General features: G+C 45.9%; 2 protein-coding genes across 4 annotated transcripts; both read left to right on the top strand.

Moving 5' to 3' along the window:
• The first annotated feature begins 1,053 nt into the window (after positions 1-1,053).
• On the top strand, positions 1,054-1,770 carry LOC105473199 (bromodomain and WD repeat-containing protein 1-like). The gene is made up of 2 exons (XM_071072434.1): positions 1,054-1,310; positions 1,665-1,770. The coding sequence occupies exons 1-2, from the start codon at positions 1,054-1,056 to the stop codon at positions 1,768-1,770; spliced, it is 363 nt and encodes a 120-aa protein (XP_070928535.1).
• Positions 1,771-31,127: 29,357 nt separating this feature from the next.
• On the top strand, positions 31,128-67,843 carry LOC105473201 (podoplanin). 3 transcript variants are annotated; one of them, XM_011726856.2, is made up of 6 exons: positions 31,128-31,435; positions 56,130-56,263; positions 60,150-60,279; positions 63,663-63,701; positions 64,257-64,368; positions 65,849-67,843. In XM_011726856.2, exons 1-6 carry the CDS (start codon positions 31,369-31,371, stop codon positions 65,853-65,855), a joined length of 489 nt encoding a protein of 162 aa, XP_011725158.1. In that variant the 5' UTR covers positions 31,128-31,368; the 3' UTR covers positions 65,856-67,843. The 3 variants fall into 3 exon arrangements, with proteins under 3 accessions (XP_011725158.1, XP_070956536.1, XP_070956537.1); XM_071100435.1 differs by lacking the exon at positions 31,128-31,435 and adding an exon at positions 31,655-31,679; XM_071100436.1 differs by lacking the exon at positions 31,128-31,435 and adding an exon at positions 31,657-31,679 and having other exon boundaries at positions 64,257-64,362.
• Positions 67,844-71,271: the final 3,428 nt, after the last annotated feature.

Genomic DNA, 71,271 nt, shown 5'->3' with positions numbered 1-71,271 from the left:
TATATTTAAAAATAATCTTGAAAAATTATATACCCTCTCTGCACACTTTAAAACTTAGATTTAAAATTCCTCAGCACGGCCAGGTGTGGTGGCTCACGCCTGTAATCCCAGCACTTTGGGAGGCCAAGGCAGGTGGATCACAAGGTCAGGAGTTGGAGACCAGCCTGGCCAATATGGTGAATCCCCATCTCTACTAAAACTACAAAAAAATTAGCCAGGAGTGGTGGCAGGCACCTGTAGTCCCAGCTACTCGGGAGGCTGAGGCAGGAGAATAGCTTGAATAGGTTGCAGTCAACCGAGATCATGCCTCCAGACTAGGCGATCATTGCACTTTAGACTAGGCGAGAGAGTAAGACTCCGTCTCCAAAAAAAAAAAAAAAATTCCTCAGCAGAAGTTCAAATAGTTGCACAAGATACAACTTTACACCCAGCATAGTGTAAATGTTGACCTTTTAAAATAAATGATTACGTTACTCTTTTAAATGCACCCAATAGAATCTGGAAATCTGCAATTAGTTGCCCTTCCATATTCATTTAAAAAATCATATATGATGAAACAAATCTTTTTGTTTGTTTGTTTCTTTTTTTTGAGACGAAGTCTAGCTCTGTCGCCCAGGTTGGAGTGCGGTGTCTTGATCTTGGCTCACTGCAACCACTGCCTCCCGGGTTCAAGCGATTCTTCTGCCTCAGCCTCCTGAGTAGCTGGGACTACAGGCGCCCGTCACCACGCCCAGCTAATGTTTTTGTATTTTTAGTACAAACGGGGTTTCACCATGTTGATCAGCCTGGTCTCGAACTCCTGACCTCGTGGTCCGCCCGCCTCAGCCTCCCAAAGTGGTAGGATTACAGGCATGAGCCACCGAGCCCGGCCAAAAAAAATCTTACGTTGATGACACTATTATGTGTCTCTGCAACAAAAGTATAGCTAAAAATGGAAATGGAAGGCCGCAGTGGCGCCTGCCTGAGGAGAGGAACGCCAGCCCGGTCAGACCTCGGCGGGGCCTGCAAGCTTCGCTGGATCACTCGCTCCCGCCTCCCGCCCGGTGCCCGGCCATGGCAGAGCCCTTGTCCGCTCAGCGCCCAGTGCCTCTCGCGGACTCGGGGCTGTGCTTCCTCATCGCCCGGTACCTATCGGCGGGCTCGTGTAGGAGAGCGGCCCAGGTGCTGGTGCAGGAGCTGGAGCAATGCCAGTTGCTGCGGAAGAGGTTGGACTGGGAGGGCAACGAGCACAACAGGAACCACGAGAAATTCGTCTTGTCCAGTAAGCATGTGGCTCCTGATCATCTATTGCAAATCTGCCAAGCGCATCGGTCCTATGTTGGATAAAGAAATTCCAGCTGGGTGCGGCGGCTCACGCCTGTAATCCCAGCACTTTGGGAGGCTGAGGCGGGTGGATCACCTGAAGTCGGGAGTTCGAGACCAGCCTGACCAACATGTTAAACATATTCAACATTTAGTACAACATTTTTTTGTACTAAAAATACAAAAAAATAGACGGGCGTGGTGCCACTTGCCTGTAATCCTAGCTACTCGGGAAGCTGAGACAGGAGAATCGCTTGAACCCTGGAGGAAGAGGTTGTGGTGAGCTGAGATTGAGATCGAGCCATTGCACTCCAGCCTGAGCAACAAGAGCGAAACAACGTCTCAAAAAGAAGAGGAAACAGAAAAAAAAAAAAAAAAGAAATTCCACCCCCTATTTCAAGAGTCACTTCTTTGTTTGGTGCAGGAAGGCAGCCTTTGCTACTTACAGCAAAAGGTGACTTAATTTGAAGAACTGTTCTGCTTTGTATTAATAGCTTAATAATGATTATAATTGTGAAATAATGTAAGCATTGTGGAAAAAAGGTGATAATGTAACTATAAATCATGCAGTGTACTGTAAAATTCTCTGCATTTAGCATAGAACATTGAATTTTATTACGTAAGTGTTTAACGGGCCGTTCCATAGTAAAAAGTTGACAAAGACGTAGGTGTTAAGCTAAAAAGCTTGAATTTATTCTGAGATGTGTTTGAGGTTTTATCAATGTGAGTTCTTAATTTTCCATTTTGTAGCTCACTCATAACTTCATTGAATGTAATTGTATGTGTCTAAAAAACTCTTTAAATGCTAGAAGTATTTCATTTGATAGTTGGATTCTGAAAGCCCTTTGTTATAAAGGGAAATGATTTTTCTTTTGCAAAGTTATGTGCTAGCAAAATGTTTGAAATTGCTATTCTTTTTCTGTTAGCTTGGTATATATGATTTAGACTAAGTATATGTATGTGATATAGTCTATGCGTACATGTGGCTAAACTGCTAATGGGCAAAGATCGTTGGGTCTTCTGATGCTGAGCATACATCAAGTTCACCCCATGATTATTTTTTATTACGAGTCATTGCTGACGTGATGCTACCTCTTGGATGCACCACCAATATAAAACTTAACTGAGGCCAGGCATGGTAGCTCATGCCTGTAATCCCAGCACTTTGGGAGGCCGAGACCGGCGAATCACGAGGTCAGGAAATCGAGACCATCCTGGCCAACACAGTGAAACCCCGTCTCTACTAAATATACAAAAAATTAGCTGGGCGTGGTGGCGGGCGCCTGTAGTCCCAGCTACTCCGGAGGCTGAGGCAGGAGAATGGTGTGAACCCGGGAGGCGGAGCCTGCAGTGAGCCGAGCTTGTGCCACTGCACTCCAGCCTGGGGGACAGGGCGAGACTCTGTATCAAAGAAAAAAAAAAAAAGCTTAACTGAGAAAGAACAACCCTTCCTCTGGTTCCATGCCAGGCTGGTTTGTTACCTTTAGTTGTTTCTTAGTGCTCTAGCCATGCCGCCCTGTGGCACTCATCAGGACACTGTTTATATTCTTCCTATTCACTTTGTAATTATTCTATTTTAGCTGGTTCTATGGTTGTAGTTATTTGGTAGCCTGTTTTCCTTTGTTTTCTGTACTTGTGTGAAGCTCCACGTCATTGTTTTGTGATGAGCAGTGATTTAGAGCTGGCAGATCTTGGAAGGGACTTCAGCAAGCTGCCCTAGGGTAGGGACCATATTCTCTATTTGTTTTGTACTAGTGCCGCAAAAGGATGCCTTGTAACTTACAGTAGCGGCAATGAATCCATTCATGTAAAATACAACATGGCTGTTAGTTTGGGGAACCCAAGGCTCAGTAGAGGTTTAGTATGATACCTTCCCTCTCTTCTCTGAGTTGTGAAGAAACTAATTTCTGGCACAGTGTGACTGCTTCAAACCTATGTTCTGCTGTTATCTCCTATAAAGGAGAGCAGACTTTTTTTGTTTTATTTTAAGTGCATTGCTGGTAGGTCAAGTGGGGTGGACTTTGAATTAGTGTCCAGACTCACAGATCCTGCATGTGTGCTGTCCAGTAGAGGATTTTCTGTGACCGTAAAATGAAGGGACAGCTGTATAATTTATCACTACTTCGTAAAGAGAGAGACTAAAGTCATGGCAGTATTGGCCAAATTAATTTTAAAAATGAACGAGCCATGAATTTTCATAGAAATCGAAGAAATTAAATTTTCCTTATCAAAGCTTCCATTTTTGAGAAGTTGGATCAGTTGTAAGACCTTTTATTTTTAACACTGTATGGTATAATTCTGCATTGAAAACATAAACACTTATGGCTGGGCGCGGTGGCTCACGCCTGTAATCCCCGCACTTTGGGAGGCCAAGGTGGACAGATCATTGGAGGTCGGGAGTTCGAGACCAGCCTGACTAACAAGGAGAAACCCCCATCTCTACTAAAAATACAAACTTAGCCAGGGGTGGTGGTGCATGCCTTTAATCCAGCTACTCAGAAGGCTGAGGCAGGAGAATTGCTTGAACCCAGGAGGCGGAGGTTGCGGTGAACCGAGATTGAGCCATTGCACTTCAGCCTGGGTGACAAGATCAAAACTCCATCTCAAAAAATAATAATAAAAAAAATAAATACTTACTTGGCATGGAATGGGACTTGGAGTCAAAAAATCTGGTTTTCTGGTCCATCTTTACCAATCATTTGCTGTGGATCTCTTTAAAGTTCCTGGAACCTCTGAGCCTCAGTTACCTCACTTGTAAATTGGCAAAAATACCTACCTCACAGAGTTGTTGTGAGGATCCAATGAGCTAATGTATGCTGAAAGCACTTCGTGAATTGTAAAGTGCTACATAAATGTTAGTTGTCCTTGCTGCTGTATCTGAGATGTCTTAATTTTTTTTTTCCTTCAGAAATAGTCTAATAAACCTCCAGGGCTTTTCTGTTACAGTATATTAGTCGGTAAAATGTTGACTAAACAAATTCGTTACAATATTAAAAAATGGAAATGAACAGTTTTTAATTGTCTAAGTTAAATTTTTTCTGGATTGAACTACTGCAATTTTTTTTTTTTTTTTTTTTTTTTTTTTTTTTTGAGACAGAGTTTCACTCTTGTTGCCTAGGCTGGAGTACAATAGTGCAATCTCAGCTCACCGCAACCTCCACCTCCTGGGTTCAAGAGTTTCTCCTGCCTCAGCCTCCCGAGTAGCTGGGATTACAGGCATGCACCACCACGCCCGGCTAATTTTGTATTTTTAGTAGAGACAGGGTTTCTCCATGTTGGTCAGGCTGGTCTTGAACTCCTGACCTCAGGTGATCCGCCCACTTTGGCCTCCCAAAGTGCTGGGATTACAGGCGTGAGCCACCAAGCCCAGTCAAACTACTATAGTATTATACAATTGATACACACTGATACAAATATTACCAATTTTAATAAATAATATCAATTTTAAAAAATAACTAAATATACTCTTATTATTTATGCTAATAAAAAATAATAAAGCAAAAATAATAAAAGTAAAATCTTATTGGACATGTAGCACTTAATGAGATGAGTATCTCTCCCAATTAACTCATACCTATGGATGTCTATTACTCATTGCTAGAATAAGATAGGAGTCGATATTAATTTATTCCAATTTTAAAGTTTGTATGACTGTAAGTTTGAGGAACCATGTTCACGTAAATACAAATATTGGAATAAAAGGAATGCTGTTATCTCACTTCCTTGAACTCATGAATTTATCAAAGATAAATTATTTATTAAAGATTAGGGCCGGGCGCAGTGGCTCATGCCTGTAATCCCAGCACTTTGGGAGGCCGAGGCTGGCGGATCACGAGGTCAGGAAATCGAGACCATCCTGGCTAACACGGTGAAACCTAGTCTCTACTAAAAATACAAAAAAATTAGCCGGGCGTGGTGGCGGCGCCTGTAGTTCCAGCTACTCGGGAGGCTGAGGTAGGAGAATGGCGTGAACCCAGGAGGTGGAGCTTGCAGTGAGCTGAGATCATGCCACTGCACTCTAGCCAGGGCAACAGAGCGAGCCTCCATCTCAAAATAAATAAATAAATAAAATAAATAAAAAATTTTAAAAAAGATTAGATGGTGATCAATCATTAAATGACAAGTTAATGATGGCAATTGGATTAAATTTTCTTGGAGAAAAAAAGAATTGGAAACATTTTGGTTTGCAAAAAGACATATCTCTGAGTCATTTGAGTCATTTTCAGTTTCTGGAAAGCAAACCAAAAGGCCCAGCGGTCCCCTTTGATCCTCAGAGAATACACTTTGAGATTCTCCAGTAGATGTCTGAAACCTTGAATGAACCTCTGTACAGCCAGCTCCCCTTAGCTATGGGTTCTGCACCCATGGATTCAACCAACTGAGGATTGACACTATTTGGGCTGGGCTCCAGGCGGCTCACTCCTGTAATCCCAGCACTTTGTGGGGCTGAGAAGGGCGGATCCCTTGAGCTTAGGAGTTTGAGACCAGCCTGGCAAACATGGTGAGACCTTGTCTCTATTAAAAATACAGAAAAAAGGCCGGGTACGGTGGCTCATGCCTGTAATCCCAGCACTTTGGGAGGCTGAGGCAGGCGGATCACGATGGCAGGAGATTGAGACCATCCTGGCTAACACGGTGAAACCCCGCATCTACTAAAAATACAAAAAATTAGCCGGGTGTGGTGGTGGGTGCCTGTAGTCCCAGCTACTCGGGAGGCTGAGGCAGGAGAATGGTGTGAACCCGGGAGGCGGAGCTTGCAGTGAGCAGATATCGCACCACTGCACTCCACCCTGGACAACAGAGCGAGACTCTGTCTCAAAAAAAAAAAGCTAAGCGTGGTAGTGTGCACTTGTGGTCCCATCGGAAGGCTGACATGGGAGAATCACTTGAACCCTCGGGGCGGAGGCTGTAGTGAGCAGAGATCGCGCCACTGCACTCCAGTCTGGGTGACAGAGCAAGACTATCTCAAAGAAAAAAAAATTTTGAAAAATAATTGCATCTGTACTGAACATGTACAGACTTTTTGCTTGTCATTATTCCTTAAGCAATATGGTATAACAACTATTTACATATCATTTACATTGTATGAGGTATTATAAGTAATCTAAAGATGATTTAAAGCACATGAGAGAATGTGCATAGGTTATATGCAAATCCTACACCATTTTATACCAGGGACTTGAGGATCCAAGGATTTTTGTATCCCTGGGGGTCCTGGAATGGATAGTGAGGGATAACTATATATGCTATGCTTATCCTATACATACATACATATGATAAAGTTTAATTTATAAATTAGGTGCCGTAAGAGATTGTTAGATATGAGTTCTAAATTCCTTTTCAAAAAATTAATATGTCAGTATGTTCAGTTCTTTGCCTTCTACTTTTAAACTTAACTTCCTTGTAAAGCATCCTTTTTCCATTACCTACTCCACCCTGACTCATTCTGATCACCTGCTCCACCCTAACTCACTCCAATTACCTGCTACCTGCTCGGCCCTCGCTCCCGCCAAAGCACTCACTCCGTCATTCTCTTTAAATTAGCCAATGGGAATTAGTTGAGCCTGTGCGGTCTAACCCTAGCCAATAGGGGGGTGACACAGCAGCAGGGACCATCTGCCTCAGGAATAAAAACCTTTCCCCTCCCTCGTCCGAATGTGCGCTCACCATCCTTCCATCTGTAAAGGCGCACCCTTCTATAGAGAAGTAACTTGCCTTGGTGAGAACTAAAAAGAAAATTTTATATTCGAGTGCTATTTCTTTTGCGGCACTGAATCTTTGTATATAACAATTTGAGGTCTCGCCCGGGATAGCATCCTCCTCCGAGGACGGACTCTGGTGCACCCGGCCCTATTGTGGCGGCCTCAGCGGTGAGAAATCAAGACCCACCCAGTGCGAGAAATAACCTGAGCTCTCGGCAACGTGGAAAAAAAAAAAACAACTGGCCTGCAACCTAGTTTAAAGGATCCTCACATAGAGCAGCGACAACTCTGTGCAAAGACCAGGGAAGGAGAAGCCGCGAGAGCTGGTAAAGTATTTCCTTGGTGGTCAAATTCTGGAGGGCTGAACGTGTGTGTGCATGAATGATCACAAACGACCCTGCTTGCGGTGTTGTTCATGTGGATGGTGACAAGTCCTACTGCTGGGTGGGAGTGAGTGGATCCTCTCTGTGGTTCCGTAGCTACCTCATATGGCTTAGGGCGGATCCTGCCTTGGGCACCCCAACACTAAGAACGGCCTGATTCTTCCTTAGGGGAGCGGCCAGAGAGGACAGCACAAATGGGAACTCTGCAAAGGACCTTCAGAGGGGGAAAGGGGAGAAAGAGATCAATGCTCCAGGACAGGCAAGACACCCCCTGGTTTGAGGGGTTGAGCTGTCAGGCCTCTGAGCCCAAGTTAAGCCATCATATCCCCTGTGACCTGCGGGTATACATCCAGATGGCCCGAACAACAAAAGATTCACAAAATAAGTGAAAATAGCCTTAACTGATGACATTCCACCATTGTGATTTGTTCCTGCCCCACCCTAATATGATATATTCTCCTTAGGAAGGTACTTCGTAATATTCCCCCCCCACACTTAAGAAGGTACTTTGTAATATTCTTCCCCCTCTCCTACCTTAAGAAGGTACTTTGTAACATTCTCCCCGCCCTTGAGAATATACTTTATACGCCTATCCCAAACCTATAAGAACTAATGATAATCTCACCACCCTTTGCTGACTCCTTTTTCAGACTCAGCCCGCCTGCAACCAGGAGAAATAAACTGTCTTATTGCTCACACAAAGCCTGTTTGGTGGTCTCTTCACAAGGATGCGCGTGACATTTAGTGCAGAAGACCTGGGACAGGAGGACTCCTTCGGGAGACCAGTCCCTTGTCCTCACCCTCACTCCGTGAGGAGATCCACCTACCACCTTGGGTCCTCAGACCAACCAGCCCAAGGAACATCTCACCAATTTCAAATCGGGTAAGTGGTCTGGTCTTTTCACTCTCTTCTCCAGCCTCTCTCGCTACCCTTCAGTCTCCCTCTCTCAGTATACTTCAATCTCCCTGTCCTTCCTATTCCAGTTCTTTTTCCTCTTTAGTAGAGACAAAGGAGACACATTTTATCTGTGGACCCAAAACTCTGGCGCCGGTCACGGACTTGGGAAGACAGTCTTCCCTAAGTGTTTAATCACTGCAGGGACACCTGCCTGATTTTTCAACCACATTTCATTGGTGTCTGATCACCACGGGGATGCCTGCCTTGGTCATTCACCCACATTCCCTTGGTGGCAAGTCAATTGCAGGGACACCTGCTTTGGCTGCTCACCCACATTGCAGCCCAGCTGCTTACCACCCTCTTCTCCGTGTCTCTACCTTTCTCTTTAAACTTAACTCCTTCACTATGGGCAACCTTCCGCCCTCCATTCCCCCGTCTTCTCCCTTAGCCTGTGTTCTTAAAAACCCAAAACCCCTTCGACTCACACCTGACCTAAAACCTAAACGCCTTATTTTCTTCTGCAACACCACTTGGCCCCAATACAAACTCGACAGTAGTTCCCAGTGGCCAGAGAATGGCACTTTCCATTTGTCTATCCTACAAGACCTAGGTAATTTTTGTCGAAAAATGGGCAAATGGTCTGAGGTGCCTTACGTCCAGGCATTTTTCACACTTTGTTCCCTCCCTAGTCTCTGTTCCCAATGCGACTTCTCCCAAATCCTCCTTCTTTGCCTCCCGCCTGTCCCTTCAGTCCCAACCCCAAGCGTCGCTGAGTCTTGTGAATCTTCCTTTTCCACCGACCCATCTGACCTCTCTCCTCCTCCACAGACTGCTCGTCCTCAGGTCGCTCCCCGCCAGGCTGAATCAGGCTCCAACTCTTCTTCAGCCTCCACTCCCCCACCCTCTAACCCTTTTATTACATCCCCTCCTCACACCCGGTCTGGCTTACAGTCTTGTTCTGTGACTAGCTCTCCCCAACCTGCCCAAAAATTTCCTCTTAAACAGGTGGCTGTGGCTGGAGCTGAAGGCACAGTCAGAGTACACGTGCCTTTTTCTCTATCAGACCTTTCCCAAATCAGTCAGCATTTAGGCTCTTTCTCATCAGACCCCATTAAATATATACAGGAATTCCAGTATCTAACTCTGTCCTACAGTTTAACCTGGAGTGACTTAAATGTCATCCTGACTTCTACCCTCTCCCCAGACGAACGGGAAAGAGTTTTTTCTCTGGCCCAATCTCATGCTGGCAACCGCCAGCTTCATGAGCCAGACGTCCAGGAAGGCATTAGAGCAGTTCCCCGAGAGGACCCCAATGGAACATCAGGCCGATTCCCCAGGTATAGCGAGGCGAGATTACATGGTTTCCTGCCTAGTTGAAGGGCTTAAAAAGGCAGCGTACAAAGCTGTTAATTATGACAAGCTAAAGGAAACTACCCAAGGTAAAGAACCTAGCCCAATTCATGGCCCGCTTAGCAGCAACCCTTAGACGCTTCACCGCCCTAGACCCAGAGGGGCCAGAAGGCTGTCTTATTCTCAATGTGCATTTTATTACCCAGTCTCCTCCCGACATTAGAAAAAGCTCCAAAAATTAGATTCTGGCCCTCCAACCCCACAACAGGACTTCATTAACTTCACCTTCAAGGTGTACAATAATAGAGTAGAGGCAACGTATTTCTGACTTGTAATTACTTGCCTCCACTGTGACAGAAACCCCAGCCACACCTCCGGCACACAAGAACTTCAAAACGCCTGAACCGCAGAGGCCAGGTGTTCCTCCAGGACCGCCTCCCCCAGGATCTTGCTTCAAGTGCTGGATATCTGGCCACTGGGCCAAGGAATGCCCACAGCCCGGGATTCCTCCTAAGCCATGTCCCATCTGTGCGGGACCCCATTGGAAATCAGACTGTCCAACTCACCTGGCAGCCACTCCCAAAGCCCCTGGAACTCTGGCCCAAGGCTCTCTAACTGACACCTTCCCAGATCTTCTCAGCTTCGTGGCTGAAGACTGACACTGCTCAATCGCCGCAGAAGCCTATAAGACCATCACAGATGCTTTCGGTAACTTACAGTGGAGGGTAAGTCCGTCCCCTTCTTAATCAATACGGAGGCTACCAACTCCACATTACCTTCTTTTCAACAGCCTGTTTCCCTTGCCCCCGTAACTGTTGTGGGTATTGATGGCCAGGCTTCTAAACCTCTTAAAACCCCAGCTCTGGTGCCAACTTGGACAATATTCTCTTATACACTCCTTTTTAGTTATCCCCACCGCTCAGTTCCCTTATTAAGCCAAGACATTTTAACCAAATTATCTGCTTCCCTGATTATTCCTGGACAACAGCCACATCTCATTGCCACCCTTCTTCCCAACCCAAAGCTCCTTCGCATCTTCCTCTTGTATCCCCCCACCTTAACCCATAGGTATGGGACACCTCTACTACCTCCCTGGTAACCGATCACATGCCCCTTACTATCCCATTAAAACCTAATCACTCTTACCCCACTCAATGCCAGTATCCCATCCCACAGCACAATTTAAAAGGATTAAAGTGTGTTATCACTCGCCTGTTACAGCATGGCCTTTTAAAACCTATAAACTCTCCTTACAATTCCCCCATTTTACCTGTCCAAAAACCAGACAATCTTACAGGTTAGTTCAGGATCTGTGCCTTATCAACTAAATTGTCTTGCCTATCCACCCCATGGTGCCAAACCCATATACTCTCCTATCCCCAATACCTCCCTCCACAACCTATTATTCTGTTCTAGATAAACCTAGCTGACCCCATAAATCCTAAATCCTTTCCCCACTCCCCTTTCCATTCCTTAAAAAACAGCCCTAAAAGCTGCTCCCACACTAGCTCCCCCTAACTCATCCCAACCTTTTTCATTACACACAACCGAAGTGCAGGGTTGTGTGGTTGGAATTCTCACACAAGAGCCGGGACCGCACCCTGTAGCCTTTCTGTTCACAAAACATGACCTTACTCTTTTAGCCTAGCCGTCATATTTGCGTGTGGTGGCTGCCACTGCTTTAATACTTTTAGAGGCCCTCAAAATCACAAACTATGCTCAACTCACTCTCTACAGTTCTCATAACTTCCAAAATCTATTTTCTTCCTCACACCTGACATACTTTCTGCCCTCCCCCTCCAGCTCCTTTGGCTATACTCACTCTTTGTTGAGTCTCCCACAGTTACCACTGTTCCTGGCCCAGACTTCAATCTGGCCTTCCACATTTTTCCTGATGCCATACCTGACCTCCATGACTGCATCTCTCTGATCCACCTGACATTCACTCCATTTCCCCATATTTCCTCCTTTCCTGTTCCTTACCCTGATCACACTTGGTTTATTGATGGCAGTTCCACCAGACCTAATCGCCACTCACCAGCAAAGGCAGGCTATGCTATAGTATCTTCCATGTGTATCATTGAGGCTACCACTCTGCCCCCTCTACTACTTCTCAGCAAGCTGAACTCATTGCCTTAACTCGGGCCCTCACTCTTGCAAAGGGACTACACATCAATATTTATACTGACTCTAAATATGCCTTCCATATCCTACACCACCATGCTGTTATATGGGCTGGAAGAAGTTTCCTTACTACTCAAGGGTCCTCCGTTATTAATGCCTCTTTCATAAAAACTCTTCTCAAGGCCACTTTACTTCCAAAGGAAGCTGGAGTTATTCCCTGCCAGGGCCATCAAAACTCATCAGATCCCATCGGTCAGGGCAATGCTTATGCTGATAAGGTAGCTAAAAAGCAGCTTAGCAGTTCCAACTTCTGTCCCTCACAGCCAGTTTTTCTCCTCATTGGTCACTCCTACCTACTCCCCTACTGAAACTTCTACCTGTCAATCTCTTCCCACACAAGGCAAATGGTTCTTGGACCAAGGAAAATACCTCCTTCCAGTCTCACAGGCCCGTTCTATTCTGTCATTTCATAACCTCTTCCATGTATGTTACAAGCCGCTAGCCCACCTCTTAGAACCTCTCATTTCCTTTCCATCATGGCAATCTATCCTCAAAGAAATCACTTCTCAGTGTTGCATCTGCTATTCTACTACTCCTCAGGGATTGTTCAGGCCCCCTCCCTTCCCTACACATCAAGCTCTGGGATTTGCCCCTGCCCAGGACTGGCAAATTGACTTTACTCACGTGCTCTGAGTCAGGAAACTAAAATACCTCTTTGTCTGGGTAGACACTTTCACTGGATGGATAGAGGCCTTTCCCACAGGGTCTGAGAAGGCCACCGTGGTCATTTCTTCCCTTCTGTCAGACATAATTCCTCGGTTTGGCCTTCCCATCTCTATACAGTCCAATAACAGACCAGCCTTTATTAGTCAAATCACCCAAGCAGTTTCTCAGGCTCTTGGTATTCAGTGGAAACTTCATACCCCTTACTGTCCTCAATCTTCAGGAAAAGTTAAAATGGACTAATGGTCTTTTAAAGACACACCTCACCAAGCTCAGCCTCCAGCTTAAAAAGGACTGGACGGTACTTTTACCTCTTGCCCTTCTCAGAATTAGAGCCTGTCCTCGAGATGCTACAGGGTATAGTCCATTTGAACTTTTATATGGACGCACTTTCTTGCTTGGCCCCAGTCCCATTCCAGACACCAGCCCTCTAGGTAATTATCTTCCAGTCCTCCAGCACGTTAGACAGGAAATTCGCCAGGCTGCTAATCTTCTCTTGCCTACTTCAGATTCCCAGCCACATGAAGACACCCTAGCTGGAAGATCAGTTCTTGTTAAGAATCTGATTCCTCAAACTCTACAACCTCGATGGACCAGACCCCACTTAGTCCTCTATAGTACCCCAACTGCCGTCCGCCTGCAGGATCCTCCCCACTGGGTTCACCGTTGCAAAATAAAGCTGTGTCCCTCAGACAGCCAACCTAATCTTTCCTCTTTCTCCTGGAAGTCGCAAGTACTCTCCCTACTTCCCTTAAACTCACTTGCATTTCTGAAGAACAGTAATAACCCTCATGAGCCTACTATGTCCCTTCATTCTATTAGGTCTGTTTGTCCTTGCCCTACTTTTTGCAACAGGGTTTTATGCAGTCATCCCCACTACTTGGACTGTGCCCCAAAAACTTGTCATCCCTACTAGCTTCTGTCTAGTTATACTACTATTCACCATTCTCAACTACTGATAAATGCCCTGCTCTTGTTTACACTGCCGGTTTAACTGTTTCTCCAAGCCATCACAACTGATATCTCCTGGTGCTAGCCCCAAACTGTCACTCTTAACTCCCTCTTAGAGTGGATGGTTGATCTTTGCTGGCAGGGCACCCTCCAATACTTTCACTCTGATAAAGTTCTATTCCTTAGTTTTATACTCTTTTTTTTTTGAGACGGAGTCTCGCTCAGTCCCCCAGTCTGGAGTGCAGTGGCGTGATCTCAGCTCACTGCAATCTCCGCCTCCCGGGTTCATGCCATTCTCCTGCCTCAGCCTCCCAAGTAGCTGGGACTATAGGCGCCCACCGCCACGCCCAGCTAATTTTTTGCATTTTTAGTAGAGATGGGGTTTCACTGTGTTAGCCAGGATGGTCTCGATCTCCTTACCTCATGATCCACCCACCTCGGCCTCTCAAAGTGCTGGGATTACAGGCTTGAGCCACCGCGCCCGGGCATTTTATACTCACTCTTATTCTCGTTCCCATTCTTAAGCTACCCTCTACCTCTCCCCAGCCACACTATCAATCTCACTCACTCTCTCCTAGCCATTTCTAGTCCTTCTTTAACAAACAATTGCTGGCTTTGCATTTCTCTTTCCTCCAAAATCACCAAGGCCCCAACTTACTGCTAAAAAAAAAAAAAAAAAAAAAGGCCGGGGTGGGGGGGGACTCTGTATATTTTTAAATTAAGTTTTTATCTAAATCAATCTGGCCTGGTATATGACAACATAAAAAAACTCAAGGATAGAGCCCAAAACTCACCAGCCAAGCAAATAATTATGCTGAACCCCCTTGGATACTCTCTAATTGGATGTCCTGGGTCCTCTCAATTCTTAGTCCTTTAATACCTATTTTTCTTCTTTTATTCAGCCCTTGTGTCTTCCGTTTAGTTTCTCAGTTCATACAAAACCGCATCCAGGCCATCACCCATCATTCTATATGACAAATGTTCCTGCTAACAACCCCACAATATCACCCCTTATCCCAAAATCTTTCTTCAGTTTTATCTCTCCCACTCTAGGTTCCCATGCCACCCCTAATCCCACTTGAAGCAGCCCTGAGAAACATCGCCCATTATCTCTCCACACCACGGCCAAAAATTTTGACTGCCCAACACTTCATTTTGTTTTGTTTTTCTCATTAATATAAGAAGACAGGAGGCCGGGTGCGGTGGCTTACACCTGTAATCCCAGCACTTTGGGAGGCCGAGGTGGGCGGATCATGAGGTCAGGAGATCGAGACCATCCTGGCTAACACGGTGAAACCCCGTCTTTAGTAAAAATACAAAAAAATTAGCCGGGAGTGTTGGCATGAGCCTGTAGTCCCGCTACTCAGGAGGCTGAGGCAGGAGAATGGCGTGAACCCGGGAGGTAGAGGTTGCAGTGAGCCAAGATTACACCGCTGCACTCCAGCCTAGGCGACAGAGCGAGACTCCGTCTCAAAAAAAATCCTTAACCCAGTAACCTGTGGATGGCCCAAATGCATTCAATCTGTAGTGGCAATTGCTTCGCTAACAGAAGAAAGTAGAAAAATAACTTTTAGAGGAAACCTCATTGTGAGCAGCTCAGCAGTTAGGAACTATCCTAAGTCAAAAAGCAAAAAGGCAGTTTACTAACTCAAAAATCTTAAAATGTAGGGCTATTCTGTTAGAAAAAGATGATTTATCATTAACCACTGAAAATTCCCTTAACCCAGCAGGTTTCCTAACAGGGGATTTAAACCTTAATTATCATACAAAGGTCCAACCAGACCTAGGAGGAACCCCCTTCAGGTCAGGAAGATAGATAGTTCCTCCCGGGTGACTGAGGGGGAAAAAAAAATGGGTATTCAGTAATTGATAGGGAAACTCTTGTAGAAGCTGTTAGGAAAATTGCCTAATAACCGGTCGGCTCAAATCTGGGAGCTGTTTGCCTTCAGCCAAGCCTTAAAGTACTTACAGAACCAGGAAAGAACCATCTATATCAATTCTAAGTTAATTTAGACTAAACAAAGTCTTATTAAGAGCAAAGGATAATTGAAATCCCAAACTTAGAAGGTTTTCAACAAAAGTAAAGTTTGCTAAAAGTTAACAGTGTAACATGTATTATCCTAACTTCTAAACTTATGGCCTTAGGCAGTCTAGTCCACAGAGGTGAAGGAAGTCTGCTTTAGAAAAGAATGGTTATCTTTAGGAAAAGAAAAAAGAAAAAAAGTTGGGGAGGAGAATTTATGTAAAAAGAGTGCTATATGGTAAATTCTTGTCCTAAAATAACTGGTTGTTAAAAAAAAAAAAAAAAAAAAAGGATGCTTGCGACAAGTCAGAAAGTTAAGGCATGTCGAAAAGTTATCTGTTAAAGTCATGGGAAAAAAACAGGTTATAAAAGGAAATTTATGGAAGAAATGTTGCATAATTTCAAAGTAATTAGGCCTCCTAAATGTAAAACTATTGAAGAAACAGTTTATGTGCAAGGTGTGTAAGGAAAGTAAAATACACTTTTGGTAAAAAGATGATAAAGGAGGCATCAGAATGTGAATTTTTATCTACATTATAAGGTTAAAATATATATATTTTGTTTTAAAAGTTTAAGCCAGTTTTAAAACGTTAATTGTAAAGGAAATTCTGTGTGTAAACATATTAGCTAAAGTTAAAGAGGTATCCAGTTTTTCTGTGAACTGGACATTAAATAAAAGCACAACAGGTTTTTCTTAAAGCACTAATCTACTCTTTAACAAAAATTATAAAAAGGTTAAAAAGAGTCTATAAAAATCGTACCTTATGGTCAGACATTAAAAATTGGATAAATATGTCTACAAGGTTTTATTAAAATTAAGTTTAACATTAATAACACTAATATAAAGGTGAAATTTAGCTTATGGTCAATTTCTTAAAAATTATATAGTTGGTTTATCTTCCACTTTCCTTTCCCTCCAAACTAAGTCTTTCAGCACAGGTACCACCCCTAGAATTTCCAGTAAACCAGCACCAGCCTGAAGATCACCTTCTCATCAAAGGGTGGAAAGAAAAAAACTCGAGCCAGCCTGGGAAGGACCCTACCTTGTGCTGCTAACCCCTGAGACTGCTGTTCGTACAGCAAAAAAGGGATGGACTCATCACACCCGAGTCAAAGCGCCACCCCTCTCCAAAGTCGTGGACCATAGTCCCAGGGGAAAACCCTACCAAACTGAAGATAAAAAAAATTTAACTCTTTCACCTATTCTATTATTCTTTCTTTCCTTGCTCTATTTCTGACCATCTAGTTATTAACATAACCAAGTCAATTTCGCCTCAAACTATTGCTTTTTTTTTTTTTTTTGAGATGGAGTCGCGCTCTGTCGCCCAGGCTGGAGTGCAATGGCGCAATCTAGGCTCACTGCAAGCTCCGCCTCCCGGGCTCACGCCATTCTCCTGCCTCAGCCTCCCGAGCTGGGACTACAGGCGCCCACCATCATGCCTGGCTAATTTTTTGTATTTTTAGTAGAGATGGGGTTTCACTGTGTTAGCCAGGATGGTCTCACCATGTTAGCCAGGATGGTCTCGATCTCCTGACCTTGTGATCCACCTGCCTCGGCCTACCAAAGTGCTGGGATTTACAGGCGTGAGCCATTGCGCCCGGCCCAAACTATTGCATTTAATGCTTGCCTTGTTATATCCTGTTGGGACTTGCAAAGTCAAAAACAGCTCTCTACTTCAGAAAAGTACCTCTGGCCCTGCTGACTCTCGTCAGACTGGGCATTAGTAAATTGGAACCATTTAATCCAAGGAGATTTCAATAAAGACCCCATTGTCAACCAGGAGTCTTGCCCCCGATGTAAAGCTTTTATGCCGTAGTTGGTCCAATGTTTTGTGGACCACTGAAGAGCAAGGATAGACTGCCCCAATCAGTTTTTGTAATTTCCTAAAACCATACATTCATTTTACTAAAGGGACAGCTCCCCCTGTCAGCTAAACCAGTGCAACCCTATACAGGCTATTTCAAGCCCCCAAAGTTCTCCCCTTTTCTAAGCCGGTTCCCTTCTTTCAGCCAGTTTTATGGCATGAGGGCTGAGTTTTCAAGAACAGACCCTGCTGGATTCTTTAAAATGCGTTTCATTGATTCCCCCACCACCTGCACCTGCCTCCAAGCCTTCTCCCAAAATCTCTCACAACAGAACCATTGTTCCTCCTCCATCTAATGACAAGGCCAAGATAGCAATGGTAAAAGTTAAAGACTTAAAACACACTTTGGCAATTGAGACAGGATACCAAGATGTAAATGCCTGGTTGGAATGGATCAAATATTCCGTCCACACATGAAACAAAAGCAATTGTTATGCCTGTGCGCATGGCAGGCCAGAGGCCCAGATTGTCCCCTTTCCACTAAGGTGGTCCTCCAGTCGACCAGGCATAGGCTGCATGATACAGCCTGGAGTAATAAGTCATGCCACGCTCTCTCTCTCTCTGCTATATCCTGAAATCCGGCACCCTGCGGGTCAGCCCCTGAGAGCCATCCAGCTTCCATCACCCACCACTAAGTTCACTCCGTTACGACAGGGAGGAAGCTTAGCGTTCCTTGGGGACCTGAAAGGATGCAGGGAGCTGAAGAATCTTCAAAAGCTTATCAATCAGTCAGCCCTTGTTCATCCCCGAGCGGATGTGTGGTGATATTGTGGTGGACCTTTACCGAACACTGCCAAATAACTGGAGTGGCACTTGGGCTTTAGTCCAATTGGCTTTCCCTTTCACCCTGGCATTTCATCCACCAGAGGAAGGAAAAATAAGCATTGTAAAGCAAGAGAAGCCCCTTGTAGGTCTTTCAACTCTTACGTCTGTTTAGTCACCATTAAAGTCCCACAGGGAATACCAGATCAATTTAAAGCCCAAAATCAAATAGCTGCAGGATTTGAGTCAGTATTTTGGTGGGTAACAATTAATAAAAATGTAAATTGGATACACTACATCTATTACAACCAACAGCGATTTATTAACTACACTAGAGATGCTGTTAAAGGAATAGCTGAGCAATTGGGGGCCACTAGCCAGATGGCTTGGGAAAATAGGATAGCCTTAGACATGATATTAGCAGAAAGAGGAGGAGTTTGCATCATAATTAAAACTCAGTGTTACACGTTCATCCAAAACAACGCTACCCCTAATAAAAGTATAACAAAAGCATTGCAAGGTCTGACTGTTCTATCCAATGAGTTAGCTGACCTCTTTACAGGACGGCTAAAAAAAGGTAGCTAGTAAATGGAAAGGAATAATAGCCTCAATTCTTTTTTTTTTTTTTTTTTTTTTTTTTTTGAGACAGAGTCTCACTCTGTCTCCCAGGCTGGAGTGCAGTGGTGCGATCTCGGCTCACTGCAAGCTCCGCCTCCCAGGTTCATGCCATTCTTCTGCCTCAGCCTCCCGAGTAGCTGGGACTACAGGCACCTGCCACCACGCCTGGCTAATTTTTTGTATTTTTAGTAGAGATGGGGTTTCACCGTGTTAGCCAAGATGGTCTCGATCTCCTGACCTCATGATCTGACCACCTCGGCCTCCCAAAGTGCTGGGATTACAGGCGTGAACCACCACGCCCGGCCATAGCCTCAATTTTTACTTCCCTCGCAGCCATAATAGCTGTACTTATTCTTGTCAGGTGCTGTGTCACACCATGCATCAGTAAATAAATGCAGAGGCTCATAAAAACGGCACTCACTAAAACCTCCCTTAACTGTCCTCCACCTTATGCAGAGAATCTGCTCCTTTTAGAAAAGCAAGCGAAACAACTAAGCCAAAATGTGTTGTTAAAAACAAAAAAAAAAAGTTTGAAAATAAAGCTGTAAGGAAATACAAGGGGAGGGATTGTTAGATGTGAGTTCTAAATTTCTTTTCAAAAAATTAATATGTCAGTGTGTTCAATTCTTTGCCTTCTACTTTTAAACTTTCTCGTGACAGACTGGATGAAGAAAATGTGGCACATATACACCATGGAATACTATGCAGCCATAAAAAAGGATGAGTTTGTGCCCTTTGTAGGGACATGGATGCAGCTGGAAACCATCATTCTCAGCAAACTATCGCAAGAACAGAAAACCAAACACCGCATGTTCTCACTCATAGGTGGCAACTGAACAATGAGATCACTTGGACTCGGGAAGGGGGACATCACACACCGGGGCCTATTATGGGGAGGGGGTAGGGGGGAGGCATTGCATTGGGAGTTATACCTGATGTAAATGACGAGTTGATGGGTGCTGACGAGTTGATGGGTGCAGCACACCAACATGGCACAAGTATACATATGTAACAAACCTGCACGTTATGCACATGTACCCTAGAACTTAAAGTGTAATAATAAAAAAATATATTTTGGGGGCTTTGACATTTAGGATAATAAAAAATAAATAAATAAATAAATAAACTTTCTTGTAAGGCAACTTTTTTCCATTACCTGCTCCACCCTGAATCATTCTGATCGCCTGCTCCACCCTACATTCCAATCACCTGCCCCACCCTAACTCATTCCAATTGCCTGCTACCTGCTCTGCCCTGACTCCCACCAAAGCACTCGGTCCGCCATTCTCTTTAAATTTGCCAATCGGCTGGGCGCGGTGGCTCACGCCTGTAATCCCAGCACTTTGGGAGGCTGAGGTGGGTGGATCACGAGGTCAGGAGATCGAGACCATCCTGGCTAGTATGGTGAAACCCCGTCTCTACTAAAAATACAAAAAATTAGCCGGGCGTGGTGGCAGGTGCCTGTAGTCCCAGCTTGGAGGCTGGGGCAGGAGAGTGACCTGAACCCAGAAGGCAGAGCTTGTAGGGAGCCGAGATCACTCCACTGCACTCCAGCCTGAGTGCCAGAGCAAGACTCCGTCTCAAAAAAATAAAGTAAAAAATTAGCCAGTCGGAATTAGTTTAGTCTGTGCAGTCTAACCCTAGCCAATAGGGGAATGACACAGCAGCAGGGGCCACGTGCGTCAGGAATAAGAACCTCTTCCCCTCCCTTGTCCCAGTGTACTCTCACCATTGTTTCATCTGTAAAGGCGCACCCTTCTATAGAGAGGTAACTTGCCTTGCTGAGAACTAAAAAGAAAATTTTATATTCGAGTGGCATTTCTTTTGCGGCACCGAAACTTTATATATAACAAGATTAACAATAATAATAAAATAGAACAATTAACATATCAGTATCAATACTCTTGTGCTTTGGGGGCAATTATTAAGTAAAATAAGGCTGGAACGCAAGGACTGCAATACCACGACTGTCAATCTGATCACCCAAGATGGCTACAAAGTGACTTAACAGGCAGGTAGCACTGACAATGTGAATATGCTGGACAAAGGGGTGACCTTTGAGTCCTGAGACTCAAAGACTTTGGTGTGCTGAGAGAAAGGCAGCACAATAACACAGGATTTCATCACGCTACTCAGAAAGGTGCACAACTTAAAACTTATGAGTTATTTCTGAAATTTTCTATTTTTATATATATATATATATATATATATTTTTTTTTTTTTAATTAAGACACAGTCTTGCTCTGTCACCCAGGCTGGAGTGCAGTGGTAATGGTATAGCCTCTGCCTTCTGGACTCAAGGTATCCTCCCACCTCAGCCTCCGAAGTAGTTGGGACTACAAGCATGCACTACCACACCTGGCTAATTTTGTTTGTTTGTTTGTTTTGTATTTTTGGTGGAGACAGGGCTTTGCCATGTTTCTCAGGCTGGTCTGAAATGCCTGAGCTCAAGCTATGTGCCCACCTCGGCCTCCCAAAGTGCTGAGATTATAGGCTTGAGCCACTACACGCAGCCCTACATTTGATATTTTCAAACCGCAGTTGACTACAGGTAACTGAAACCTTGGAAAGCACAAGCGTGGATAAGTGGGGACCACTAAATCACCAGGACTTACTAGATGACTACACATTTACCTATTATTCTTTCACTTAGAGGTCCTTAGGTTAATTGAATATACTCAAAAAATGGTTGAGAAAATAAAGACATTTCTAATCTCAAGAGAACTTTGCCAATGCATTTAAATAAACTGATTTTATCTTATCACATGCTTTACATTTATTTTCTTTCTTTCTTTTTTTTAATTTCAGATGGAGTTTTGCTTTTGTTGCCCAGGCTGGAGTGGCGTGATCTTGGCTCACTGCAATCTTTGCCTCCTGGGTTCAAGCGATTCTCCTGCCTCAGCCTCCTGAGCAGCTGGGATTACAGTCATGGACCACCACACCTGACTAATTTTGAATTTTTAGTAGAGATGGGGTTTCTCCATGTTGGTCAGGCTGGTCTTGAACTCCTGACCTCAGGTGATCCACCCGCCTTGGCCTCCCAAAGTGCTGGGATTACAGGTGTGAACCACCACCCCCAGCTTCTTTCTTTCTTTATATGTGTTTTAGAGATGGCCTCTCAGTATGTTGCCCAGGCTGGTCTCAAACTCTTGGCTTCAACCGACCCTTTGAGCCTCCCAAGTAGCTGGGATTACAGGTTTGAGTCATGATACCTAATTTACATTTATTTTTAAAAAACCCATAAAGCTGCAAACTTTACTTATTGAAGTAACGGCAAATCTCTCCCATGACACATAATTGTCAAAGCCAGTCTTTATCAAGTCATATTTTTTTCTGTCAAAATTCTAACTTTGTTTTCAATTCAAAATAACTTGATTATTATTTGAGGCAAGGTCTCCTCTGTCACCCAGGTTGAGTGCAGTGGCATGATCTCAGCTCACTGCAACCTCCCTCTCCTAGGCTGAAGCAATTCTCCCACCTCAGCCTCCTGAGTAGCTGGGACTACAGGTGTGTACTACCATGCTCGACTAATTTTGCATTTTTTGTAGAGACAGGATCTCACTATGCTGCCCAGGCTGGTCCCAAACTCCTGGGCTCAAGTGATCCTCCTGCCTCAGCCTCCCAAAGTGTTGGGATTACAGGCATGAACCACGGTGTCCAGCCCACAATAACTTATTATACACCTTCTTGAGAATTCTAACAGCATCTGAATTCTAATTCTAACATGGATACATGGATAAGGCTGGGAGCCTTGGCCACGAGCTTGTCTCCTGTTTGAAGTGGTTGCTGCAGCCTCCACGGTTTCTTGTCATTCTGCCTTTGCTTTGGTCTTTCAGGGCTCTCTCGGCAGCAACACATCTGAGTCAAGAGCCAGGCTTTGGAAGAGGTCAAGTCATAAAATTAAAATTGTCACCACTCTCACCGTCTGAATTCAGAATAACCCAGTGTGGGTCAAAATATCCCAAGTGTTTCACACTTAACAGAATATCCACGCGTGTAGAAAAGAGAGAACAACGCTCTCCTGCTGGCACCGTAGGGAACTCTGGTTAAGGGAGGCTGCGCATACACCGGTATTTCAAATTGTCCCTTAAATGCCCTTAGAAGGTTTTTGACATCCCTTAGGCAATGCACTATTCTAGGCTTAAGGAGGACTGAGAAGTTTGTCTTTTTTTTTGAGACGGAGTCTCACACTGTTGCCCAGGCTGGAGTATGGTAGCACTATCTCGGCTTACTACAACCTCCACCTCCCAGGTTCAAGCGATTCTCCTGCCTCAGCTTCTCCAGCAGCTGGAATTACAGGCATGCGCCACCACACCCGGCTAATTTTGTATTTTTAGTAGAGATGGGGGTTTCAACATGTTGTTCAGGCTGGTCTCGAACTCTTAACCTCAGGTGATCCACCCACCTCGGCCTCCCAAAGTGCTGGGATTATAGGCGTGAGCTACCGCTTCTGGAATCTCTTGTTGAGGTCCCGAATCTGTTTTAATCAGTGTTCAGGAATCTAATTCAAATATTCAGAAGTTTGTCTTTGCATAGCAAAGTGGAAGAAGAAACAACGGGATAGGGAAGCAGATCTGTGTTGAAAAGAACACACATGTTAGAATTTGGAAACTGATGCCCTTTGAACTTTCCTGTGTGCGTATGTGTCGCCTGGGAGGGTCGCGCTGCCTTCCCGCTTGGAAGACTGCTGCTCTACTCCTTTTATTTTTTCTCAGAACATTCAGCACAACCTCTCCTTACCTTTTTTATTTCTGCTCCTATCATCTGTCTCCCACACTGATTGCAAGAGGCTCAGAAACCAGGACCTGGATGTCTTGTTCCCTGCCACGTCCATGGAGTCTAGGACACTGTCTGGCACACAGCTGATATTCAATAGATAGTTGTCAAATAAAAGAATAAGTAATCGGTGTGGTAGCTCCCTGCTGTTGGTGCCAGTAATAAATGTGTGATCAGGCTCCTTGGCTCTGCTAAAGGAAACAGTTAAATATCCCCAGTAACGTCTTCCAGAAACTCCCTTGTGTCTCTCGCCCATCTCCAGAAACTCTAAACAGGCTGCTCCCATGTAAGGAGAGTTCCGCCCTCTCCAATGCCCAATTCCCCCTCGCTAAAGGCAGCTTCGAGGCAAGGGCTCTGGAAATCGGATGCTAACACAAAAGTTGTTTTCTTCCAACTTTATTAACTTTTAAGCCTTTTCCTGTTTTCCTGTCATGGTCAAACCCACCTCTTGGCAGCCACTGAAGTCTGCATATTTGAATTAGATTCCTGAACAGTGATTAAAACAGATTCGGGACCTCAACAGGAGATTCCAAAATACCAACAAGATCCCGACTATTCCAAAGGGATTGCACCCATTGGAGGGAGGCAGAGTAGGGGCTCACCTGAGGGCCTCATGGCCTCCTCTCTGGAGAGGGCACCGTCTGTGCCAGGAATAGAATTCCAGGCTGGGACGGCATGAGACTTGTGGCGGTGGTGGTTTGCTGTCATCACCTCAGCTGGCAGGATGAAGGGAGAAGCTGCTCTCATCAAGCCTCCAGCAGAGCGAGGCTCCCGGGTAGCTGTTACCAGGGACGCGTGGAGACCTTACCACCATCATTTTCACAAGCCCAGTTTCCACCCAGGGAAACTGAGCGAAAGAAAGGCTGGGACTGGGATCTGCGAGTCCACCACCCTTCCAGAGGGCAGGAAGGTAAATACCAGCCTCCCTCCTGCCCTCCCAGTCTGTCCCTGAGTGACTTCCCCGTCTCCCACACTGAAACACACTCATTCAGACTATTTTCCAAGCAGAGTACTGAGTCTTCATGATCAAGGGCTCTCTGAACACACCAATGAAAGGAGCTTTCTGTGTGTATTGGTCTGAATTGTAAAAAACAACCTCCCCAATGCTTGTCTGTCCATTAAAACTCAGTATTAATCTTAAAAAAAAAAAAACAGAAAACCTACTCCGACTGTGTGCTCCCAGCCCATTAAACACCTTGATGACCATCAGAGATACCTGACTCAAATTTGATGCATGAGTCCAGCCAATTTTTTTTTTTGTTTTGGATTGAGGGATGGGTACTTCGTAAATGAGCAATGTGTTGTTGTGAAGAAAAATTACCAATGGTCTGAGCGAGTTCCATTTTTGCATTTCTTTGGTGCAGCATGGAGCCCAGCATCAGATGTGGAGTAAATAAAATGGGGTGTCTCGCCTTCCCTACAAGGGTCACGTTCACCCCCTTGACCAGGTCGGTGCTCTTGGTTCTCCTGGAGCATGTGGTGCTCACTTTGTACACACGGCCATGTCCAGCAGCCGGGCCCAAGGCTTCCCCAGGATGACATACAACACAGGAGCCTGTTGATCTGCAGAGTTGAATGTTTTCCTTTCTGCTTCATGCAAAAGCCCCATGCTTTTAATAGACCAGTGGAAAACTAAACGTCGCACCTTGTTCCTTGTCCTGAGATGCCGCAGGGCCCCGCCACAGCCACAGAAGATGCAACTGGTGAAGACTCAACCTTTCCCTACCAAGTGAATGGGTAGAGCTGCCCACTGAGGGGTAAACCACATGTGACATCTGTCAGATAAGAGGACAGAGAGAGGGTGACTGGCTCAAGCCAGACTCAGGAGACATCACAGCCAGCAAATCCTGTTTGATCAAACTGAAGTATGAAATGGATGGGACAGGCGCAGTGGCCCAAGCCTGTATTCCCAGCACTCTGGGAGGCTGAGGTAGGCAGATCATGAGGTCAAGAGATCGAGACCATCCTGGCCAACATGGTGAAACCCTGTCTCTACTAAAAATACAAAAATTAGCTGGATGTGGTGGTATGTGCCTGTAGTCCCAGCTACTCGGGAGGCTGAGGCAGGAGAATCTCTTGAACCCAGAAGGTGGAGGTTGCAGTGAGCCGAGATCGCACCACTGCACTCCAGCCTGGCGACAGAGCGAGACTCCGTCTCAATAAATAAATAAATAAAAATAAAGTATGAAATGGGTAAAATGTGTCTTCAGCAGCCCCAGGCTTTCTATTTTTGTGCACTTACTCCTTGGCAGTATCCAAGAAACGAATACCCATGGTACCTCATCGAAACATCCTCCTGGGAAAGGGAGAGAACCCCATACACGTCAAGGTCTGCGAGACTGACTGTGCTAACTGTGTGTCCTTCCCAGGTGTACTGGCAGCCTAAAAGGGATCCTTAGCTATCAGTGAGTTTGCAAGGACGAGGGGAAGTGTACTGAGATTTGGGGAGGTGCTGGCAGGGCTCTCTCAGCAGCCCCCCAAAACACAGAAGTCACTTACTTGTTTCGTCTTTGGCTGATTGTACATTACATGTCATTGACTCCATCTCCAGCCTCAGGCTGGGCTGAGGTTCTTTCATGGTGGAGGTCTTCCGGCAGGCTAAGGAAAATTACAAACTTGACTTTCACAAGTATTTATGGAGCAGTGGTAGAGGCAGAGGCCAGAGACAGAGAGAGAGATAACTCCCAAAGTGAAGCTCCTGGCTTTGGGAGCTTAGGATATCATCAAAGGGGGCAGACAGACAGCACAGCTGGGAACCTTTGGGCTCAATCCTTTAACTACAGTGGGGTGGGGTGAGACAGCCCTATTGTTGGGAAGAGATCCAGTTCCACAGGGTTACAGGGCAGGGGCCTTCAAATGTCAGATACACACAGATTTCCCCAGAAGAATGCCAGCAAGGGTAGGTTCAAGGGGGTCAATTTCCAATGCCTCAATGTTCTTAAGTTTTCTTCTATTTTATAATTTTTCTTTTTGGTAGAGACAGGGTCTTGCTTTGTTGCCCAAGCTGGTCTTGAACTCCTGGTCTCAAGCAATACTCTTGCCTTGGCCTCCCAAAATGCTGGGATTACAGGCATGAACCACTGCCCTGGCTCCTAAATTTTCTTTTCTTCTTTTTTTTTGTTTTTTTTTTGAGACGGAGTTTCGCTCTTGTTGCCTGGGCTGGAGTGCAACGGCGTGCTCGGCTCACCGCAACGTCTGCCTCCCAGGTTCAAGTGATTCTCCTGCCTCAGCCTCCCTAGTAGCTGGGATTACAGGCATGTGCCACCACACCTGGCTAATTTTGTATTTTTAGTAGAGACGGGGTTTCTCCATGTTGGTCAGGCTGGTCTCAAACTCCCAATCTCAGGTGATCTGCCTGCCTCAGCCTCCCAAAGTGCTGGGATTACAGGCATGAGCCACCGCGCCCGGCCCTGGCTCCTAAGTTTTCTACTGAAACTTCTGGGAGAATGTAGCACCTTCCCAATGACCCATCCCCCATTTACAAACAAACAAACAAACAACAAAAAAAGCAGATTCTTATCCATCCCGTATCTTATTATGGAGCATTTCCTGGGATGAAAAAAATCTCTTTCGTCCCAGGTTGGCAGCGTGAAACTGTGTTTTTCCTTGTGTCATCCAGAAAACCACCAGGATGGCTCATATTAGAAAGGCTAATATTAGTGGCGATGTCAGTTTACAAACGAGGAAGAGACTGTCTCTAGCTGGACCAAAGGTGCCCTCTTCAAACACAGCAGGTTGAGTTTTCTGCCTTCCAAGGCCTGTGTTCACATTTAGCAGGTTTGCAGGGAAGGCTGTCCGTTCACATCAGGGAGCCAAGTGCCTGCACAATGGGTAAACATACTTGTAACTTACATCCCACGTTCACTTTGGAACGGGGTTTTAGTTAAAATGAGGTGGCATTTGGTTCTTTACATCAGAATGTGAACTATAGGACACAAAGACAGTTCGTACGCAGCCTCTCTTAACTGCTGAAACTGGCTTGAGGTGTGCAGTAGCTTATCAGGAGAGAATGTTTGTAAAGCTGGTCCTCCGTCCAGTCAGAGTTGTAGTGGTCTGGGTTATAAATCAGAATTTTGTTCCCACTCAAACCCTTAAGTGTGTTCCTTTCTCCTGGGCCATAGAGCTGCCTTTGCTATCAGAGATTCAGTTGGGGATACCTCAGCTCTGGAACATTGCATATTGACTTTTAAAGTTATTATTATTATTATTATTATTATTAGAGTTTATAGAGTAAGGGTCTTGCTCTGTTACCCCAGCAGGAATGCAGTGGCATGATCATAGCTTACTGCAGCCTTGACCTCCTGGGCTCAAGTGATCCTCCCAACTCAGCATCCTAAATAACTGGGATCACAAGTACGTGTCACCACACCTGGCTAATGTTAGTTTTATTTTTTATAGAAGCAGGGTCTTGCTGTGTTGCCCAGGCTGGTCTCAAACTCCTTGCCTCAAGTGATTCTCTTGCCTCTGACTCTCAAAGCACTGGGATCACAGGGGTGAACTACCACGGGTTGGGGGGCTGGCGTCCCATTGTGTGTTGAGAAGCATCTTCCCGGCCAGATCAGCCCAGGCATCTTGGACCAGCTCAGCCAGGTGTTCGCTGGACGATGCAGAGGCCTCGGGAAACACAGATAGCTTGAGGAGACCCTGACGTGTCATCTCCAGCATCCACCAGGGTGGAAGGTCCCAAACTGGCAGCTCTGGTTCAGCTCCTCATTCCACTGTGGATCCCCCCACTTTTGGGGGTCCTCTTGCTTCCTAAAAGCAATTTACAGACGTGCCCAGTCCTGTAAGGCACAGGCACAGTACTAATAAAAGGCTCAACTCCTGCTCTGCAATAGAAACGCATGACCGCACAGCTCCCACTTTGTAAGATCCCAGACAATTTGCACGGTGGCCTCTAAACCCACAGTCCTCAAAGCGCAGACCCAGGACCAGTAGTTTCAGCATCACCTGGGAACTTGTTGGAAATGCAAATTCTTGGACCCCACCCCTTACCTATTGAATCAGCACTTTGGCAGTGGAGCCCAGCAGCCTTGCCTTCCAGGCAAACAAGCCCTCCAGGTGAATCCACTCTCAACCTCACTTGTGTAGGAAATGGGTATCAAGTTCCAAAGCCAAGGGTTGTTTTGGGGCTGAACGGAGGTAGTGCATGTTTCCTGGCAGGAAGGTAAAGGCCAGTTTGTAGCAGTTGCTGTTATCTCACCAGTAATGCATCATGGTTCACTGCTACGGCTTTCCGAGCTCAAGCTGTTTGCCAAGAATGGAGGCATATACTATCCTTTCCCTCTTCCCCTCAGCTGGGCGGGGTCTCATGCTTCCAGATCCCCTGTGTTTCACTTGAGCTCCTTTAGCTAACCAAGTCTCACTGCTCATATTCCTTCTGTCGTGACCTGCTCGCTCTATCTGGTATCCAGGAGGGCAACTTCTTTCTTACCTCTGGTCTTCAGGTTCCCCCTCCCAAGACCCAGCCTCTCTCCCTAGATTTTCAGACCAACAGCACCCAGACCGATCCACAAACTCCTTCATCCTGTCCCCTCTCCCCACCCTAGGACCCCCAGCTGAATGCAATTCCTTATTACCGCCCACTCCTCCACCCTGATCAAAAGGTCATGTGACCAACCTTCTAGATTCTAGACACATACAGGGGTGCGGGATAGAAGGCAGGTGCCCTTGAATCGTGACCTAGCCTCAGCATCCCTCTAAATTAGTTGCACGTAACCCAATCTCCCCCACCTAGGTTTCATTGTGTTTCAATCTTTTTTTTTTTTTTTTTTTGAGACGGAGTGTGGCTCTGTTGCCCAGGGTGGAGTGCAGTGGCGGGATCTCAGCTCACTGCAAGCTCCGCCTCCCGGGGTCACGCCATTCTCCTGCCTCAGCCTCCCGAGTAGCTGGGACTACAGGCGCCCGCCACCTCGCCCGGCTAGTTTTTTTGTATTTTTTTAGTAGAGACGGGGTTTCACCGTGTTAGCCAGGATGGTCTCGATCTCCTGACCTCGTGATCCGCCCATCTCGGCCTCCCAGAGTGCTGGGATTACAGGCCTGAGCCACCGCGCCCGGCCATGTTTCAATCTTTTAAATAAAGCAGGCCATCTTTCTTTCTGAGTGTGACCTTGGAGTTACACATACGCAAAATAGATTTGCATCTATTCTTCATCTAACAGGCTCAACAGACAATGCACAGTTCCTCCTGTCAACAGACATTATTGACACTAGAGTCATAAAATGCATCTCCAAGATGGGGAAGTCAGTTCAAGAAAGATTATCTGTATCACTAGTTTTCTCCTTCCATTTCCAACCCCTTGGCTCTAGGGGTGTTGCCCCCACCCCTCATCTTCTTGGTTCAGGGGCTCAGCTCCTGTTTGTAGCCTCAGGACAAGATGTTACCAGGGAGATCTTTAGAAATGCAGAATCTCTCACTACCCCACAACGGAACTGCACCTGCATAACCAGCGCCCCAGGTAGATCCGGCTGAGAAGCTATGATGAAGGGTAAGGTTTACCAAATGTTCCTGGGGACAAGTTCTCCTGCGACACTGGTTTAAACTAGGAATTCCCAAAAGGTCTGATTAATGAGTTTGGAGTGGAATCCAGGAAACTGGGTATTTAAAACAATCTCTCCTGCGATTCTTAGATAGTAAATTTATAATGGGGAGGAGTCAAAGATAAGCATCTGAAAACAATTTTCACCCAGTGTGGCGCTTCGAGACAGCGTTACGTTCTTTTGTTGAAAGGAATTTGTGGCATCTGGGAGTGGAGCAGAGACCACTTCCCAAACTCCTGTTCTTCTTATTTATTTTTTTTAATTCCAACAATTCAGAAGGAATTAAAGTAAAAGACGTAAGTTCTCCGGTTGCTGATATCTGGTACCTGAGATCAAGGCAAGATTGCTTAAACCAGTAAAGTGAGGATTATGGGGGCAAACTCAGGAATAAAGAGGGTGAGCTCGGCCTGGAAGGGGACACAGGTTTGGCGACCAGATGGGTCACCAATTGGCCCGGCCTAATCCAACTGCGCACGCCGGTGGGCCACAGCATCGCAGGGCTGGATCTCCGGGTCGGGAGAGGCGGATGGAATTCAGCCTCTGTTTCAAAACTGCCAAAGCCACCCGCTCTGCCAAACTCCCCCACCAGCCAGCTCTGCGACAGCCCTCCGGAGCCCACCCGCTCCCGTCCCCGGGACAAGGGCGCAATTGACCAGCGCGGGCAGCCTCCGGCCCACCCAGATGACGGCCAACTTTTTTTTTTTTAAGCCATCAAATTCAATATTTACAGGCACAACCCCATGCTTGGTTCTAAAACTACTGGCCACTCAAGGAACAGTTTACTTCTCACTTCTGCCCATAATAAGAAAAACAGACTTGTGCCTTGCTCTTAAAAGAAAAAAAAAAAGAATAATAAATATAGGTTTTTAAAAATTTATATATAAATTTTTTAAACCCCGTTTGTTGCATGTGGTCCCTTTCCCTCCTGTTGCTGAACAGAAGAAAAGCCTATTTTGCCAGGGCCCACAGTCCTGGCGGCCCCCGCAGCTGCGGCCCTGTAACTTTAAACCTGGCCTGAGATCATCGTTTTGGCGCCGGCCAAACAGAGCCCGAGGGCGGGCCTAGCGCGCCCGGACGGAGACCACCTTGCGGCCGACCCCGCTCCCCCGCCTCCTCGGGAGAGATAAATGCTGACTCCGCTCAGAAAAGTTCTCAACTGCAAAGTTTGCTGTCCGGCTGCCTGCGGTCTGGGAAGCTCGGGCACCCTCCCGCGCCGGGGCTCCTGCTTCCACCGCTTCGGCCCCCACCGTCGCGCTCCTCCAGGCTGGGCCTGTGGCCGCGGCGCTTTTTAATCTTCCCCCAGCGCAGAAACTTGCTGCTCGGCCCCTAGGAGAGCAACTCAACGGGAACGATGTGGAAGGTGTCAGCTCTGCTCTTCGTTTTGGGAAGCGCATCGCTCTGGGTCCTGGCAGAAGGAGGTAAGACCCAGCGCAAGTGGCTTCCTGCAGTCGCTGATGGGGACGAGCGAGCAGAGACTTGCTGGAATGCCCGGGCCTGGTATTATTCGAGGTTGTCCAGGGGAGCGCGGGGGAGCTGAGGGTGTGTGCGTGCCAGGCGGCTCAGCGCCGGAGGAGGAGAGGCAGCGGCTTAGCCGGTGCCAGGTCCCAAAGACGCAGCTGCGCGGGTGTGCAGGGAGGAGCCCCGGAATCCACAGGCTGCGAGGTGGGCAGCAGAGGGGGCCTCCCTCCGAGTGGGCAGCGCCAGAGAGATCGGGTGGAAGGTTCACAGTAGGCAGCCCCGCTTGCTGGCAGCAGTGCCTGGGGTTTCCTTACCATAGGGCGGTGTGTTGGAGGAATACGCACGCCTCGGGAGAAGCTGGCCCCATAGAATCGGGAGGGACGTTCAGGAGGGCTGGGGCCAAGAGGAGGGTTCCCCTCTCTGCGGTGGCCCTGGTCCCCCTTGAGACTACCTAGTCTGGTGCCCTGCCTGTTGGACGCCCTCAGCACCCCATCACTGGACTGGAAGAGGCCTCCTTTATCCTCCTTAGAGAGGATGGTGTGTGTGGAAAGGATCCAAGTGGAGGCTTCCGAGCGGTATGAGTGCATGAAGATTGTTACACGTTATGAACGTTGAGGTTTAAGTGGGTTTGAACCACGTGTTCATCTTGGGCAACAAGTACAGTGGCTGAATGCCTGTTGCTGACTCCTTAGGCTTTAAATGTATTGGGTCCCATGTTGGGGTGGGGGCGTCCACAGCTTCTATTCTCCTTTGTCCGCTCCTGGAGCCTTACCTCTTCCTGCTGGGTTGCTGTGTTGGTGGTCTCCGTTGACATCTGTCAACATTTTGTTTCTTTTCTTGGGTTTTTATTTTTATGTTTCCTCAATAGAACACATGTTCCGAAGGACGCAGCTTACATCCAGCCTTGATTCCCCACAGCCGAAACAATGCCTGGCACATAGTAGTTGCTCACTAAATGTTGGTTGAAGGAATTGTAAGCTAATTCGTGATCTTTGGGGCTGGAGGTTGCTGAGCTGTGCTGTGAAAAGTAAACATTTTCCAAAAATTGAGGATCAACGTAGGCCTAGGCCCAGAGGAATACTTTTGGAGAGGGAGTGGTTTGCAGGAGGGGTGCTCCTAACCTGGGCTCCTACAGTTGTCCACACAGACAAAAATACCCAATCTCAGGGAAACGATAGAGTGTACTGCTCTGTGCTGGGCTGTCTGCTTCAAAGGGACAGAGCAACTCTTTTTATAGGGGCCATGGGTTATTCGTGGCAGTCCTATCTTTGGAACTTCTCTTTCCACTGGAATATATACAGTTCTGTATTTTCAGTTACATTTCCTTTCTGGCGAGACAATGTGCAAATGACACCGTTTTGTGCTCACCAGGGCAAAGTGAGGGAGTGCCCTCACTTCAGCATCTCAGCCCTGCTAAAGAAAAAGCGGCTGGGTAACATCCTTTGTTTTTGTCCAGGGAAGCTTTAGCTGTGATTCTCTTCAGCCAGCTCCTGAATGTCAAAGGTACTCCTAAAAGATGGCATTAAAACCGAAAAACCATCGTTGGTGCTGGAAACTCCACTACTAAAGAAAGAAGTGGTATGGGGGGCTGGCTGAGTGAGGGTGGGTGCTGAGTTGCCTGGCTGCCAGAGGAGCAGAGCCCCAGCAGGCTTTTTGTCTGAGAATAATGAGCGAGGCGACTTGAATATGGATGAATAACATTACTGAGGGAGGCTATAGTTGGCTTTTGTTGGGGAGCTGGGCTGGGGGGTAATTACGGTGATGAATTTTATGATCCTTTTCATAAGATCCTGCGCCCTACTGGCTTTCCCTCCTCCAGCGTTATAATCTGGTTCAGTTTTATAATCTGGTCCCATGTGTCATCTCTTTGGGTGTTAGTGGATTCAAAGGAGGTCTGTCGTCCACACATCTGGCGTTTTCTTCCTTTGTCAGGCCCCACCCTCATGCTGAACTTTCATCGGGAAGGCACGTTTTCGGGGCCTCTTCGTTGGACAGTTTATTTTGTGAGATTCTGCAAGCTGCTGCTCGCTGCTAACCCACATGGGCTTTTCCGGGACCAATCCACCCAGGATTAATCATGCGGCCAACAAATTTCCCTGTGATTTCCCCGAAACGCTTGCCAGTTTGGAGGCCCTGAAATCCTCATGAGTTGTTAAGAGTTTTTGTTGCACTGAAGGCACTTAATAAAGATCAGGTCTGTTAGAGGCTTTGTGAGGGCGGTCTCTGCATTGCACTGGTGTATAAGATCCAAAATAGCATTGAATATAGAAAAGCACAATTTAAAAAGTGTGTCCAGGCATGAGAAGACTGAGTCTGGACGTGGCCGAAGGAACTAAACCCCTGACTTTCTTTGGCTTCTGTAAAATGAGCAGCACCCGAGGGACTCTACACTGTAGAATTATAAGGACCCCAAGCCTTGGCGTGACAGTGGAGGGTCAGACCAAGAAAAAAGGACAAGACCATCCTTCCATTCCCATCGCCCGCCACGTGCTAGGAATGTTTCTAGCTACCTCTTTGGATCCTTGTAACACCTGTAAATTACATGCTCTTATCTTGGAATATACCAGAACTGGGTTTGAAAAATAGGTCTAACTTCAAACCTCAAGCTCTTTTTACTACACTACTCTGCCATTAAAAAAAAAAAAAAAAGAGAGAGAGAGAGAGAAAAGAAGAGCTGGGCACAGTGGCTCACGCCTGTAATCCTAGCACTTTAGGAGGCCGAGGCGGGCGGATCATGAAGTAAGGAGTTTGAGACCAGCCTGGCCAATATGGTGAAACCCCATCTTTACTAAAAATACAAAAATTAGCTGGGCATGGTGGTGTGCGCCTGTAGTCCCAGCTACAGGCTGAGGCAGAAGAATTGCTTGAACCCGGGAGGCAGAGGTTGCAGTGAGCAGAGGTTGCAGTGAGCCACTGCACTCCAGCCTGGCAACAGAGCAAGACTTGGTCTCAAAAAAATAAATAAATAAACAAAAAATAAAGAGGTTGAGCTTGAAATTAAAGGTTAACCTCACTTTAAGCCCCTTAAACATAAAAACAAAATTTTCTAAAGATACGAAAATTCTTTCCCATTAAATGTTCTTCATAATATCCTTTTAAGAATGAAATTGTCACAATACATTAAAATAGGATTGATTTATTCATTCTGCAAATAGTTATTAAGCGTTTCCTGAGTTCTTGGTGTGTTACTAGATGCAGAATTTGAACTACATGCACTTTTGAGAGAGGCACACCTCACATTCTAAAGTGTGCCCTGCAGTCCTCACCAGCAAGGTAATGAATGTGCACTTTTAAATTCCATCGGCTTATCTGAATATTTGTCATATTTCTGGCTTTGGAGAGCAGGCATGCCAGGTTATAACTTGTGGAAATACGACGGGGGGAGGAGGAGGGAGCAAGAACTGAACTACTCAGGATTACCCTGGTGAAATTCATTTGACGAATCTGAATCGAACCTGTAGGGCTCTTCCAGGAGGCCTTGCCACTCTTGATGCCCCAAAACCTCTCAGGGAAATACCCGGTGTGCACGTCTTATTGAAGAGAATCAACTGATGGAGGGTGCTGGACACTTCCAAGTGGACAGTTATTGTGATGAGTCTTAGGATTCTCATTTGCTGGGCAAGAGATAAAGCTCTGTGATTAGGCATTTTATACAGGGGCTGTGAGCTAGAGTCCCGGTAGGGAATAACTGGAATTCTGCCAGTTCCATCCAAGGCAGGAAAACAAGGTGACCGTTTCCTTCCCACATGTCTAACCCCAGCGCCCATCCACCAGCCTGTTGGCAGCCAGCCAGTTGATGGCAGGCTCCCCTGAGTGTCGGCCGAAAGAGGTAGGAGGGCTCACCCTCCTTTTCATCTGGCTTAGTGTCTTTGCCTTGAGAATTGCTCAAAGATGGATTTGTCCTTTGAGGGGAATCAAGCTAAGTCCAGGGGGAAGTACGCAGGTATGGCCAACTCGTTCATGTAGTTTTTTGAGGAGCTGAAAGCTGACATTGTGAGGCAATGCTAAATTTAATGAACCAGTTCCCCCCCTCCCCACCAAACACACACACACATCCGGAAAAAGATGTGCTCTTGACCCCCGTCCAGAGGGGCCGGGCCACAAAGTGTCCCAGGCAGTAGAGGGAGACCAACCCTGAGCCACTGGGGTAATAATCACCATTGTTAATATTTGCACATGTACAAATGCCAGTCATGCAGAGTGTAAATGGGAAGCAGGAAAGGGGCATGCGAGAATATTTTTAACATGTTGATGAGAACAGGGCACTTCCCACAGTTCATCAGGGTGTCTCCATCCAGGAGAACACAACACAACTTGTATTTAAAAAGCTGCAATACAGCAAATATTGTCCTGCCCAAAAGAGAAGGGAATCCATTTGCCTTAGAAGAGGAGAAGAAAGAGAATTTGCTGATGTTTAAACCTTCCCTGCCCAAAGAATTAACTGATTTAACAAATATTTATTATTATATCTATAATTATATATACATTCACAAGTAAATATATAATATATAAATATACAATTATATAAATTCATATACGTAAATGTATATAATTATGTAAAAATTCATATGTAAATACATATATAATTATATATAAATTCACATATAAATATATATAAATTCATATATAAAAATATATATGTATATGTATATTTTTGAGACAGGGTCTCACTCTGTCACCCAGGCTGGAGTCCAGTAGCACTATCTTGGCTCACTGCAGCATTGACCTCCCGGGCTCAAGCAATCTTCCCACCTCAGCCTCCTGAGTAGCTGGGACCACAGGTGTGCACCACCACACCCGACTGTTTTTGTATTTTTAGTAGAGATGGAGTTTCACCATGTTGCCCAGGCTGGTCTCAAACTCCTGAACCTGCCTTGGCCTCAAAGAGTGCCAGGATTACAGTTGTGAGCCGCCACACCCAGCCAGCAAATATTTATTGAATAGCTACAGTGTAAGTCAGGCAGTGGGGAACAAGGCAAACCCTAACCCTGCTTATAGTAGGGAAGGTGTCATGTGTGGTGTCTGGGGCTATTCTGATCTCAGTCAAGGTGGTTCTATGATGAATCAGAGATCTCTGCTTTGTCACAGTCTGGAAATTTATTCCACCTAATAGCTCCATCCTTTGCTTTTGTTGTAAATACAAAAAATAGCATCTTGGAGGTATCTGATTCCTGAGAAGGGCATGCCTTGGACAACAAATATGCATACAAAGCGTTTGAAAACAATTTCCTGTTCTAAATAAACTTTCTGGCCTCTTATGAGCTTGGCTAATGGGAAAGTTTGTTCTGAGCTAAATCTCCCCATAAGATTAAATGTGAATCTGTAAAGCTAAGGGATCTAGATTCTGAATGGCTGATGTTAATAGCACTAACAATATAATAACAGCTAGCGCTTAGTGTGTGTGAACCCCTTTCTAAGCCCTGTTTCATTCAGTCCTCACAACAGACTACTCGGCTGGAGCTTCTTGTATTTTATAGAGGAATTAAGAGACTCAGTGAGGTTCAGTAGCCCACACACAGACACGGAGCTTGTAAATGGCAGCAGTGAGATGTAAACCCAGGCTGCTCAACCCTAGAGCCCACACCCCTAACCATTTAGTTGCACAATCAGCTATGCTTGGAATAGCTTGAATCCGTGCCACTGAGGACACCCAGAAAAGTGAGAGGTTGATTCCTTCCAGTACTTACTACCTTACAGCAGCAAACCACTTGAATTGATTGAATGATTGATTGATTGATTGAGATGGAGTCTTGTTCTGTCGCCCAGGCTAGAGTTGTGATCCCAGCTCACTACAACCTCTGCCCCCCAGGTTCCAGCAATTCTCTTGCCTCAGCCTCCCTAGTAGCTGGGATTACAGGCATGTGCCACCACATCTGGCTAATTTTTGTATGTTTAGTAGAGATGGGGTTTCATCATGTTGGCCAGGCTGTCCTTGAACTCCTGACCTCAAGTGATCTACCCGCCTCAGCCTCCCAAAGTGCTGGAATTACAGGCATGAGCTACTGCGCCCGACCACCACTTGTTATTTTTACAAACATTTTTTTTCCGGCTTGTATTAACTTTGTTTGTTGCATACATAATGCTGATGATGAGTATACTCAATGCTGGGAGTACCGAATCAAGGATGCTGTCCCTCTCCCCTTAAGCATTTACAGAGCACACACATTAAGTTAGAGAGGAAGCATACACTGTGATTGCAGCTTGCAGAGAGAGCCAAGACAGGTGTGTGCTTTCTACACATGTAGAAAGAACATACAAGGCAACAGATAAAGTCGTGTCCTGCATGGCACATGCTGTTGTCTGTTGCTAGGGATTTAGAGATAAGAGAGAATCTTGGAGTTGGGAGGAGCTGGAAAAAGCCTTGTGGGGAAGATGCGACTTGACTTTGGCTGTGAAAAATGGTGGGGTTGGTTGGACCAGGTGGCAGGGACACTTGGTCTAGGCAGAAGAAACAGCTTGAGCAAATGCGTGGAAATTAGATCGGTCCGGGTTTTTTGTGGGAAGAGTCGTGGGCATTGAGGGCTGGCAAGAGTGGTGAAGGCTGGGAGTTAGGAGAGTTGAGTTGGGCAACGGCAGGAAATTGGGGAGACAGATGAGTCCATGCTGAGTGGAAGGGCGGATCTTTTTCTGTAGGCAGAAATAGAGAATGGGAGTGGCTCATGAATGCTGGTTGTCAGAAGATAATTAGTGAGGAAGGAGCCATAGGAGACTGAATCTAGTTTGTGAGACCAGTCTAGGGGCAGGTGCGATGGTGGGGGTGGGGGTCAGGAGGTAAAGAGGCAAAATGTGGCGACAACAGAAAGTGGGGATAAGACCAAATTTCTTTTCCTTTCTTTTTCTTTTCCCTCCCTTCCCCTCCCCTCCCCTCCCCTCCCCGAGATGGAGGCTCACTCTGTTGCCCAGGCTGGAATGCAATGGCACGATCTTGGCTCACTGCAACCTCTGCCTCCCAGGTTCAAGCGATTCTCCTGCCTCAGCCTCCTGAGTAGCTGGGATTACAGGCACCCGCCACCACACCGGCTAATTTTTGTATTTTTAGTAGAGACGGGGTTTCATCATATTGGTCAGGCTGTTCTCGAACTCCTGACCTCGTGATCTGCCCACTTCAGCCTCCCAAAGTGCTGGGATTACAGGCATAAGCCACCGCTCCCAGTGAGACCAAATTTCTAGGAATAAGAGCCAGCAAGACTTACAGTTCAGCATTTCCTGACTTGTTACTAGTCACCTCTTCGAGCACTCATGATTATATTCACACGTTTAAATTGATATTAATTCATATACCATAAAATTAATCCATTTAAAGCAAACAATTCAGTAGTCTTCAGTATAGTCACAGAGTTACTCAACCATCACCACTATCAATTTTAGAACATTTTCTTTTTCTTTTTCTTTCTTTCTTTTTTTTTTTGAGAGAGTCTTGCTCTGTTGCCCAGGCTGGAGTGCTGTGGCGTAATCTTGGCTCACTGCAAGCTCCGCCTCCCAGGTTCACGCCATTCTCCTGCTTCAGCCTCCAGAGTAGCTGGGACTACAGGCGCCTGCCACCACGCCCAGCTAATTTTTCTGTACTTTTAGTAGAGATGGGGTTTCATCGTGTTGGCCAGGATGGTCTTGATCTCCTGACCTCGTGATCCGCCAGCCTCGGCCTCCCAAAGTGCTGGGATTACAGGCGTGAGCCACCGCGCCGGTCCAATTTTAGAACATTTTCATCACTCCCCTTTCCCGAAGGCGCCAAACCATCAGCAGTCATTCCCATTTCCTTCTCACCCTAGACCCTGACCACCATCGATCTACTTTCTGTCTCTATGGATTTGCTTATTCTAGATATTTCTTATCACTGGAATCATGCAATATGTGACCTTTTGTGCCTGGCTTCGTTTACTTAGCATGATGCTTACAAGGTTCATCCATGTTATATAGCATGCACTAGAATTTCGTTCTTTTTAAAAATATTTTTTAGAGATGAGGTCTTGCTCTGTCACCCCGGCTGAATAGCGGTGGCACAATCATAGCTCACTACAGCCTCAGATTCCTGGGCTGAAGCCATCCTCCTGCCTCCGTCTCCCAAGTAGCTGGGACTACAGGCTCATGCCACCACACCAAGTTTGTTCAACTTTTTGAGGAACTGACATTCTGTTTTCCAAAGTGGCTGCGCTATTTACAGTTCCACCAACAATGCATGGTGTTCTGGTTTCTCCATATCCTCACCAACACTGTTTTCTTTCTCTGTGTGTGTGTTTACGTTGTAGCCATTCTACTGCATATGAAATGACATCTCGTAGTTTCAATTTGCATTTTCCTAATGATTAGTGATGCTGAGCATCTTTGTATGCACTTCTTAGCCAATTGTATATCTTTGGAGATATGTTTGTTTAAATCCTTTGCTCACTAAAGTTGGGTTGCCTTTATGTTGTCGATTGAAAGCCTCCTTTATATATTCTAGATATTAAACCCTTAAATATATGAATTGCAGACCTTTCTCCCATCCTATGGACTGGGTTCTCTTTTCAATTTCTTGATAGCGACCATTGAGTAACGTTTAAAATTTTGGTGAAGTTAAACGTGTCTGGTTTTTTGCTTGTCCTGTTGGCGGTGCGTCATCTAGGAAGGTATTGCCTAGTCCAAGCTTACAGGGGTTTGCTTTTATAGTTTTAGCTCTGATATTTGGGTCTTTGATTCATTTAGAGTTCATTTTTGTGTGGGCCATGAAGTAGAGGCCCAATTCCATTCTTTTGCATGTGGGTATTGAGTTGTCAAGGTACCATTTGTTGAAAAGATGGTATTTTTTTTCTTTTTTTTTTTTCTTTGAGACAGAGTTTCGCTTCTGTTGCCTAGGCTGGAGTGCAATGGCACGGTCTCGGCTCACCGCAACCTCCACTTCCCGGGTTCAAGCGATTCTCCTGCCTCAGCCTCCAAGTAGCTGGGATTACAGGCATGCACCACCACACCTGGCTAATTTTTGTATTTTTTAGTAGAGTTGGGGTTTCTCCATGTTGGTCAGGCTAGTCTCAAACTCCCGACCTCAGGTGATCTGCCCGCCTCTGCCTCCCAAAGTGCTGGGATTACAGGCATGAGCCACCGTGCCTGGTCAAAAAGGTGATTCTTTCTTCACTGAAGAATCTTGGCACCTCTGTCAAAAATCAATTACCCACAAATGTATAGGTTTAATTCTGGATTAAATTGATCTATATGTCTATGCTTCTACCAGTAGCACCGTCTTGATTACTGCAGCTTTATAGCGAGTTTTGAAATGGAAGTATGAGTCTACTTTGTCTTTACCAAGATTGCTTTGGTGAGTCTCCTCTCTATTTTAATTATTTGTGTACATATCTTGTCCCTTAGAGAAGAGAGTGCTTAAAAGAGCACATGGTAGGTACATAGTAAACATTTGGCAGGAAGAAGAGGGAGGAAACAGGATAGACGCATAGGAATGACAGAAAGCAGATAATAGAAGCATAAAAAATCAGGAGAGATGAGAGATTAGGAACCAACTTGGTAAGGAAAAGGCATTTATATGCCTGGCTCTAGATATGGTGAGTTTGAGGTAAATAGTAAGACATCCAAATTGATGTATCTGATGAATACCTGGGAAGATAGTCATCTAAAGAGTGTCAGAGCTAAGCCCTGGAGATGAAGTTTGCTGCCTGAATTTCCCGCTACATGAGAACAAAGGGAGAAAAATGGCAAGGGAAGAACAGAAGAGATCCTCTTAGCCAAAAACAACTACTTTCTAAAAATCTACCAAAGCACACTTCAAGGTCCTAAACCAGGCTTGGGATCGAGGCCAAGGGATGCTAGTGGAAACGGCCACATTCTCTACATTCCTGCAGGCCTCGTCCTCCTGGGCTCACAGCTGGGCTGTCTGAGCTGCGTGGGGTGGACGGTGAGGTCAGATGCAAAGGGGCTTCTTGTGTCACTCTTGCAAAATCAGGGCCTGCTCAGCTGACAGCCCTGAGTGAATCAGCTCAGATTTCCATTCAGTTTCCGAGCAGACAGGCAAGTGCTTCCCAAACACACCCCACTGAGAAGCTCTGCTCCAGGACAGCACTTCTAAAGCAGGTTTTTGTCATTAGGTACTAAGTGGCCCTGCCTAGAAGGGGAATGTTCATGACACCAGCCTTAGCTGAGTTCCAGAAAAGTCTATTACAGAGCTGTGATTTCAGTCTACGAAACTGTGAACTCATTTCCTCTTGGACTGCGAATGTTCTGCTTTGGTCAAGAGAGAAACGTATCCCCAGGTTGAGTAATCTTGGTTGAAGCTGTAATCAGCAGCCTCTGATGTGAACACGGAGCAGTTCTGAGCCATGTTTGTGCTTGATGAGTGTGTTGATTTCACTCCCATGAACTCTGAAAACGATGAATGTCATTCATCCATTCATTCAGGCAGCGGAGACTGTGCTAGTGGCTGGGCCATAAACTTACAGCAGGGTGGGGCCTGGCCCTCAAGGAACTTGCAGATGCTGTTAGGGAGAAGGTAGTAAATGCCAAAATGTTATCAAATTCTACGCTAGTTTAGAGGAAATTACTTCCTCCTGGCAACGTGGAAGAGCTCTGAAGGGAAGGGGGTTTTACCTGGGCAGTGAACGAGAGGTGGGGTTTGGAAGGGCACTGATAGAGCTAAAAGATGAACCTGCAGGTGCCCTTGGCAGCCCCTCCTCAGTAATCTACAGAAGCCACCATCTAGGGCAGCTCAGTCTACTCCAGACCTTTCTTTAGGAGTAGAGAGGAATATAACTGGGAGCTTGTCAAGAGTAATTGGTGCCTGTGAAGACACAGTGGTTGGGAGCATGGGTTTGAGAGTCTGAATAGACGGTAATGTCTAATCCATGCATTGACACTTGCTCATTTCATGGGCAGTTGACTTAACCTCTCAGCCTCACCATTGTCAGCTAAAAAATGAGATGATACTAGTTTGCGAGGCTTCTGTAAAGAACAAGAGAGCGGCCGGGCGCCGTGGCTCACGCCTGTAATCCCAGCACTTTGGGAGGCCGAGGTGGGTGTCAAGACCACCCTGGCTAACACAGTGAAACCCCCATCTCTACTAAAAATAATAATAAAAAAAAATTAGCCAGGCGTGGTGGCGGGCGCCTGTAGTCCCAGCTACTCAGGAGGCTGAGGCTGGAGAATGGTGTGAACCCGGGAGGCGGAGCTTGCAGTGAGCCGAGATCACGCCACTGCACTCCAGCCTGGGCGACAGAGCGAGACTCCGTCTCAAAAAAAAAAAAAAAAAAAGTTCAAGAGAGCATGCACCTGACACCACAATTTGCACAGTCTCCTGTACATCCAACAAATAGCACTCGTTATTAAAACACCTTGTGGATTGCCTTAGAGGTTAAATGCAAAGATCTGTGAAAGATACACATGAGATTTAAGTTCCTTTCCCTCTTGAAAGGGGAGAGAGGATAGATCTGACTGAGAGATAATGTCATACCTGTATTATGTCGTAAGGATCTTATATCCTGTCCGTTCTTGATGGTGTGGCTGTGAGCAAAACATCAATATTCAATTTGCCTAGTGACTTTATGTGACTCCTTGCTATTGAAAGGAAAATGGAGTCCCTCTCACTGGCCCCTCTTCTTCATTGCCCAGTTCAGCTGCAGAAACCCTGAAAATGCTGCCCTCAACTTTGGGAGGTGACCCAGAGGGGACACCCCCCAGCCCACCAAGAGCCCAAAGCAAACTCTAGGGCATAGGGTACTGTGCAGACTGCCTCCCAGCTTGAACTCAGGGAACATGGTTTCATATCTTCACGTGCTGGGTTTCTCCTGATTTCTCCAGAGGAACTAGTGACACGCATCTGATCTCCTCAGCTTTGACATGCTTCTCTTACATTTTACGGAAGAGTCACATGCCCCCAGTGCTGATAGCACACAGTCAGTTCTCATCTCATCATTGGCCTCAGCCTGCAGGGGCCGACAGGACCTGCCACAGTGAGTGGGCATGGTGCTGCTCGTGTGAAATCAAACGGCAGCGCAGCCAAGTTCCCCTTCGCAGGTGCTGTGCTATCTTCAGCTACGCCATCTCTTTCATTATGGGGGAAGGTGTTTAACAACTCGGGGGTGAAGCCTGGTGGACAGTGGCAGGGACATAAATACAGAAGATAATTTTAAAGAAGTGTTCCGGCCAGGTGCAGTGGCTCAGACCTGTAATCCCAGGACTTTGGGAGGCTGAGGCGGGCAGATCACCTGAGGTCAGGAGTTCGAGAGCAGCCTGGTCGTCATGATGTAATCCCATCTCTACTAAAAATAAAAAAAAAATAGCCTGGTGTGGTGGCAGGTGCCTGTAATCCCAGCTACTTGAGAGGCTGAGGCAGGAGAATCGCTTGAACCCAGGAGGTGGAGGTTGCAGTGAGCCAAGATTGCGCCACTGCATTCCAGCCTGGGTGACAGAAAAAAATGTTCTACCTGAATGTATAAATGTACTTATGCTGTCACTCAACAGGCATCTACTAAATACCTACCATGGTGCCAGACTAGCAATCTATGGGGCAGTGTGGACTTTAGTTAGCGCTATGTATGCCTGGAGGAAAATTCAGTGAGGGGACATGTCTGTGGGTACAGAGTGGCAGGCAGGCCAAAGCCTAGATTAATTCACAGTTCTCTAGATTTTCCAGGGCCAAACTTTTGGTCCAGTAAGCAATTTACCAGGCTCCATGGAAGGGGTGAAGGGGGAAGAACGTTCACTGGCCGCATCAGTGATTATGCCGATCACACCCAGTGGCCACTGGAAGTTGAGGGCCCACAGCTCTGGGTTAGGGAGTGGCTTTCTTTGTGTAAAGAAGCTTTGGGACTTCAAAAGTTAGTGGTTGCATCAGTAGTCCAGACGAGGTCAGGCGTGTTCAGGGTGGTGTGGCTGTAAGCAAAACATCAATATTCCAAAAGAAGGCTTCAACACTAGGTCAGGAGATGGGCCAGGCTATGGGACACAAGGGGCAACTCAAAAGGTGTGGTTGAGGCCCGGCGCGGTGGCTCACGCCTGTAATCCCAGCACTTTAGGAGGCCGAAACGGGCTGATCACGAGGTCAGGAGATCGAGAACATCCTGGCTAACATGGTGAAACCCCGTCTCTACTAAAAATACAAAAAAAATTAGCCGGGCGTGGTGGCGGGTCCCTGTAGTCCCAGCTGCTCAGGAGGCGGAGGCAGGAGAATGGCGTGAACCCGGGAGGAGGAGCTTGCAGTGAGCCGAGATCGCGCCACTGCACTCCAGCCTGGGCAACGGAGCGAGACTCTGTCTCATTTAAAAAAAAAAAAAAAAAAAGGTGTGATTGAGAGAGGGAAAATTCTGATGCCTTTCTCCTGATTGCGGGAACCCTCTTCAATGATGACTGAGGGAAGCAACGGCAAGCAGCGAAGTTTGGGACGTTTTTGAACTGAGCGGAAGGACTGTAGAGAGATGTGAGCACCTCAGTGACTGCAGCGGGTGGTTGGCAGAGGTTGGAAAATGTTGGAGGTTGGCACCTTTCTACGGTTTGGGGTGTGTTTATTTTCAGGCTTTTGGGCTCAGTTTTGCGATGTGATAGAAAAATAATATACAAAAGCCTGTGTCTGGGCAAAGGAACAGAAGTAGGTGTTTTTGTCTTCCAAATAGACATTTTAACATCTCTTCAAAAGCATAACTTTATCTCAAATGTAATTGGGGAGGTGCTAGAATTAATTATTAGTTATCCTAGAGTTTGTTTTATAGGGGAAAATCAGAACTTCCTAGAATATGAATTAAAAAAAATTCTGCTTCTCAGCAGCCACAAGTCATTCCAATACCGTTTCATCATCTATCTACAAAGACATATTTATTTGTGCATTTATTTATTTATTTATTTATTTAAAAATTTATTTTGAGATGGAGTCTTGCTCTGTGGCCCAGGCCAGAGTACAGTGGTGCGATCTCAGCTCACTGCAAGCTCCACCTCCAGGGTTCACGCCATTCTCCTGCCTCAGCCTCCCGAGTGGCTGGGACTACAGACACCCGCCACCACGCCCAGCTAATTTTTTGTATATTTAGTAGAGATGGGGTTTCACCGTGTTGGCCAGGATGGTCTCGATCTCCTGACCTGGTGATCCGCCCGCCTCAGCCTCCCAAGTGCTGGGATTACAGGCGTGAGCCACCGCGCCCGGCCCCTTTGTGCATTTAGACACTAGGGCAGCCCAAGATGCTAGAAAACACTGAGCAACATGAAAGACTCCTTTAATCTGTTGACTAATACCCTAGGTTTCCTTTGAAAATCCCAAGGGTAACTCGGCTTGTAAATTGTTTACTTTAAAAATCAGCGTCACCAGTTCAGGATAAAATGCTGTAGAAACTCTCCAGCAGTCAGATTAGGGAGCTGCAGGTCCGCAGAAATAGGAGTGGAAGAAACTTTTCCCTCACATCAAGATGGAAACGGCACAGGAGCTCCTTAGCTAAATTTTATGTAGAGGACTTAACAAGATGAAGTCCCCATCTAAAGACTCAGCATCGCAAAGGGAGAGCCTTACTTTGTTCAGTAGATCTGTTTCTACCCTAAATGTTGTTTGTCAGTAGAGCTGTGACAGGTGGTAAAATGAATTCCCACTTTGGGAGGCCAAGGCGGAAGGATTGCTTGAGCCCAGCAGTTTGAGACCAGCCTGGACAACATAGTGAGACCCCATGGTCTACAAAAAAATAAACCAAATTAGCCAGGCATGGTGGTACACACTTATAGTCTCAGCTACTTGGGAGGCTAAGGTGGGAGGATCACTTGAGCCTGGAAAAATCGAGGCTGCAGTGAGCCAAGATCGTGCCACTGCACTGTAGCCTGGGTGACAGAGGGAGACCCTGCCTCAAAAAAAAATTCTACTGGATTTGCATTTGTTTATTTCTTTTCTTTCTTTTTTTTTTTGTTTGGTTTTTGAGACAGTCTTACTCTGTTACCCAGGCTGGAGTGTGTGGCAGGCACTATCTCCGCTCACTGCAATCTCTGCCTCCCAGGTTCAGGTGATTCTTGTGTCTCAGCCTCCCAAGTAGCTGGGATTACAGGCACAAGCCACCACGCCCAGCTAATTTTTTGTATTTTTAGTAGAGAAAGCGTTTTGCCATGTTGGCCAGACTGGTCTCGAACCCCTGACCTCAGGTGATCTGCCCTCCTCGGCCTCCCTAAAAACTGGGATTACGGGTATGAGCCACCGCGCCTGTCCCATATTTATTTCTGATTGTCAGTGGGTGATGACTTCAAATACTTCCCAGCCATCACCTGCCCAGTTCTTTCCCTCCTCACTGCCACTGTCCTGTGTAAGCACCAACCCCTCTCCCTTGTCTTGACAACAGAAAGAATCTAAGCTTCTGTCTGCTTCAGCCTGATCCTGGCACCTTCCCTGATACACACAGTCCACTCACTCACTTGAGTTAGAGTGGCCTCTGGGACTCAACTGAGGTCACCCCTGCCTCAATATCTCCTGGCTTCTCTTCACACTCCAAACGCAACTGAAACCCCGTCCTTACACACTTCTACAGAATCACCGCTCCACACCTCTCAGCCCCATCTCTGTCCTCCTCAGCCCCTCCACCCGGCCACACTGACCACCCACCCTCCCGTGCAGCGCCCCATGCTCGTTCTGGGCTTCGGGGTTAGTTAGCACCGGCTGTTCCCCTGTCTAGAACTCACCCATTCACTCAGGAGCTGCTTACTGAGTGCCTGGTATGTGCCAGGGATTTCAGGCATTGTGGACATTGAGATGAAGCAGCCTTTATCGAGCTTATATTCCAGTAGGACGGACAAGTAGTGAGTAGGTAGCAGGGTGCGGATAAGCACTCAGGTATATGTGCTGTGGAAGAGGGGAGGGGTACTCGCTTAAATGGACAGTCCAAGAAAGTGCCCCTGCTCCTTTTTTTTTTTTTTTGAGATGGAGTCTCCGTCTGTCACTAGCCTGGATTGCAGTACCGCAATCTCAGGCTCACTGCAACCTCCGCCTCCAGGGTTCAGGTGATTCTTGTGCCTTAGCCTCCAGGGATTCCCCTGCCTCAGCCTCCTGAGTAGCTGGGACTACGGGTGTGCGGGACTATGGGTGCGCGGGACTATGGGTGCGCACCACCACACCTGGCTAATTTTTTGTATTTTAGTAGAGACGAGGTTTCACCATGTTAGCCAGGATGGTCTCGATCTCCTGACCTCGTGATTGCCGGTCTCAGCCTCCCAAAGTGCTAGTAGGATTACAGGCATAAGCCGCCGTGCCTGGCCAGAAAGTGCCCTTTGAACAGAGATCTGAAGGCATGAGGGAAGCTATCTTATGTGTTCAAGAAGCTATCTTTTTTTTTTTTTTTTCTTTTTTTCAGGCAGAGTCTTGCTCTGTCACCCAGGCTGAAGTGCAGTGGCGCAGTCTCAGCTCACTGCAACCTCCACCTCCTGGGTTCAAGCGATTCTTGTGCCTCAGCCTCCTGAGTAGCTGGGATTACAGGCATGCAGCAGCACACCTGGCTAATTTTTGTATTTTTAGTAGAGACGGGGTTTCACCATGTTGGCCAGGCTGGGTTCGAACTCCTGACCTCAAGTGATCTGTCCACCTGAGCCTCCTAAAGTGCTAGGATTAATAGCTTATTTGATGTGTTGCTTATTTGTTTATGGTGACCCCACTCCACTCCAGGAGTACTCAAGTCCTTGAGAGTGGAGACCTTAGCTGTTCACTTCTGTCTCTAGTGCTGAGAACGTGGCCCAATGCATAGCAGGTGCTTGGTAAACATTTGTGGAAGGAGGAATACAAGTGCTGGGAGCTGAGGCTGTAGAGGTGAACTCACGAAGGCTTCAGTCTTGATTTTTGCTGCTGCCTTGACTTGCACAGTTCAGAGGAGAGAGGGCTGCTGCTGCTCAAAGAAACACCTCCTTTTAGAGCAAGTCACACCTTCCTTCTAACCTGCTGTTGCTGAAAGTTTAGATTCATCCAGATTTCTCCTGGGAAGGGGACACACTGGAGGAAGTCAAGACTGTGGTCATTAAATAAGACTGGAAGATTCTAACAAGATGGGATTTCATAAGAGGCAGTGAGGTGCCAGGGGAAGCGATGGTTCCTGACTACCAGGAATTTGATTTCTGGGAAGATGAGGATGGCACGTGGGCAGAAGGGGAAGGATCTCAAAACCCAGGGAGGGAGGGAGCAGGCATTTTAGCCCAAAGCTGCCAGAGGAGCACATCACGAAAATGCACAGCTGCTTTTTTGTTGTATGTGTGAGTCCAGGGATGCGGTCATAACATTGGGCTTTGTGTCCGCTAATGAATCCCGTGAACTTGGCACATCACTGAACTTTTTTTTTTTTTTGAGACACAGTTTCGCTCTTGTCAACCAGGTTGGAGTGCAATGGCACGATCTCAGCTCACTCTGCCTCAGTTCAAGCAATTCTCCTGCCTTAGCCTCCCGAGTAGCTGGGACTACAGGCCTGTGCCACGACGCCCAGCTAATTTTTGTAATTTTAGTAGAATACAATGTTTCACCATGTTGGCCAGGCTGGTCTCCAACTCCTAACTTTAGGTCATCCACCTGCCTTGGCCTCCCAAAGTGCTGGGATTATAGGCATAAGCCACCGCGTTTGGCCACATCACTTAACTTCCAACCTTGTTAAAGAAACAATAATTCTGACACTTGTTAAAACTGTAAGGAAGGCCGGGCGCGGTGGCTCAAGCCTGTAATCCCAGCACTTTGGGAGGCTGAGACGGGCGGATCACGAGGTCAGGAGATTGAGACCATCCTGGCTAACACGGTGAAACCCCGTCTCTACTAAAAATACAAAAAACTAGCCGGGCGAGGTGGCGGGTGCCTGTAGTCCCAGCTACTCGGGAGACTGAGGCAGGAGAATGGCGTAAACCTGGGAGGCGGAGCTTGCAGTGAGCTGAGATCCGGCCACTGTACTCCAGCCTGGGCGACAGAGCGAGACTCCGTCTCAAAAAAAAAAAAACAACTGTAAGGAAGACTTTATCAAGACCACTGTAATAAGGGCCATTGCAGTAGGGAAGAGAGCTCAGGTTCACTTCTGAGTAAAAGGAAAAGTGGGGGGTTTGTAGCCCATAAGCAGAATGAGGGGGTCAGTGGGTGGAAAATTCCTAAGAGATGTCCGGGTTGGGGGGATTCTTGCTAAACTGGCCTAACAAGATTCTTTCTGAAGGCAGGCCAAGGGCCTAGCCACCACAGCACTGCTGTGAAATCAAGTCAGTTGGGAGACACCATGTAAACCCTACATTGTGAGTAGTAAATGTGGGTGAGAGGGTGTTAGGACAATGAGGTATCTTCCACGTTAAGTGGAATTTCCAATGCTGCTTCAGTGCCAGATCTTGAACAACCCCAAATGCACCTGTTTGAATACTTACTTTTCCTCCTTGCCCTAGACACTGAGTTTTATTCTAGCTACTCCCTGGTCACTGATTTAACTCAGCAGCTGTCAGCTGATGTGAGGAGGAATTGGGAGCTTACAGTGAAGAGAGCACGGATTTAGAAACAGGTTCTGGAGAGTCTGCAGACAGAGGGCCACGTGGAGAGGGGACAGTTGGCAGTGTCCAGGCCACTTAACCACTTAAGCTGGGCCTTGTGCTGAGAAGTTTCTCCTGTAACTATGACATACTATTTGTTTGTTTCTTTGTTTTGAGACCATGTCTCGCTCTGTCGCCCAGGCTGGAGTGCAGTGGCACGATCTTGGCTCATTGCAACCTCCGCCTCCTGGGTTCAAAGGATTCTCCTGCCTCAGCCTCCTGAGTAACTGGGACTACAGGCATGTGCTACCATGCCTGGCTAATTTTTGTATTTTTTTTTTTTTTTTTGAGACGGAGTCTCGCTTAGTCGCCCAGGCTGGAGTGCAGTGGCGCGATCTCGGCTCACTGCAAGCTCCGCCTCCCGGGTTCACGCCATTCTCCTGCCTCAGCCTCCCGAGTAGCTGGGACTACAGGCGCCCGCCGCCTCGCCCGGCTAATTTTTTGCATTTTTAGTAGAGACGGGGTTTCACAGTGTTAGCCAGGATGGTCTCGATCTCCTGACCTTGTGATCCGCCCGCCTCGGCCTCCCAAAGTGCTGGGATTACAGGCGTGAGCCACCGCGCCCGGCCAATTTTTGTATTTTTAATAGGCACAGCATTTTGCCATGTTTTTTAGGATGGTCTCAAACTCCTGGCCTCAAGTGATCTGCCCGCCTTGGCCTACGAAAGTGCTGGGATTACAGGCCTGAGCCGCTGCACCCAGCCATGACATAGTATTAGAAAGAAAAGATTTGTCTCAATGAGAGCTGGTTTTGAAGCAATGGGGAAAAGAGAATTTATCGGGGTGATTGGCCAATCTTTTGGGGGGGAAATTATATTTCTCTTTTATTATACTTCAAAATAAATGTAAGACAAATAGAAATATTAAACATAAGAACAATACCGTAAGGAAAATATAGGTGAATATTTATGTGGTCTTGAGGAAGGGTTTGTGAGTGTGACGTCAAAGAGAAGACAAGTTTAAGAAGTTTGACTACTGATATAGCTTGGTCATTTGCAAAAGAAAGATGTAGATGCCAACTAGGGAAAAAAAATGCCAGCAGCATTTAGGCCAAAGAGTAAATTCTTAAGGTACGAAGAGTGCTTACAAGAGGGAATGCCGTGCAGAGAAAAAACTGTCACAAAAGAAGACAAATGGATGAAACGACTCGCTCCACAAATCAAAGAAGTGTAAATAAAAACAGAAGACTGAAAACACGTATTTAAAAGATTTTTATTAAGAATTTGGACTATTACAATACAATTGCAATAACAGCCTGATTGAATGTTCCATCTAAACTCTAAAGTACTTTTTTTTTTTGTCTCCCAGGCGGGAGTGCAATGGCTCGATTTCGGCTCACTGCAACCTCTGCCTCCTGGGTTCAAGCGATTCTCCCGCTTCAGCCTCCCGTGTACCTAGGATTACAGGTGTGCACCACCATGCCCGGCTAATTTTTGTATTTTTAGTAGAGATGGAGTTTCATCATGTTGGCCAGGCTGGTCTTGAACTCCTGACTCAGGTGATCCACCCACCTCAGCCTCCCAAAGTGCTGGGATTATAGGCGTGAGCCACCACGCCCAGCCAACTCTGAAGTATTTTTAAAGAAATGGCAGGCTGGGCACAGTGGCTCATGCCTGTGATCCCAGCACTTTGTGAGGCTGAGGTGGGAGGACTGCTTGAACCAGGAGTTCAGGAGCAGCCTGGGCAAGGTAGTGAGACTTCTTCTTTACAAATATATATATATAAATATATATATAAATAAAATGAGACCTCATCTCTATAAATACAAAGGAAAGAAAGAGAGAGAGAGAAGAAAAGGAAGGAAGGAAAGGAAGGGAAGGGAAGGGGGAAAGGGGAAGGAAGGAAGGAGAAAGGAAGAAAGAAAGAGAAAGAAGAAAGAAAGAAAAGAAATTCTGTTTGAAAAAGAAATGCCCACTTTGGGAGGCCGAGGCAGGCGGATCACCTGAGGTCAGGAGTTGGAGACTAGCCTGGCCAACATGATGAAATGCCATCTCTACTAAAAATATAAAAATTAGCTGGGCATGGTGGTGTACACCTGTAATCCCAGCTACTTGGGAGGCTGAGGCAGGAGAATCCCTTGAACCCAGGAGGTAGAGGCTGTCATGAGCCGAAATTGTACCATTGCACTCCAGCCTGGGTGACAAGAGTGAAACTCCATCTCAAAAAAAGAAATGCCATCCTGTAATATGTGCGATCTAAAGAGTTATTAGACATGAATGCAAAGATAAAACGTATTCATGGTCAGTGATTTCATATAAATAAGCATTGCTTAAGTTTATTTTTTCTCAAAATTAAGAACCCCAAGAGACAGATGATTTATCAAATTATCTTCTCCTGGGAAATAGAAACTTCATCCTAGCTTTTTTTTTTTTTGAGACAGAGTCTCACTTTGCCGCCCAGGCTGGAGTGCAGTGGCATGATCTCAGCTCACTGCAACCTCCGCCCCCCCGGGTTCAAGTGATTCTCCTGCCTCAGCCTCCCAAGTAGTTGGGGTTACAGGTACCTGCCACTGTGCCCAGCTACTTTTTGTATTTTTAATAGAGATGGGTTTCACCATCTTGGCCAGGCTGGTCTTGAACTCCTGACCTCATGATCCACCTATCTCCACCTCCCAAAGTGCTGGGATTATAGGCGTGAGCCACCGCATCCAGCCCAGCCTAGCTTTTTAAAAGAATCACAACAACGACAAATTTCAAAATAAGTGGATCGGTTGGTTGCTGCTGCATTTGGAAACTTCCACTGAGCTTTCAGCTGAGGCTGGGTGTGGCAGGAAAGAGTGTTCATATGAGCATGCGGGTACACCACTCCAGAACTGAACTTGTAAGCCAGGCTGTGGGTGCTGGTTTATGATGGGAAATTCGTCACTCTACGCTTGTAGAAACAATTGTGTGTGTGCACATATGTGCATCCTTGTATGTGTGTGTGTGCGTATGTATGCCTATGCACACATGTGTCTTGGAGAAAAGAGGATTGGAAAGTGAAGGCATCAGCACATGATCTGAATTTCACAAGGACGGGGAAAAGAACATCAGATGCTGGCTGGAAACATCCAGCTGACCTAGTAGGAACTCTTCACCCAGGGAAGCCTTCAGCCAAGATAATAAGAGGGACAACTGGGGATCTCTTGTTAAAGTTCAACTTTCCCATGGAGCAAAAAGAATGCCAGGGTGGTAAGACAAAAGACATGCATCTTAATCCTGACTGTCATTCATAAAACACCTTTTGTCCATTCAGAGTGATTTTAGTACTCCGCTCTGGGGGCCAAGAGTAGAAAAGAGCAAGAAGGAATTTTTATCAAGTTACGCTTTCAATGAACTGAGCTTTCTATGAAAGAATTCAAACTAACTTCATTGAGCACTTGATTTTTTTTAAAGCAAGGATTGTTTTAAGTTAGATACACCAAATAAGTAAGTGATTGTACTGAACAGCTCCAGAAAACATGTTTAAAATTGATGATTTGTTAACTAAGTTCAAACCAGGGGAGGGAGAAAATAAAATGGGAAGCTCCATACGTTTTGTAATAAGGACTACTTGTCTGGCAAAGGGATATTTGCCATTGAGCTCAATATAAATACACTAAATGTTTGCTTATACCGCAAGTCATGCATTTTTGTAGGAACCAATCACCAAGCCTTACCTCTACACCTACTCCTGCAAAAGGCCACAAAGAGAGGCAAACCATTTGCGTGCATGGAAATATTCAGTTATTGCTAACTAGTAAACCCCCTGCCGTATACCCCAGATTAAAAAAAAATGTTTAAAATCTTTAGATAGCTCATCCAAAGCTATCTGTACTGGATTAGGACTCTAGAATCAAAGAGCAGGCTCATAGAACAAGTGAACTTACTTCAGAGGCTTCCTCCCTCTAGGCATCAAAGAAGCCATAATCAAATATTTATTAGCTGTGCCTCTGGCTGGGCCGTCTAAGCAGTGGGGAGAATAAGGTATCTTAAGGCAAGGAATGGATTGCTAATGTAAGTGCTGCCTAGAGACAAACAAACATCTGCTCTTTAATTACACAAAGGAGTCTCCAAGCACCTCCCTCCCCTCGCTCCCGGGATGTGTATGCTTGTGTATTTTGCAACAGTGTTTAGTCATGGAATTTCCAGAACCACTGGAGTCTAGGGAAGAAGCCCATGGCCAATGAGTCACATTTTTAATGCATGAAGAAGGTGGTTTGGTGATTTTTAGAGATGATGGTTGAGCATAGTCATGAGTGGTTTGGATCACTGCAACAGAAGTTGAAAAAGAGGATACTGGCCGGGCGCGGTGGCTCAAGCCTGTAATCCCAGCACTTTGGGAGGCCGAGGCGGGTGGATCACGAGGTCAGGAGATCGAGACTATCCTGGCTAACATGGTGAAACCCCGTCTCTACTAAAAATACAAAAAACTAGCCGGGCGTGGTGGCGGGCGCCTGTAGTCTCAGCTACTTGGGAGGCTGAGGCAGGAGAATGGCGTGAACCCGGGAGGCGGAGCTTGCAGTGAGCCGAGATCGCGCCACTGCACTCCAGCCTGGGAGACACAGCGAGACTCCATCTCAAAAAAAAAAAAAAAAAAAAAAAAAGAGGATACTGTTGTTATCTGCTCTGTCTCTCGTTGTAGAATTCAACCTAGTAGTCCACTCCAATCCCCTGCTCCACCAGAAACCTTTTTTTTTTTCCTTTGAGATGGAGTCCCGCTCGGTCGCCAGGCTGGAGTACAGTGGTGTGATCTGGGCTCACTGCAACCCCTGCCTCCCAGGTTCAAGCGATTCTCCTGCCTCAGCCTCCTGAGTAGCTGTGACTATAGGCGTGCACCCCCATGCCCAGCTAATTTTTGTACTTTTAGTAGAGACGGGGTTTCACCATGTTAGCCAGGATGGTCTCGATCTCTTGACCTTGTGATCCGCCCGCCTTGGCCTCCCAGAGTGCTGGGATTACAGGCGTGAGCCACCACGTGCCTGGCTCAGAAACCTTTTTCATTGGCATGACACATCATTTGTCCAAATGTTAATGCAGAAAAGCCAGGGCCAGGGGCAGTTCATTAGTTTGGCTGTGGTTTTTTTTTTTGAGATTGAGTTCAGGCTGGAGTGCAGTGATGCAATCTCAGCTCACTGAAACCTCTGCTTCCTGGGTTCAAGCAATTTTCCTGCCTTAGCCTCCCGAGTAGCTACGATTACAGGTGTTCACCACCACAAAGGGCTGATTTTTGTATTTTTAGTAGAGACAGGGTTTCACCATGTTGGCCAGGCTGGTCTCAAATTCCTGACCTCAAATGATCCACCCACCTTGGCCTCTCAAAGTGTTGTGATTATAGGCGTGAGCCACTGCACCCAGCTAGTTTGGCTCTTGGTGTTACTAAGTGTTCTATTGGCATCTTGGCATCCCTAAGCAGATTACTGACCCTCCCCTGTAGACAGTAATCTCAACTGTAAAGTAAGAGGTAAAACTCCATGTAATCTATGAGGTCTGTGGTCAGAGCCTGTGGTTCTAATTGTCAAAATGAACAGCAGTCTCAAAATTAAATGGAGAGAGTTTGATTTTAAAAAGATGGAAGTTAGATGTGGTGGTGAGCACCTGTAGTCCCCACTGCTTTGGAGACTGAGGCGGGAGGATCGCTTGAGCCCAGGAGTTTGAGGTTATAGTGAGCTAGGATTGTGCCACTGCACTCCAGCCTCAGCAATGGAGGGGAGACCCTGTCTCTTAAAAAAAATTAATTTGAAAAGAAAGGGAAAAGAAGAACAAAATCAATAAAAAGATGGAGACCCGAGTTTTGCATGGAGTCTGCAAAGGGGTATGTTTAGAAATCTTTCCTGTTGACTCTAATTTAGAGTTTTTAGGTCTAGATGAATATGTTAATTCATCATATGAAATGACACCAGGAAGAATCAGGTTCCTTATTGAAAAGGAAAGATGTACGTCCCCCGTCCAGGCCACCTCGGTGGGGCCCCAGGGAGGGGCTGGCTGCTCTACCTTTTAATGTTTTCATTTTCCTTTGCTTTGCAATGGAGATAACCAGGGTGCTGATGGACAAGAAGTGCTGCAAGGAGAATGGTTTGGTTTCTGGCACCACAGTAAGCCAGAAAAAGGACCCCAAAAATAAAACAAAAATTTCCAAAAGAAATGGAAAAGAAAATAATCCGAATGTAGCCGGCAAGTTTGGTCTGCTTATGCGGTTTCCACCTTAAGCTCTGACTCAATCTTTCTTCTTCAGCCAGCACGGGCCAGCCAGAAGATGACGTTGAGACTACAGGTGTGGAAGGCGGCGTTGCGATGCCAGGTGCCGAAGATGATGTGGTGACTCCAGGAACCAGCGAAGACCGCTATAAGTCTGGCTTGACAACTCCGGTCAGTGTCCTGGGAAGAGAGGAATTTTTTCTGTAGGCATGTGATCACATGCAGGGTTATGATGTATATTTTACTTTATATATAAATATATCTATCTGTAAAATCAGCATGAGCCACCATTCCAAGGAATAGTGATGTGGCTCATCAAAGAAGAATAAGTCCTCGCTTAATGTTATTGATAGGTTCTTGGAAACTGTGACTTGAAGCAAAATGACTTATAAAGAAACAACATTATTTGAGGACATGCTACATGTCGTTTTCCCTAAAGTCACAGTTTCCAAGAATCTATCAACAACGTTAAGTGAGGACTTACGGTCCTTCCTAATTTCATCCACGTAGCTGGTGTGCTGATCACCGGTGGTTTGAAAGTAGAAGCCAAAGCTTCTCAAATTGGTAAGGAGTCAAGATTTTACATTTTCAATCGGTTACAGCCCAATTTTCAATACAGTGAAAGTTTTCTTGGCTGTTGTGGCAATGTCATTGCTATAAAGGGTTCTAAATATGTCTTCTCGGCCGGGCGTGGTGGCTCACACCTGTAATCCCAGCACTTTGGGAGGCTGAGGCAGGTGGATCACCTGAGGTCAGCAGTTCGAGACCAGCCTGACCAAGATGATGAAACCCCATCTCTACTAAAAATACAAAAATTAGCCAGGCATGGTGGCGTGTACCTGTGATCCCAGCTGCTCAGGAGGCTGAGACTGGAGAATAGCTTGAACCCAGGAGGTGGAGGTTGCAGTGAGCTGAGATTGCGCCACTGCACTCCAGCCTGGGCAACAAGAGTGAAACTCCTCCTCAAAAAATAAATAAATACATAAATAAATAAGTAAGTCAGTCTCCATTTCTTTTCTCACTATAGACTTGTAATAAACAGGACTAGAAAGTAAGTAAGTCTCAATTTCTTTTCTCACTAAGACTTGTAATAAACAGGACTAGAACCAGTCCACAGACCACATGATTACAGATTATTGAGCCTCTCAACCAACACATTCTTAACCTAATGAATTTTAATTAACTCATATGTGTTGCATACCTGCCATAGACAAGACAAGGTGCCAGGCACTGGGAGGGATTGAGGAGGTCAATGAGCCACATCTTCGACCTTTGAGGGACTCTGTGATTTCTTTGGTAACAGAACAGAGGTTCCTGCCTGCTTGTCTGACCTGTACACCAGCATCTCCTTCATTTTCTCCATTTCTGCCATCTTGGCCTTTCTGACCTTTGAACACACCAAGCTTGTTCCAACTTAGGCTTTTGTTTTCTCTGCCCAGAACACTGCCCAGATCTTTCCATGAGTGACTTTTTCTTATAATTCTCAAGTTTGATGCCATCTCAAACAGCCTAAAGTAATCTCACCTCCACATCTGTTGGAAGTAAAGCTCAGAGTCATAGAGAAAACGAACACTTAAAAGATTTTTCACCAAGGCAAATTTATTTCTGTAGAAGGGTGTTTCTCGCAGGACTGGTTGTCACAAGAGCACACCGAACAAAGGAGGGAAAGGGTTTTTTTATTCTTAATGCAGTTTGTCCCTACTACTATGTTCATTGGCTGGAGTTGGGGACAGCACAATTTAAACTGAACCCAACTGGCTAACTTGAAAGACAGTTTTGGCGGGAAGAGTCGTTACAGCGGGAGGAGGGGTAAATTACAGAATGGCTGACTTTTTCTTACAATTCTTTTTTTTTTTTTTTTTTGAGACGAAGTCTCGCTCTGTCGCCCAGGCTGGAGTGCAGTGGCACAATCTCAGCTCACTGCAAGCTCCGCCTCCCGGGTTCACGCCATTCTCCTGCCTCAGCCTCCCGAGTAGCTGGGACTACAGGCGCCTGCCACCACGCCCAGCTAATTTTTTGTATTTTTAGTAGAGACGGGGTTTCACCATGTTAGCCAGGATGGTCTCGATCTCCTGACCTCGTGATCTGCCCATCTTGGCCTCCCAAAGTGCTGGGACTACAGGCGCCGCCACCACGCCCGGCTAATATTTTGTATTTTTAGTAGGGACAGGGTTTCACTGTGTTAGCCAGGATGGTCTCAATCTCCTGACCTCGTGATCCGCCTGCCTCGACCTCCCAAAGTGCTGGGATTACAGGCGTGAGCCACTGCGCCCGGCCTTCTTACAATTCTTAAGGTTGATGCCATCTCCAACAGCCTAAAGTAGTCTCACCACCCCCCATCAGAAGTCACCCTCTAGCCCTTAGGTCAGCAAACTACCCACCAGATTTGGCCCACCCACTGTGTTTGTAAATGAAGTTTTATTGGAACACAGCAATGCCCATTCAGTTGAGAATTGTCTGGCTGCTTTCCTACTGTAAGAGTGGAGTTGATTCGTTAGGACAGAGACTGTGTGGCCTGTACAGCTGAAATATTTACCCATCTGGCCCTTTACAGAATAAGTTTTCCAAAGGCTAGTCTAAGTCTAGTCTAGACAAGGCTAGCTTATATTTCTTTCAAAGCACTCAAAATCATATCAAACCACCCTTTGTACTTGTTTACCTACTAAGTGTTTTTTTTTTTTTTTTTTTTTTTGAGACGGAGTCTCGCTCTGTCGCCCAGGCTGGAGTGCAGTGGCCGGATCTCAGCTCACTGCAAGCTCCGCCTCCCGGGTTTACGCCATTCTCCTGCCTCAGCCTCCCGAGTAGCTGGGACTACAGGCGTCCGCCACCTCGCCCGGCTAGTTTTTTGTATTTTTAGTAGAGATGGGGTTTCACCATGTTAGCCAGGATGGTCTCGATCTCCTGACCTTGTGATCCGCCCGTCTCGGCCTCCCAAAGTGCTGGGATTACAGGCTTGAGCCACCGCGCCCGGCCCCTACTAAGTGTTTATATTCTGCTTCCCCGCCCCAGAATGCCAGCTTCAAGAGAGCAGAGAATTTATATTATTCACATTATAATCCTGGGGCTTGGAACCATGCTGGGCCCATAGGAGGTGCTCATTAACGTATGTTTTATATTGTGGTTTAAAAAATAGCATGAAATGTATCATCTCAACCATTTTTAAGTGTACAATTCAGTAGTGTTAAGTATATTCACGTCATTAAACCGATCTCCAGAACTTTCATCCTGTAAAACGGAAACTCTACCCATGAAAGAATAACTCCTCATTCTTCCCTTCCCCCAGCCCTTGGCAGCCACTATTCTACTTTCTATCTTACGAATTTGACTCCTGTAGGCACCTCATATAAGTGGAATCATTCAGTACTTGTCTTTTGTGAGTGGTTTATTTCACTTAGCATAATGTCCTCAAGGTTCATCCATGCTATGGCATGTGTCAGAATGTTTGTCCTTTTTAAAGTTGAATAGACCAGGCATGGTGGCTCACGCCTGTAATCCCAGCACTTTGGGAGGCCGAGGTGGGCAGATCATGTGAGGTCAGGAGTTCGAGACCAGCCTGACCAACATGGAGAAACCCCATCTCTACTAAATATACAAAATTAGCCAGGTGTGGTGGCGCATGCCTGTAATCCCAGCTACTCAGGAGGCTGAGGCAGGAGAATTGCATGAACCTGGGAGGTGGAGTTTGCGGTGAGCCAAGATTGCACCATAGCTCTCCAGCCTGGGCAATGAGCGAAGCTACATCTTAAAAAAAATAAAAATTAAAAATAAAAAAATAAAGCTGAATCATGTTCTGTTGCATATATAGACCATATTGTAGACACTTGGGTTGCTACCACTTTCTGGCTATTGTGAGTAATACTGCTATGAACATGTGTGTACAACTGTCTCTTCAAGACCTAATTGTTTCTGTTCATGTTCTTGTTTCTACTTGCAATTCATGCCATCATACGTTCTATATTTTTATGCCACCTTAACTCCTTTTATCTTATAAGGCAGGCGGTATATTTTAAGACAGCAGGCTTTATTTCCTGTTTTTTCTCATTTACACCTACAATAGGTAGCAACAAGTGTCAACAGTGTAACAGACATTCACATCGAGGATCTGCCAACCCCAGAAAGCACAGTCCACGCCCAAGAACAAAGTCCGAGCACCACAGCCTCAAATGTGGCAACCAGTCACTCCACAGGTAAGAAAACCAGCCACCTCCAGAGGGGCTGATCTACTTTTACATAATCGGTGCATTCCAAAGTCCACCAGCAAATATAATAATCAACAGGGGACATACTGGTCTGCAAGAATGACTTCTGAACCAAGTTTTATATGGTAGGTTCAGAATTCGATTTGAGTCGATACATTTGGTTTAGTGCGTTGCTGAACATATCTCTTTACCTGGAATAACTAGTGATAACACCTGCACAGGGTGAGTTAAGTAACTACTGAGGTTGCACGGCGGACCCCAAGCTGATAGAATGTGACGCGAAGAACTTTGTGTTGACGCCCAAGGGCACGACACTCAGCCACCCTCTGTAAATCTTCATAGATTCTCTAGGAAGACTTACCACCTTACATTGAGTTCATGTCTGTATGCGTGGTGCAAGAATCTGTTCCTAACCCGTCTTGCCAGGATTTGGGTTGTACTTGTGGCTCACAGTTGGCACCTGCAGCCCCGTGACTGGAACACCTTGGAGAAAAATGGAGGAGTTTTCTGAGTCTTTGCTATTATTCTATCTAGACCGTCACTGATGAGAAGGAGGAAAAATGATTGTCCATTTAAGAAATAGAAAGAGATCACTTCCTATTTCTAGAGATTTCTTGAGAAATTCAGTGGTTTGGGGTTTTAAAAAAATGCCTTATTTTATAGTGGATAAGGGTGGGAGAGAAAATGAATGAATCCTGTGAAAACCTCAGTGAGTGCTGGCTAACTTGAGAAATTTTACGTGAATCATTTAATCTAGATAGGTCTTACATAGAAAGATGACGTCTAAACCAGTGGTTTCCCAAACTAGTCGCAATTCAGAACACCTAGAAAGCTCTTCTTTACTGTCCCTTTTACATTTCCAGGATCAATCACCAATCTGGTTTTAAAAACTATGGTTCTTTTTAGGATTTAAAAAAATGCTTAATTTTTGTACCCCCATGTTTACAGCGGCATTATTCACAATAGCTAAAATATAGAAACAACTCAAGTGGCCATGGGTAGTTGGATAGATAAGCAAAATGTGGTGTATATGATAGTGTATTATTCAGCCTTGAAAAGGAAAATGCAGACACATAATACAACGTGGAGGAACCTTAAGGACATTATGCAAAGTGAAATAAACCAGTAAAAAAAAAATACTGTATGTCTCTACTTATATGAGACCCCTTGAGTAGTCAAATTCATGGAGACATAAAGTAGAGTGGTGGTTGCCAGGGGCTGGGGGAAGAGGAGAATGAGGAGGTACTGTTTAGTGGGTAGAGTTCCAGTTTTGCCAGATGAAAGGGGTTCAGGAGGTAGATGGTGACGATGATTGCACAACAGTATGAATATACTTAATACCACTGAACTGTACATTTAAAAATGGTTAATTTAGTACATTTTATGCTGTATGTGTTATACCACAGTGTGTGGGGAAGGGGGGAAAAGCCTTATAAAGGGCTTTGAGATAAAACCTGAAACTCACTCCAAGCTGTTAAAGAAATGATTAACATTTAAACACTAGAGAAAGCCAAGTAGAGCTAAGCAAAGAAAGGATAATCAATATAAACGATCATTGGAAAACATTTCAAAATTTTGGAGAACTGCTTATCTGTAATATGGGTTGACAGCTATATATTAGCAGCAGAAAATTGTGCCATCCATGTTGAATATTCTATCATACTTCATACCCCTCTTCTATTCCTTTAAAAAAAAATTCTCAGTTGCCTGGGAAAGAACTCATGTTACTGTTTCTTCCTGTCCCCTGCCCCACCCTGTCACAAAACTGCCCCTCCCTGTCACAAAAAATTGTGACTTAGGGCACATTCCTACTTAATACATCATTATCCCAAGGCATTTTCACAAGTGAGCCAAAATGTCATTATAAGCATGCAGTTTTGAAGGGGTAATTTTATTAGGGCAGCAGATGTTCAGTTTTGCTGCGAAACACCCGCATAGGATGATGTGCACACGTGTGATGCATGCTCATGATCACAGTCAGTGCCATTGGGAGGGAGATGGGAAAGATGGCACTAATAAGCTCTAATTTAATAACAACAAATCGTCCACAAACTTTAGTAATATATTTTTTAACCAGTGGTGTCTTTGATAATGGTACATTAAGAGCTGGGAATCAGCAGCCACATGGTAGGCAAATGACAAGCAGATGATTGACTTATCTCTCCAGGCAGTTGACTTCTAGCAGTGACATTTGGGGAGTTGATTTGATGCCGTCTTTGTTCTGGGAAAGCTCAAACCCAGCCGTGTTCTCTATAGTGGGGGTAGCACAGTCAGCACAAGCTCTTACGTACTCTACACCCATGGGCTCAGCTTGTGCAGGGAGTGCCGGCTTCTGGGACCTGTACCCTGGGAGCATCTTGAAGGAGGCACCTTGTGCTGAGGAGAGCCTTGGTACAAAAGGGATGGTTTTCAAACCCAACCATTAGAAAAAGTAGGCATCTTTTACATGATAGTTGGCTAGTTTTGCCACTGATTAGGGAAGCTTCTGGATATCTGGGGTATTTTGCAAGCTGCGAACTAAGATTTTAGGGCAGGGCCTGATTGATGATTAACTTCTCCAATTTCTTATAAAATCAAGGTATCTTGACTTTTTCTCCATCTGCAAACTAGTCAGTAGCCACCTCCCAGAGGAGTAAAGGACTCGTTATATAAAGAGGTCAAGAAGAAAAATGAAACGTTTTTATTTATAAATAAGTTATTGCATAAAATTATTCAAAATAAACTCACAATGACAATTATTCACATTGTAACTATTAGACTAGGTTTGACTGCAGATAGAAACCCTAAAATAACAGTGGCACAAACACAAAGGGTGTATTCGCTCATGAAACTTAGCTGGGCCTGTTGTTGCCTTGTAAAAATCTGGATTTTGCTACCAAAGCAGCAGCAGGAAATAGATATTGAGACTAATCAGTCTTGGTCACATCTTCCCAAACTAGAGTATTATCTCACAATGAGTAATACCTCTTCACAGTCTGTCCCTTCTCTGTGATCTTGACATTGGACTAAGAATCCACAGCTCTGAATTCTTCTGCTACCTTAACGTCTGATACTTCTTGATCATTTATTTAAGATCTGTGTGGCTCAGTTACCTTTACTCTGCCTTCTAAATTAGATGAGACAAAATTAATACATGGAAAAGTGCTATGAACCCATTGGTGTGAATAAGGGTTCATAAATTAGATAATAATAGTTACAACGTGTCACATCGGGGCTTGCTTAAAAATCCCCTGATCCAATTTATTTAAGAAACCATCCTGTTGGTTTATGTTCTGCTACTTTCCACTTGGGTAAGTTCACCTTTTGCCAATTGTTAAATTATAGTTATTAAGCCCTAATAATTCTACATTATTATATCTTTCTCTTTCCAGACAAAGTGGATGGAGACACACAGACAGCAATTGAGAAAGGTAGGCTAGATTTTGGCATCAAAATACTCCTACTGGAGCTTTTAAAAAATTTCTTTGAAGCTAATTGTTGAGACGAATTGCATTCTTTTCTGGATTGCAGTCAATGCGAGCAGAATAGAAAACCTTCGAGAACAGATTCCAAGCTTTTTTTTTAAGAGAGAAAAGGGAATTCCTTGTATTTGAAAATAAGCAAACCCCAGATGAGTCTATTCCCTTAATGTCAGAGATGGGGAATGGTATCATATCACAGTTTGTCGTTACTAAGGATGAAAATAGGGGCTAGCTTAATAGCCATACACAAACACTACCCAAAAATGAACACTTAAGCCAATGTGAGTGTTATGTTGATAGATCCTCAGACCCAGAAATCTTCCCATTCGTAAAATAGGATTAGGCTAGCCCAGATTTTCTACTTTTGGAAGAAATGCTCTGTGCTTAAACAACATAGATCATTATTTGCTATGTACAGTAGGGCAGTGGCTTTGTTTATATATTACATATTTTATCACCGATGTGTTTTTTGTCTGGGGCTCATGCTTTTTTTCTCTCATTCAGATGGTTTGGCGACAGTGACCCTAGTTGGAATCATCGTCGGGGTCTTACTAGCCATTGGCTTCATTGGTGGGATCATCGTTGTGGCTATGCGAAAAATGTCGGGAAGGTACTCGTAAGTAAATAACTTATACCCATGTGATAGGTAAATGAAGGCTATCATGTCTAGAACTCAAATCTTTGGACAGATAGAAATCTGTAATGTAAGCTGGGTGTGGCGGCTCATGCCTGTAGTCTCAGCTGCTGGGATCACCTGTAGATCAGCCTGGGCAACACAGTAAAACCCTGTCTCAAAAAAATAATCTGTGGTATAATGGTCCTGTTCCAAAGTTCCTTACTTGGGGCTTTGAGTGCAGTGGCTTACACTTGGAATCCCGGGGCTTTGAGAGGCTGAGGCAGGAGGTTCAGTTGTGCCCAGGAGTTGGAGGCTGCAGTGAGTTATTATGCCACTGCACTCCAGCCTGGGTGACAGAGCAAGACTCTGTCTCTTAAAAATGAGAAAAAGCCCCTTAATCTTGAGAAAGGCTACATCTGAAGTTTCCTCAGAAGAACAAATGTCTACTTAAGCCTTATAAATTTCCAAAAGAAGAGAGTGAGAGCCAGAGAGGGCTCGTAAGCTCACTTCTGCTGAGATCTGACCACGTCTGATCTCTTGTCTTAATTTTCCAACTAACTGAACTTGGAAGAAAATCCAAACCAAGTTTTAACCTGATGCCTAATCAGCCTGCCTCCAGCCATCAGAGATAGGTGGCTTCTAGAAAACCACCTGTCACAGAATTAGCAGCCCATTCTGATGAGGAGTTCCACTGAAGGAGGGGGTCTTTTTCATTGAGATCTCCTACTCTTGCCCTGCATGCACCCACACACGTGGTCATGGACTCCTAGCTTTGACTATTGATGAAGGGAAGGAGTTTTTTCTCCTTATTAAACTTCCTTAAGAATTCAGAATATCTACACTCATGGCCAGAGGAAACCTTTTTCTTTTTCTTTCTTTTCTTTTCTTTTTTTTTTTTTTGGAGACAGTCTTGCTCTGTCACCAGGCTGGATGGCTCACTGCAACCTCTGCCTCCTGGGCTCAAGCGATTCCCCTGCCTCAGCCTCTCAAGTAGCTGGGACTACAGGCATGCACCACCACACCTGGCTAATTTTTTGTATTTTTTAGTAAGAGACAGGATTTCACCATGTTGGCCAGGATGGTCTCGATCTCCTGACCTCATGAGCCACCCGCCTCAGCCTCCCAAAGTGCTGGGATGACAGGTGTGAGCCACCGCACCTGGCCAAAAACGTTTTTCTTATATGTGTTGGGGGATGATATATGATGGAGGGGAGGGGAGAGGACAAGTGATAACACACCTGGAGGGTTGAGGGATACCGGTGACAACATAGCTGTGGACTCAGCATGTTTGGAAAAGCCAGGAAGTCTGACCCTGCTGTGTGAGGATGAAGGGATGGAGGAGGAATGTCAGGAACAAGAGATCACCAGGTGTCAGAACTGGGAGGATTTAGAGCAAAGGACGGTAGGAACAAGGGCTCGCGGGGTTACTAGTCACAATGCCAGTAAGAGACACAACTGTCACCTTTCTCTATTCTCACAGGCCCTAAAGAGCTGAAGGGTTACGCCCTGCTGCCAACATGCTTAAAAGAGACCGTTTCTGACTCTGCGCCCTGTCCCTGAGCTCGTGGGAGAAGATGACCCGTGGAACACTTGCCCGGCCCACTTGGAATCCACGGTGACCTCTCCGCTTGCCAAAGTAACTGAAGGAAAGACTGTTCACCAGACTTGGCTCCTCTAAACATTTGCCTTTCAAACATGTTTTTGAATATACATTCTCTAAAAGATGATTTGAAAGACAAAATTCGTAGAAAATGGAGCAAAACTGTATAAGCTGATTTGTAACTAAGACTGGACCGTTGGATCGATGTTAGATGCTATAACCATGTGTCTCCGTCTGACCGTTCTTGTTATTGTTAAAATGCAGAGGAATCTGGAAATATTTATATCCACGGAGTCCTTGGATCCAGTGCCACGTCAGTAAATAGCACCAGCGTTTTGCAATTGCTGATCTGCTGACATGTACCACACATTCTGGTCTAGTTTGTTCTATCTTTTAAAGCCTGATCTGGTGTGAATAATCAAGTAGAAAATCTAAACTTGGATAACACGTGATGAGCAACTGCCTTTAGCTGGTCCAGATTAATCATTTCAAAGACATCCATTTTAGATCACAAGCAGGAAGTCTATAGTCTCAAAGGCACTTTGTATCTCCCGAGTAGGCCACCAGGCAGCCCCTAGAGTTGCTTTACCCAAATCCTTCTCCAGCCATGACTTGGTGACTCCAAGCTTGCTCCCACCTGCCCCCTCCACTTCCCTCAGATGATGGGGAGCCAGGGCTAAGGGGGCAGCCTTCTCTCTTCCCAATGATGCATATCCTTCGGATTGGCTGCTTTGTTCTGGAATATGGATATCTCAGCCTGGATGCCGAGGAAGCTGCCGGATGCCTCATGGTGCTAGTGGCTCAAGTGTTTTTGAAACTAAGAGCCACGTTGGCCCCCGTGCAGAAAGAAATCCTATGTGAGCCTCTCGTATGAGAAACAAAATCTGCCAGTTTTATAACAACATTACTTTCTGCCTCTGAGGAAAGACACGGAACAAAAATCATTTTGTACAATCTTAATTTTAAAAGCAGCTGGACTTAAATACCTGGTTTAAAAATAGAAGATATCCCCGGTCCTCATGACATACCACAAATATCTGTGGGGTCCTATTGAAAAAAACGAAATAAAGGAGCCCAAGGGGTCATTCTGTCTCAGCACCATCCAGCCCGGCACTTCTCTTCCCATATATCCGTTGGATTTTTTTTGTTTTTTCTAAACAAAGTTTTTATACTGAGCAGATGTTCTGCCGTGATTGCGGTTGTGCAATTCTGGTATCCTCTAAATTTGTAAGCATTCGTAAAACAGGAAAAAGTAAACTATCAGTCAGAAGCACAGCCCATTCCTCCCATTTTTTGCAATAACGTGTGGATGTTATTTTAAACAGTGTGTCTATGTGTTCCCAAATCCAGCTGGCCCCACCGGCTCAGATTCCACATATATATATATCTATTTTTTGAAACGTAGTCTGCAACCTCCGCCTCCCGGCAATTGTACGTGTGTCAGGGCATCAAAAAGCAATTCTCCTGCCTCAGCCTCCCAAGTAGCTGGGACTAGAGTTGCCCGCCACCACACGCGGCTAATTTTTGTATTTTTAGTAGAGACGGGGTTTCACCGTGTTGGCGAGGATGGTCTCGATCTCTTGACCTCATGATCTGCCCGCCTCGGCCTCCCGAAGTGTTGGGATTACAGGTGTGAGCCACTGTGCCCTTCCTCAGATCCCGTATTTGAACATCAGCTGTTTGAGAGAAGGGGGATGCGAAGAGCTGGATGAGTTTAAATAACTTTCACTTTCGTTGTTCAGATTCCTGAACAGGAGTTGGGATAATGGCCATCTTCTCTTTCCTATCCTTTCTTCCCCCCTCACTGTGAAAAATAACAGTCCACCCCAAGTCATACACTGGACCCAGTGCCTGCGGGGACAGGACTGTGGGTTTCTTTTTTTTTTTTTTTTTTTTTTTTTGAGACGGAGTCTCACGCTGTTGCCCAGGCTGAAGTGCAGTGGCGCGATCTCGGCTCACTGCAAGCTCCGCCTCCCGGGTTCCCGCCATTCTCCTGCCTCAGCCTCCTGAGTAGCTGGGACTACAGGCGCCCGCCACCGCGCCCGGCTAATTTTTTGTATTTTTAGTAGAGACGGGGTTTCACTGTGGTCTCGATCTCCTGACCTTGTGATCCGCCCGCCTCGGCCTCCCAAAGTGCTGGGATTACAGGCTTGAGCCACCGCGCCCGGCCAGGACTGTGGGTTTCTTGGTCACACCTGTGTTGGTGCTCAATGCAGTGTAGACATGTTTTCAAATAAAACAGATGATTGTGTACAACAATGAGTCAGACCTTTGTTGGAAAACAGACAAGTCTGGGCCACACTTGGGAACACCTCCAGATAAGATTACAACTTAGGTAAACGCCTGCCTGTTGCCTTGCTTGAGAGTGGATTATAGATGGCCAGAGGAAAGAATTCCACAGGAAGAAAACACACCTACACCTTTCAGCTAGGTCTGCCAAAGTAGGTCAAGCAGAAGCATGGGCAGGGGAGACACATGGCACCTGGGGGCTTTCGCCCTCTCTGGTCCCAAAGGGTTAATGAGGTTTTGCCTGATTTTTTTTTTTTTTTTTTTTTTGAGACGGAGTCTCTCTGTTTCCCAGGCTGGAGTGCAGTGGTGCGATCTCGGCTTACTGCAACCTCTGCCTCCTGAGTAGCTGGGACTATCCACCATGCCCACCTAATTTTTGTATTTTTAATAGAGATGGGGTCTCACCACATTGGCCAGGATGGTCTTGATCTCCCTGCCTCGGCCCTCCCAAAGTGCTGGGACTAGAGGTGTGAGCCACTGAGCCTGGCCGCCTGATTCTTAATTTCTCAGCACTGGAGAGTAAAAGCAGGTGAGGGAGCAATCTCATTTTGCCACTGCTAGTCCTCCCTAGACACCTGACCTCAGGAGAGGTGAATCCCTGTTGCTGTGGGACGCCCCACAGTTCCTTGCTCACCCTGACCCTGGCTGGAGATTGCTGTGGCCAGCTCCTGCGTGGATGCTGCAGATCTGCTCCTCCTGACCCCACCTCACCACTCCATTTGGATTTCATCCTTCTGATGTGTGTCCCCTCCCTGCCAACTCCATCCCCACTTGTAAGGGTCAGGTGCTAGGAGCAGGAGAGCAGTTAGCCCCATGACTTCCTCAAAATAAATATTCACTTTTGTTAAATCAGGATTGTTGAATTTGTCCGTTGTCAGCAATCCTGGGTGCCCATTTGAGTTCCAAACGAGGAACCATATTGTATGTCTGTAGTCCCAGCTATTCAGTAGGCTGAGGTGGGAGGATCATTTGAGCCCAGGAGTACAAGGCCAGCCTGGACAACAAAGTGAGAGCTCCATCTCTTAAAAAACGGACCAGAGTTCTAGTCCCGTTCTGCTCCTCTACACCTGTAACCCTTCAGGGAAGTCATTTAACTTCTTTGGGCTGCAGTTTCTAATAAGAACTTTCATGAGATTGTCAGAAAGCATCCCTTTTCTAGCAGAAAACTAACCATGTCTACCTAGTTCAACAGATTGAAAGAGAATGGACCCTCAACTATGTTACATGTAAATTTACATTCCATTACATGCCACCCCCAGGAGACGACTAGAAACTGGTGGAGGTGCCAAGGCCCTGGATGTTTAGGGAAACAACTCTTATCAGAGGTATCTGGGAGCAGGGGGTGCTGAAGCTAACTCTTTGCATGGCATAAAGGCCTTGTTTTTAACCCTTATTTTTTCCTCTCAACCTGGTAAAACCAGTTGAAAAAGCAGAGCTTAGTTCTGCTTCATGTGCCACCTTCAAGGCTCAGCATTCATGAACAGAAAAGAGCAAGGAACTGTTCATCTCTTGCTGTCTCTATTTTTATTTTTTTATATTTTTTATTTTTTGAGATGGAGTCTCGCTCTGTCTCCCAGGCTGGAGTGCAGTGGCGCAATCTCAGCTCACTGCAAGCTCCGTCTCCCGGGCTCACACCATTCTCCTGCCTCAGCCTCCCGAGTAGCTGGGACTACAGGCGCCCGCCACCATGCCCGGCTAATTTTTTGTATTTTTTGTAGAGACGGGGTTTCACCGTGTTAGCCAGGATGGTCTCGATCTCCTGACCTCGTGATGCGCCCGCCTCGGCGTCCCAAAGTGCTGGGATTACAGACATGAGTCATTGCACCCGGCCTCTATTTTTATGTTAATTCAGATTTATTTAATATTCAGGGCATGGGGCAGTTTGTGACATGCTTCGATTGAGGAATGATGCATGTTTTGATTTTAAAACTTGCGCCAATTAAAAGTCCATTGAAAGTGGAAAAAATTCTCCCCAAACTAGCTGCATATTAACACAAACACTAAAAATAGAATCATCCCCTTGTGTGCACTGGAGGACTTGTTACCTGAAACTTTGCCTTTCTCTTTGCTCTTCCTGAAGCTTAAAATTGGGTTAGAACATATAGTAGATCCTGAATTTTTCAACTCAGTAAACATAAATGATGTAAGTGTGGTTATTGGTCAACAATGCAGAATGAGTCTCAGACCATACCCACTGGTGTGAATGGGAGTTTTTTTTTTTGGCCCAGGGGTCCAGCATACAGGTATGTACCTGGTATAGGCAAAGCCAGCTTGAAAGCACTGAACACTATTCCTCAGCAGTTTTTCTTACTCTGAGATTATTTTATCAGACGCTGACTCAAAGCACGGCATGTTCTATTTCTGCATCCAAGGGCTCCGGGCCATAGTACAGACAGTCCTATGCGTGGTTCTGAGACCTTGCTCCTCCTCCCATTTTTTCTTTCCTACCTCCTTCTCTACTGCTGCCTCTGCCTTTCCACTGATGCAGATCTTTGAGAAAATAATCACGTGCCGGTCACATACCAGGGCGATCAGCAAATGTTTCTGAAGTGATGGCTTCTCTCTGGGTGCTGCTGAAGTAGTCAAAGAAATCGTCTGAAATATGTGCTTGAATAAAAGCACTTACGGTCCTCCACATGTAACCTCAGGAAGGTGTGCAAGTGTCCTGACCATAGCAGGAGGTGGACCCCTTCCTCTTGCTCCCGTTCCCACCCTGCCACGGAGCATCTGTAGGTGAGGCTGGATCTGCTGATGGCGCAGGGCTCACTGGGCAGGGGGTACATAATGTGGGTGCTTGTCCAGCAAGATCCAGAAACAAACGACACTCCCTTGGGTATAACTGCTGAAGGACTCTCATGGGACAGGAGTAATCTGCTCATTCATTTATTTATTCATTCAAACATTTATGTTCGGGCCTGTCCCAGGTGCTGGGAATCCTGTGAATGAAACCAACAAAAATTCCTGCCCACATGGAGCTTACATTCTAATGCTGAAGACTACAAAAAATAAGTAAA

This window comes from Macaca nemestrina, chromosome 1, assembly GCF_043159975.1.
Source record: "Macaca nemestrina isolate mMacNem1 chromosome 1, mMacNem.hap1, whole genome shotgun sequence".
NCBI lineage: Eukaryota > Metazoa > Chordata > Mammalia > Primates > Cercopithecidae > Macaca > Macaca nemestrina.
The sequence above is the reverse complement of the archived record's forward strand: the minus strand, read 5'-3'. Positions and strand labels throughout refer to the sequence as shown.

Coding starts and splice junctions, on each gene's coding strand:
- LOC105473199 (XM_071072434.1), top strand. CDS start 1,054: ATGGCAGAGCCCTTGTCCGCTCAGCGCCCAGTGCCTCTCGCGGACTCG. Junction 1,311..1,664: donor CAAATCTGCCAAGCGCATCG/GTCCTATGTTGG, acceptor AAGAGGAAACAG/AAAAAAAAAAAAAAAAGAAA.
- LOC105473201 (XM_011726856.2), top strand. CDS start 31,369: ATGTGGAAGGTGTCAGCTCTGCTCTTCGTTTTGGGAAGCGCATCGCTC. Junction 31,436..56,129: donor CTGGGTCCTGGCAGAAGGAG/GTAAGACCCAGC, acceptor TTTCTTCTTCAG/CCAGCACGGGCCAGCCAGAA. Junction 60,280..63,662: donor GGCAACCAGTCACTCCACAG/GTAAGAAAACCA, acceptor TTCTCTTTCCAG/ACAAAGTGGATGGAGACACA.